The following is a 72,089-nucleotide window of genomic DNA, read 5'->3' on the forward strand; positions in this document are numbered from 1 at the left end:
AGCTGCATCTGGAGAGCCAGCGCAGCACATGGAAATGCCGTTTACCTTCCCGCTAGTAAGCGGTCCCTATTTACCTACTTGCACCCGGGAGTGCTTTTGAACTGCTAGGTTGCCATGCGCTGGGACCGAGCAACAGGAGCACACCCCGCCACGGGGATTCGAACCGCCGACCTGACGATCAGCAAGTCCTAGGCGCTGAGGTTTTACCCACAGCGCCACCCGCGTCCCTTAAGCGGTATGTACATTTTATTAAATACATAAATACTGTTGAAGGAGAGGCTTCATTTGTAAAGAAGCCGAGGATTGTAGGAAGTATCTCGCAGCCAGATAGTTTTAAAATAGCTTTTGTAGATACTGTGAGGAGATAAAGGAAGCCGGACGAGTGAGTGGAGGTTTTGGGAGACATGGAACAAAACATGGGTGGGAGGAATTAGACTGACTACATAGACACATCAGACTCCATTCTTTAGGATTTGTGACTGCAAAATCCTATCCGTGCTTCAGCTTTTTGTCAAATGGATACATGTGCAAATAAATTGTTATGGACTCTTATTTGGCATATCTGTAAATGCCATTCATGTTGACTACTGCACTATTCAGAACAGGTAAGTAGGTTTTTTATACTCAAGACGGTGCAAACCTTGTAATAGGCCCAGGCCAGATGGGAGATGTAGGCCCCATTTCAATAATCTTTACCAGTGTTCCCCCTTTGCATCTACTAGGGCAGACCCTCCAAGTGTCCCTATTTTCCAGGGGCATCCCTGATTTAAAGAAGCCGTCCCAGTTACTGATTTGATCCCAGAATGTCCCACTTTTCCTTAGGATGTCCCTATTTTCATATGAGAAAGTTGGAGGGTATGGAGTTATGCAACCCCTGAGCCGTCTGAAGGCAATCCTGTATAGGGAAGTTTTTTTAAAAAAATGTTTAATGTTTTATTGCGTTTTTATATATGTTGGAAGCTGCCCAGAGTGGTTGGGGCAACCCAGTAAGATGTGTGGGGTATAAATAATAAAATTATCCTTATAGAATGGGATGTCCCTATTTCCATTGGAGAAATGTTGGAGGGTATACCAGGGAGTCTTGGAGTAGGCCCCCTCAAAATCATAGGCCCATGTCAATTGGCACTCCTGCCCCCCCCAAAAAAAAATTTAATGAGCCAAAATTCTGGCTCATTAACCATTACTGAAAGCAGCTCAGTTTTTCTCAGGCTGCTTGCAGACCACAACACAGGCAGGTTTGAGGAGATTTCACACAATTTCTGTGAGCTTTATCACAACAACACTTGAATTGTGTTTCTTTTTGGTCTTGTAATTGTAACCCAATGAAAGTGTTTAGATTGAGGAGGCTAAAACTATTAATTGACATTCAAGAGGCCATGGGTAGAATTCAGTGTAGCACTAGGTGGGTAATGAGGTCTGCTCACAAAACTGGACTCCTCACCCCTTGCACCCCCTAAACCTGCTCTGAGTGTTCCTCCAATTTCCCAGAGCATTTTTAGGGGGGTGGAGGGCAAGAGTTCTGAGGTATTTCTGAGAGATCTACCAAGATCAAGTAATTCTGGCATTATTAAATTAACCTTGTGAATGTTATTTATTTAGAACCATTAATAAATTGCTTAATATTTAAAACACCTCCATGTGGTAAATAATAGAAAAACAAAACAAATACAACGTAAACCAATAAAACAGCAGTAGAAAAACATGTAAGAGCATATAAAAGCAAAAATAATAATAATCAAGGGACTCAGACAGGTTCTAGTCTTATGGGTCAAGGAGTATATATTCTTTAGAAATTATGTTCAAATGCATTTATCAGACTACTAGCAAGGGGAGCCTTGGCTACAAAGATCAGCAGTCATAAAATAGGTGTAGATTCCATCTGCCTAAAATACATATTGAAGACTTAGACTACTACAATCATTGTCATTCCTGCTGAACACAAGATGGCACTCTTGCATTTTCCTACACAACATTCAATATTAATTTCCTTCTCTGCTAATCTTCCTAATTCATGTTCTCTCTCTTCATACCAGTTTGAAAAGACATGAGTATATATATTGGTTTACACAATGCCTGGAAATAACACAGTGGTGAGAGGCTGAAAAACATGTTTATCTTTTAGCTGGATCACCTATTCTAAAGAAAACTGCTATGCATGAATGGCAAAAGCAATAAAGGGACTGTCAGTAATTAAAAGGACACTTAGTTTGAAACCCTGCCTCTTTCAATTATCTGGAGCAATCCTCTTATCCATTTTGGAAAAATCAAAACACAACGTTATTACATAAGAGCATAGTATATTACAACACACAGTGTCCTGGTATGCAACCTCAAACCTTGTTTGTGTACATATATAGTTCCCATGTTCCCTGAAGGCTGCTGTGGTTTCCTATGTCATTTCATTTGAGGGAGAGAATGGTTCTACGTATCCAAACTGATAATTAGTGGTATGACATAAGAGATACATATATAAAGGCTGCCTGTTCTTTCCCTTTTCTTGTCCTGAAACATTTGAGGATGATTTGGCTGCTCAGGAAGTAGCAAGAACTTCCTGAGTGCATTCTCTATTGGGCAAATTAAATGTACTGGCCTTCTTAGTTTTACAGGGATGACGAACCTGTGGCACTGCAGATATTGTTGGATTCCAGCTCCCATCAGCCCCAGCCATCAAGGACAATAGTCATAGGAATGATGGGAGTCTGAAAAGTCCATAGTTCCTAATCCCAAAAGATTACGCAAGGGACTTTGTGTTGAAGTTTGTAAAATTATGAATGATGGAAGGGGAAGTGCAGGAGATGGAGTCTCTCTCTTGCAGTACTAGAACTTTAACTTCTGGAATTTACTACCTCATAATGTGATTATGGCTCATGCTGGCTGGTGTGCATTGTGACTGGTAGGCAGAAGGTGGGAAAACCAACGGTAGCTGCAGCCAGAGCCAATGACGGGCAGTGCCAACTCATTCTAGTTTTGTCCCCATTCACTTCCTTGCTGAGCTCCACAAAGGCAACACTGAGTGCCACCCTCTGCACTGGTTATATGTAAGAAGGCAGGCAAGTCGGGGTTGGCTGAGGTTGGTTGGGCAATGTCCCATGTGCTCAAATGGACCAGCCTCCCAGCTTACTTTATTTTTTAATAAAGAGATTAGACAAAAACACTAGGAATGGTGTATCTCAATGGTATGTTAATCATGGCAGCTAAATGGAACCTCGGTGTGCAGAGACGGCATATTTCTGAGTAGCAGGTGCTGACAATAAACAATAGGGAAGGCTATCATCTTTGTGCCCTGCTTGTGTGTGCTCAGAGCTTATCTGTCTGGCTGATCTTGGAACAGACTGAATAGATGGATAGTTCGTCTGATCCAGCAGTGCCATTCTTATTCATCTGTAGTCAGGCACAAGCTTATACAGCCTTGTCTGCTTGAGTGGTTGCCATCCCAAACCTGGAACATATTGCATATTTGTTTAGCCAATGAGCAGGACCCAAGCGTGCCTATGGTGTGGTCTAAGAACAAGCACTTCAGGAGAAGCATAAGCTTATCATTGTATAATTCCCTCTTCACGTAACACTTGAAAGAGGGAACAGGTGGTCTCCCTAAGCTTACCTGGCTGTTAGACCTATGGCAGCAAAATGTATATCTGGGCCCCTCTTGTTACATTTGCTGTCAATAGGCTGGCTGTTCGGTTTTGGCATCTCATGAATGTGCTTTTCACCATACGACATGCATTCCAGGGCAAAGGGACGAACCTGGGATTTCTAGGTAAACAGTATTAAAAAAAAAACCCACAAAGAGCCAAAAATGTCAGAAATAAGGGATGCTCGTTATAAACTATTAAAAATGTGCATTTCACATACTTTCATTCCATTTTTTGCACGTTTGTTTTAAAAAGCAAGGTGATGCATCACAGGTATAAAAAAAGTTGCCCCCCCTTCCCCAAAGTAAGAACATAATTGCAGGCCTGAACTGCCACTTACAGTGTCAAATCCTGTCTTCATATAATGGAGGAGTAAGTGAGAGTAATGCTGTGCAAAATTTCCAAAGTACCGTGCTTGATTAATTTATTAGTATTTTTAATTGACTGAAAAAACCATCGGTAATTAATTGGGCAGCAAATTTAATTATCAACTAAAATTTGTGTGGTCTGTTACAATAATTTTGTAGGAAGGTTGCAGCCCTACTCCCCCCCCCCAATGTGGTCCAGGAAACAAACAGTCCCTGGATCTCTACCTCAAACAGAGAGAGGGAATCTGATGTCCTCTGGATGTTGCTTGGAATACAACTCTCACCACACATTATGATTGGCCATGCTGAGTAGGCCTGACAGGAGTTGGAGTCCAATATTATTTGCAGGACCATAAGTACCTTATCCCTGACCTGGAACCATCCAGCCCCCCTGTGTTTTCCAGAGAGGAAAAGATTAGCCAGAGAACACAACAGCCTGCTCAGGCTATTCATTTTAAATCCATTTAACTCTTGTCTCAGCTACGAAACTCTAGAAACTGATTCTGTTAAGGGGTTAGAACTCCTTTCACCTCCACAAAACTACTCTTCCAAGCAGGGCTGGCCCACCCATGAGGTGGGGCGAAGCAGCCACCCCAGATGGCAGAAACACAAGAGGTGCTGCCCCCACAAGTGGCTGCCCACCCTGTTGCCACCACTGAAGCAACACTGGTATGGGAGGTTTCAGCAGCGGCAGAGTGGTCTGCCATTGGCCTCCCCTGCCCCTAGGGGCGGAGAGAGACCAGAGGCAAAGCTCTGCAGAACACCTCCCCTCCTGGTAAGATAGCAAGGGAAGGTGTTATACTGTCCAGCTTTGCTGCTGGGTGGGAAGGGAGGTTCGGAAAGGGCTCCTCCTTAAGGAGATCTTCCTCCCATCCCAGCCTAATGGGGAGAAGAGGCTTTGCAAGCAGTGGCATTGCATCCTTTTCTGGCACCCGGGGTCAGGAAATCTACCGCGCCAGGCCAGGCATGCGCTTATGGGGTGCGGAGGGTTCACAGAGCCTGCACGCCAGCTCAGCCCTGGCCACCAGAGCCGAGCCCTGTGTGTGTGTGTGTGTGTGAGAGAGAGAGAGAGAGAGAGAGAGTGAGAGAGAGAGATTTGAGTGGGGAAACAGTTAGTATGGAAAGAGTTGAGAATCTGCTCTTCTTCTGAAACTATTTTTATTTTATTTTTTTAAAAAAACTGTTGGAATAATGTTTATAGGATTTAGACTCAAGGGATATATAGATAGTTCAGCGCTGATGGTAAGAGGTGGTTTGTTTGTTTTTCATTCTCCTTTTCAGGCCATAAAATAATAAAACATTAAGAAGTTCTGCACCTGTAGGTCTTTTCCATGCTGAAAGGTATGTGGCTCTCCAGAGCAAGTGGAACATAGCAATTGCTGGCAGCTTTGCCTTTTTCTTGGTTGGAACTTGCCCCGTTCTGCCAGTGACTATTTGTAGACAAAAAGGGGTCTATGCTAAAAGTGGCAGCTCTAGAAAAAGTGTATCTCAGATTTTAATTCTCTGGCCGGATTCCCAGACTCCACATCTGCTTTTCACTTCTACCTTTCAGTATTCAGAGGCCAGGAGCTCATGCTGAGAGAATGCAGAATCAGCAGCCCAGTGGTTGTTAAATGGGTGAAAGAGTGAGGACTTACCCAGATGAGCAGTGAGTGTATCCTCTAAATTCATTTTTGGGCCTTTGTCTTTGCAAGTCCCTTATTTAAAGCTAACAGTACAATATCCAAATAATGTATGGTTGTGGATGGGGAGAGGTGAGGGGAAGACATTGCTTTTTTCTCTCCTGTTATACATAGGATTGGGGGACACGGGTGGCGCTGTGGGTAAAAGCCTCAGCGCCTAGGGCTTGCCGATCGAAAGGTCGGCGGTTCGAATCCCCGCGGCGGGGTGCGCTCCCGTTGTTCGGTCCCAGCGCCTGCCAACCTAGCAGTTCGAAAACGCCCTCGGGTGCAAGTAGATAAATAGGTACCGCTTACCAGCGGGAAGGTAAACGGCGTTCCGTGTGCTGCGCTGGCTCACCAGATGCAGCTTTGTCACGCTGGCCACGTGACCCGGAAGTGTCTCCGGACAGCGCTGGCCCCCGGCCTATAGATGTGAGATGGGCGCACAAACCCCAGAGTCTGTCAAGACTGGCCCGTTCGGGCAGGGGTACCTTTACCTTTACCTTTATACATAGGATTAGATACATACTATTGCATTGGAAATATTCTTGCAAATATATAAATGTGTGTGTGTGTGTGTGTGTGTGTGTGTGTGTATGTATGTGTGTGTCCCCATAAAGATGCGGTGGATAGTGCTACACACATAAAATTGGTTGTAGTGAATGAATGCATCTGTTATCCCTGGTCCCGGCAACCACATGCGAAAATAAGTGAGTGAATAAGAAGAACCTGAAAGGAGCTCTGCTGGACTAGATCAATGGCTCATCAAGTCCCAACACCCAGTGTCCCACATTGCTCAACCTGTTGCCTATAGGAAGAGCCACAAACACAGCAAGAAAGCAACGGCCCTTTCCCTTATTGTTCCCCGGGGCAAATGCTATTCAGAGGCATGCTGCCTCTGGTCCTGGAACCTTATCCATCACAAATGTCTCTAATCCCCCTTTACAGCTATCCAAATTAATCCAAATAGATTCCGGCAGCAGGTGCTATAAACTCATTGGGCAGATCCACACCGTACGTTTAAAGCACATGCCTTCTCGCAGAGAATCCTGGGACCTGTAGTTTGTTAAGGGGTTAAGAAATGTAGCTCTGTAAGAGAGAAACCACAGTTCCTTCACATGCTTTAAATGTGTGGTGTGTGAAGAAGTACTTCTCTGTCTTTCCCAGATCTACTTCCATACAACTTCATGGGATGGCTCCAGGTTCCAGTACTATTCTTCATGTCCTCTGTAATTTCCTAAACCTCTATCATGCAGCTTTTCTTAAAATCTAAAAAGATAAATGATGTAGCCTTTCCTCACAGGGAAATCATGATAGTTTCGTTCATGGCCTTGCATATTTTCAGTTTACATATGAGGTCAATGGAGGAGATGCATAAATCTATTGTGACTGTACCTTAGAAAATCCCTCTGGTGGTGTTGAAGCACAAAGCTGTATTGAAAGTAACTCAATCCATTAAAAAACAGAGGAGGGGCGGTTGGAAGAGAAAGTCTCTGTGGGTTATTAAGCAACTCATGTGTGCATGCATGCTAATGATACAGAAAGCAGAGCTCTTGGTCATAGGAGATAATGCAAAAATCATGAGACAAAAGGGCAAATTATACTTTGCATGAAACCAATTAAAATTTGGATTAGCTAGCTTGTAATATAGTCTCTACCCAAGCATCTTTCAGAAAATGACTGTCATCCATTTATGGGGGATTTAGATGGTCCTTATTCCAGTTAAAATGGAGTTGCTATATTAGAAAGCATGGAATTTTTTTAAAACTTTAAATTCCCTCAGGGCAAAACAAACTCCAAGGAATCATTGTGTTTAAAAAAATAAAGTTGGTTGGCATGGGCGTAGCCAGGATTTTTGTTAGGGGAGGCAGAACTTCATATTTGTACTGAATTTTATTGATTGGGGGGCAGCTACCCCCCTGCCCCGGCTATGCTCATGTTGATTGGTTTAGCCTGGAAGCTGAATCCACTCAGTCTTTCCACCACCTGTTATGCCTCCTCATTCACACATCACTAGCATTGCTTTAAAAAGGTAAATAAAACACACAGAGTTCCCACGGGTAATGAAAAATGATTCTTTACTTAGAGGGTTTTTTTTGTACAGTATTTGCAAGGATGGCTTCAGATGCGTACATGGTTGGGAGCTGGTTTCTCATAGCTACCTCATGTATGAGGTAGGGGAAGGGATAGAGCTTGGGGGCTTAGTGAGAAACCACAAAGTCGGTTTTCCCCTCACAGTCTGTTAGTCTCAACCCTGCCCTCTTTCTCACAACCATGGTTACAGAAACCCAGGAAGGTATTATTGTACCCCTGTGGAGGCTGGGCGCAGGACGAGCAGGTGTGATCCTTTCCTTCATGTATTCAGAGAAGGTATGAACAGAACCAGAGATTCCCTCATCCGCCTTCATTTTCTTGCCTAACCAGGCCTAACATACCAAAGGGGCCATCTTTTTGCAAAATAAGGTGAGCCCCTTTTCTGTCACAATCAGAGAGAAATTTATAGTTGTGGAGAAGATAGCAGGGATTTTTTCAAGTCTTACCAAGCAAGTCCCAAAATGCACATTACAAGTGCTCATCCATACTTGTCTCCTACTTTTTAGGCATGAGTCCAAAAGCTTTTTTGTTTCCACTCCCACCTTCCCCATGAAAACTAGCTGTTTACCGCTAAATCACAACAAACGTCAAATCAGGTTTTCTGCGGATTGACATTTGCTCCAATTCAGTGGTAAACTGCAAGTTTCCCCAGGGAAAGCTGTGGGGAAAAGAATAACCTCTTGGACCTTTGTCTAGAAAGCACGGGGCAAGAAGTGTGAATAGGATTGCAGCTTTAGGCCATCAAAGGTGGTCAGAGTGGGACTTACAGCAGCCAGGACCTCTAGTTCTTTATTATGTATCATTTCCAGCTCCTGGGGGGCTGCTCTCCCTCCATTACCCCATACCATAGCAGGTGTTTGAAGAACCTCATATTTTGCTACCAATGAAGGTTTAGCACAGAGCTTCCCAAACTTTTCATGTTGGTGACACACTTCTTAGACATGCATCCTTTCGTGACATAGTAATTCAGTTTTACTAGCAAACCAGAAGCTTAAACTAACCCCTTCCCAGCCCTAGAAGGAGTGTGGGGAACATTCATGCAACACACCTATACACAGCTGCTGACACACTAACATATCATGGCACACAGTTTGGAAAGCTCTGGTTTAGTACATCAAACCCATAAGGATTTTTAGGGGGTGCTGGTTATATTTCTGTGGTTGGAACAAATCAATCTGCATGCTTGAATTAATTCCTGTAGATAAACTTACGATTAGAAAACCTACTAAACAAACATTTTGCCATTGTACAGTCAGTGTTATTCTAATGTGAACAGTTCAACACCTTTAAAAAGTTGGTTTTTGTGTCTGGAATTAATAGATTTATGATGCAGTAAATACATCCAGCCTGTTTAAATAGAGATCTTTATATGTCACTACTGTTGTTTGTGACCCTTTAAATGTTAATTCTCTATTACAAGGATGAGCAAAATCGGTCCCTGAAGCACTTTAATGTTGCCTACAAGCTTAATTTATATGCTGAAATTTGACCTTTTAAAAATTAAATCCTGCTTTAACTACTGCGGCTGTTGGTTGGGTAATAGCCATATATCAGAAAACAGACTCACAAACCAGAAGACAAATTTCCACCTACTGTTTTCAAAATATGATTATCTTATAAGCTTAGCATATAATTTTGAGAAATTTATCATGACTGAGAATATTAATTAATTACTTAATTGAAGGTGGTAAAGGTAAAGGGACCCCTGACCATTAGGTCCAGTTGTGGCCGACTCTGGGGTTGTGGCGCTCATCTCGCTTTATTGGCTGAGGGAGCCGGCGTACAGCTTCCGGGTTATGTACATTAATTAATTTCATGTATATACCACCTTTTTCTTCCAAGGAGCTCAAGATGGTGTACATGGTTCTCCCTTCCCCATTTTATCCTCACAACAACCCTTTCTTTGAGGTAGGTTAGGCTGAGAAACAGTGACTGGCTCAAGGTCCTGGTTGAGTGGGGATTCCAACCCTGGCCTCCCAGATCATAGTCCAACATATGCATACAACATCTGAAGAGGGACTTTCTAAATTTCCAGCTAAATGATAGTTGGGAATGAATTGTCAAAAATAGGAAGCAGCCAAAGGTTCATAGGTCATATGGGATCACAGAAGAGATTCAGATCCATCCATCCATCCATCCATCCATCATGGTCTGACATTTTACTACTCTGCAGTGAATTCAAGTTGTGCTAATCATGTGTCTATAAATATTAAAACGAGCTGCAGTTTCCCAAAAGATTTGCCACAGAGTATGTGAATAACTTTGCCTGTGTCTTGTTGAAGGAGTACCAGATTTTGGGGAAGTAGCCTTGCTACTCTTGTGCTTTTTCAAGTCTCCCCACCCCACCTTACCCACTGCCTCAAAGGTCCCTTCCTGAATGAGTTTCACCAGGTTTCTAGAACTGAGGCAATACAAGCCGGAGGTGGGTGTTAGCTTGCTCTTTACCCATAAGAATACTCTGGACAGTTCAAAACTCTCCAGTACTCAAAACATACACAAAAAATAGGAAGCATAAGTATGGCAAAGGAAATTATATATTATGGTCACTGAGCACGAGGTGCAGCTGGCATTAACGCAGTGCACAAAACTGTTGTTCACACATCCCTCAACAAGGAACATTTTCTGAGAAACTTAAAAAGCAGTTACATTTGTTTATTTTCAAAATGTAGTGTATAAGAATCAATGACAACTGTGCTTGGAGGATATGATTTCCTTATAATGGATAGGCTAATAGGGGATAGATATCCCCTGTGAGAACTCAATAGCTAATTCTAATTTTCTTTGTATGGTCTGAAGGCATATGATGCAGCAGCAAGTCTGGGTTGGGTTAGCACCTAGGTCAGGCGACCATCTGAAAATTATATATATATAACTGTTCTTTAATTTATTGGGTTTTTTTAAATTCACTTCTGTATAAAGTCATGAAACATACATTCAATATAACAAGAAATACAAAAATAAATAACAAAATGTTGTTGTTTTAAATATGTTTAAATATCTTGAGTTTTGGCTGAGATCTGATTAAACCTGGAACTCACAAAAATAGATTCAAGCCTTATGATGACATGAGAGGACCATCACTCTTAACGACGGGCAAAATTATACTACATTTTTGGCAGTGTTTCATAAGTGGATATGCTTATGGCAAGCATTAATAAGTAGGAAACGATGGACATGCTATTTATGTATGTGTGTTTATGTTCCGGGCACCACATAGGGGCATTTTTCCTGTGCTTTCCAAACTCAAGTGCAGTCCAGGAGCGGATAAAAGGATTAAGAGTTATTTACATTCTGTCTGCAGTTCCGTTCTGGAAAGTGGTTAAGAAAACTAATTGCTCTCATAACATTACTGCATAGCTTTTACATTTAAAGAGGGACATTCAGTACTTAATAAAGACTACCTATGTTATATTTCTGACTATGAGCCCCTGTATTTGATGATAGCTTTGTGCTGTCCTTAATATTAGAGTGGCATACTGAATAAAGAGAACCTGGTTTAAAGTTGCGGCTCATCCAAGGAGCTACTGCTCCAACATCACCACCATCCATGACTGATACGGCATCACTTTGAAAGCTGGAAATTGCAGATCAGTCCTAATTATAAGTGTACAGTGGTACCTCGGGTTAAGAACTTACCGTATTTTTTGCACCATAACACTCACTTTTTTCCTCCTAAAAAGTAAGGGGAAATGTCTGTGCGTGTTATGGAGGGAATGCCTACGGGTGGCATGCCTACGGATTTTCCTCCTCTAAAAACTACATGCGTGTTATGATTGGGTGCGTGTTATAGAGCGAAAAATACGGTAATTCATTCTGGAGGTCCATTCTTAACCTGAAACTGTTCTTAACCTGTGGTACCACTTTAGCTAATGGGGCCTCTCACTGCTGCTGCCGTGCGGCCGCCACACGATTTCTGTTCTCATCCTGAAGCAAAGTTCTTAACCCAAGGTACTATTTCTGGGTTAGCAGAGTCTGTAACCTGAAGTGTCTGTAACCTGAAGCATCTGTTACCCGAGGTACCATTGTATACAGTATGAGGTTGAGCAAGATGCGCAGGGGAAAGAAGAACCACCAGCATCAGATTGCCATTAGTGTCTTAGAGATTAACTGGCCACAGTCCTGAAGATGCTCCCATACAAGTTATACTGAAAGGAAGGGGCTGTCTATGTAAGAGCACTCCTGGTAGATTGTACCCATAGTGGGCATTTAGTGTGGGGTGGATAATTTTTTTCAGTCCAAGGATGGGGATATGCACCAGTGGTGGGTGGGATCAGAGGGAAAAGTGGATGAAGCAATTAATGTAAAACTTATCTTTGAAGAGGAGGCTAGTTTCTATCCAAACACACCCCTCTCTATCCCCTATCCAGGCAAGCAAGAGGCATGATCAGAGTTCAAGGGCATATTCCAGCCAGGCAAAACACTTAAGGGGGGCATAAAAGAGGGCCATTGAGGGCATGGCCTGCAGAAAGTCCCAAGGACCAGATAGAGAAGCAAGATGACCACAAATGGCCCCAGGTCTGAGGATCTGCAGCTCTGGTGGATAACAAACTGTCCGTACCTCAACAGTGTGATATGATGGCACATAAGGTCAATACTGTTTTGGGAATATTTTCACTGAATAACAGTTTCCAAGATTTCATGAGTAATATTACCACTTAAGGGGAGGACTGGAGCTTTGTACTTACTGCACTTGCAACCCAATTATGCCTCTTATTATTTCTCACCACCACCACGACACTTTTATGAAAAAAGAAAAGCAGTTTGGAGAGTTGGAGGAGCAGCAGAGGGAGTGTTCTTAACTGTTCTCCCAGCTGCCATTTCTTAACTTTCAATCTCTTCCTAAGGGCTCTTTCATTGTGTGGTTGAAAATCAAGTGAACACAATGAGGTAGCCCTGTGAGGTAAGGGAAAGCTATGAGGCACACAATTTTGAATGGCAATAGCAGGCAAGGGAAAACAACAACAAAAGCTGGCCAATGGGCCTTGATTACTTTTAATAGCCAGTAACTTTGTATAAGACCTCATTTGGAGTACTGGGTTTCAATTTGGGCCCCAAAGAAAGAAAAAAGTTGTGAACAAGTTTGACAAGATTTTTCGTGTAATAACCTGCAGTTTCATAAGAGTATATATTTAAAGGAGATGAATAAATGACCAAATTAAGTTAATTTGGATATGCAGATATATTAAAAAAAAATTTAAGGAACCCCAGAAAGAGGGGGAAGGAAGCCAAGTTTTGAAATGTCAAAATGACTGTAAAATTAGTGAAATGTATAAACCTGAAAAGCATAATTTTTAAAAAAAACAAGTTTGACAAGATTTAGACAGTGATAATAGTGATAATGGACGCAGAAAACAAATTGTGCAAAGGAGGGCAGAATGAACTGAGTGTGCTTGGCTTTAAAGGAAAGATAAGAAGGAATATGGAAAGCTTTCAATGTTTAAAGCCATCGGAAGCACACAGGGAACAATTATTTACCTATCCACTGGACAAGAAGCAATGGATTTAAAGGACTGGAAAGTATACTTAAGCTAAGCATTAGTTATCTAACAACACACCAGCCATAGAGGTTGAAAGATCTCCTTCTTTTCAAGGTTTCTAAGGAATGTTTAGGCAAGTCTCCACTAGAATTTGATGCTGGAGATAGATGAGAGCCTCCATAAGGTCAGCTCTTGGCCTAGATAATCCTTTTGGTGCCACTATTTCTGTGATTTGAAACAGCAACAAAAAAATCTTCCGATCTACAAAAGTAGCAACATTATTGAATTGCCCTGCAGTCACCTAGAAATAGCAAGGCTGGCTGCCAAATCTTTGAACTTTCCTTGGTATTTAAAAGGTCAGTTCACCATAGCAACCTTGACACTTCTCCAGTAAAGCCAGAAACATCAACATTTAGTTAAAAGGCAGGGTTTATCCATTACAGAATAATATAGAAGGAGTCTTTTGTTTGCCAGATTTGAATTTTATCATCTGCTCCATTTTCCTTGCCTACCTTCCTTTTTAATATCTGATAAGATATTAATATCTGATAAGATAGGGACGCGGGTGGCGCTGTGGGTTAAAGCCTCAGCGCCTAGGGCTTGCCGATCGAAAGGTCGGCAGTTCGAATCCCCGCGGCGGGGTGCGCTCCCGTCGTTCGGTCCCAGCGCCTGCCAACCTAGCAGTTCGAAAGCACCCCCGGGTGCAAGTAGATAAATAGGTACCGCTTACCAGCGGGAAGGTAAACGGCGTTCCGTGTGCTGCGCTGGCCCGCCAGATGCAGCTTTGTCACGCTGGCCACGTGACCCGGAAGTGTCTTCGGACAGCGCTGGCCCCCGGCCAATAGATGTGAGATGGGCGCACAAACCCCAGAGTCTGTCAAGACTGGCCCGTTCGGGCAGGGGTACCTTTACCTTTAAGATGGACCCAGACGTGAATATACTTTAGCTTTCCTGTACTTGCATCCTCCTGTCCCTGGGCCTCACATTACTAATAATAGGTTCAGAAGATGTGTGTGAGTGATTTAGGTTGGAAAAACTGCACAACAATAGAAGGGTTAAATGTCCCTTATCCTACTGCTGTTTGGAAAATTGCCACCTTTCCCCTCCAGTACCTGCATTTAAACAACCTTGGTGGGTGGTCTTGATCCAGTCATGGATCTTCTCCATAGTGTGTAGTCTAGCCGAACACATGAAGAAAATGAGCAGTGTATACTGATGAGTTAAAGTACCCATCTGTATTTGCTTGACAAAATGGCTTTACAAAGCAAATACATTACTCCCTGAGAAATTAATTGAAACGGCAGTCTTGCCATGCCAGCAAAACAACTATTTTAATAATTTATAATATATCAACCTGGACCTGGGCAAGCCGAAGATCTTTAACAATGCCCCAATTTCAGCAATCAGCTAAATTTAGGAGGAGTTGTACTGGTAGCTATCCTAATTAGTTTTTAGTAGATTCCTACTACTAGATTTCTGTGATCATAGCCTATAATTTCTGATAGATCGGTGACAGGCTATAAAAATCCCTGACCCATCTTTTCTATCTTGAAAGCCCGAATATTTTGGGTACAGAGAGACTAAAGAAATCTGTTTTCATCATAACTGGAAACAAACTGTCCTCTGGCTGGCTGGCTAATCTAAGCCAGTGTCACGGCAATTCCTATCAGGACTGGAAATATCCCCTTAGGATCTGAGTGATTTAATTCTCTTCTTCCTCTGTCTCATCTGAATTGCACCTGGCAGTGCTTTAAAAATGACGAAACTGGAACATTTTGTTACACAAACCTGTCCTTCTTGAATTATTTTCCCTAGTTCAGGTTAAGGTTGGTTTAAACACTACCACTTCCCCATTGTGTATTAGCTACTAATTTCATAATTCATAGCAGTTCCATGGTGCCAGAAAACTCCTAGTGATTTCTAAGCAGGTGAACTAACTAGCAGAGAAACTGAGCTCCTATGAATGACACACTACCATGGTAGGTACTGCGCACAATCCAAATCAAGTTAGGCATGCATATCTGTCACATTGAGATCAATAGAGTTTAATGGCGTTTCCACATGGCAGTTTATTGCAGACTTGCAGTTGCTCATTTCTGCAAGCTCTGCACAGCATCCACACATTGCCCTCATCAAAATGCCATCACATATTAGTTTGCTATTTAATATGGATTTACCATTTCCATGGAAAAATCTAATGTTTACATGCCCCCCCCCCCCAGCCAGCCAGGAACAGGAAATCAGGATTAAATATTTGTGATATATGGGATAGCATGTTTAACGAGGATGACACTGTAAAAATCTTGCATGAATCCACAATATACTGCCAATACATGTATGATTAATTCATAAGAACATAGGAAGAGCCTGTTGGATCAAGCCAATGGCCCATTTAGTCCAGCATCCTATTCTCACAATGACTAGCCAGATTTCTATGGGAAGCCTACAAGCAGGACAGCACTCTCCCCTCCTGTGCTTTGCAGCAAGTATTTTTTACTCAGAGTAGACCCATTGAAATTAGTGGACTTAAGTTAGTTCATTAATTTCAATGTCTACTCTGAGTAAAAGCTAGTTGATCATAACCCAATGTTATTAACAAGTGATAGAAGGTAAAAATAATTCTTTCTTCATGTCTGGATTTTCTTATAATTCTATATTATTCCAGATGATTGCATTTGGATTAATTAATTCTGAATGTGTTATAACAGCAACTAATGCAAACTGGCATAGTTATGTCACCTTTTAAACACATGTTACTATACAGGGAAGTTGGTATTTTCACAGTTTCTCCTAATTTGAACTCTTGGATTGAAAGAGCGGTTAAGTGTCTTAAGGAGAAATTTACAGACTTCCTTAGGCAGGGATAAGGAAAACATTTGAATATCATCCTACTTTGCAGTAAGAGTAACAGCACCCTACTACAAGGTTACTTGGTTTCTCTTCATTCAGAACCTTTGGATGGCACTTCAAAGGGCAAAATGTTCAAACCATCTTTGACTTGAATGGTTCTATACTTAATAAATAAAAAATATATACAACTATTTTCCTTCCTCCCCACCCACTCCAAACCTTTTTGAAGGATGCTAATAACCTCCATTCTCTCTGGTCCTCAGTACAGCCCTTTATCAACATCTTTCAAATAACTGAATGATTAACATAGTTGTTGCACTTTTGATATCAGCTGTATAAACAGAATGCTAGAGAATAAGATTAGCAGGTTGCCTGAAAAGCAACTTCATACAAAGGCAGTTACATAACTTAGTAGGTCACAGCTCCAACTAACCCTTTTACAGGCCATGAATCCAGATTTATTTCCCGGACGTTACAGCTTCCATATATGAGAGTGTTTTTAAAGACATTATGTGACTAGAATCACCCTTGAAGCCTGTTCTCCAATTTCTAGATTATAAGCACCCTTCTCTAAAAGACTCTGCTCTTCCTCCGTACGATTAACTTTCAAACATGTATAGTGCACTTCTTTGCTTACAGACATGTGCTATAAATCCATTCACATTAGTAAATGTTCAGGAGGGGAAAAAGTTCAGCACTAAATCAGTGTATGTCACAAATAGTGGTTCTTGGTCAGCACCATGCATCACCTTTGACTTGAGAGACATGGATGGAATTGCTGTCTTGGCCTCATCGTAATTATACTTGGAAAACAGCAATAGGTTGCAGCTCATGAAGCCTAGATGGCTGTTTTCGAGGAAAGAAATTTAGCTGACTTTTCATTATTTTGAAGACCCGGTTGTTTAAAGATTTTAGTATCTAGGAGCAACAAGTTTTACTGCCCATTCTGAGGGCTTTCATTGTAGAAATTACCTAAAGCCTATATTTTGCAAACGTATTGGCACAGGGACTATAAAAACTGTCATTAGGAAATGCACATGCAGGGGAAAATCCAAGCTCCTTTTTCATCATTGTCAGGAAGACATTGGGTTAGTACCGTACAATATAGTGATAAAAATCAGAACGTTTCTGAAGCCTTGAAGGTGAGTGCATGCCTTTAGTCTTCCCATGAGAACAGAAATTATGATTCAGCTTTAAAGAGAGGCATTATGGTGGACTGGCCAAAGCATTAACCTGGGACCTTGGAGGACATGGGTTCTCCCACCATCAGCACTGCTTAGAATCATAGAATGGTTGTTGAAGCTGCTGGAGGCAAAGTTGTCATGTTGGAATAGAATAAAACTATTGTTTACATTATTATTATTATTATTATTATTATTATTATTATTATTATTATTTAATATTAATATGATTAATGGTCATTAAATAATAATAATAATAATAATAATAATAATAATAATAATAATAATAATTAGAGAATCTCTTTTAGACCTTTTTGTGTGGAAAGAAAAATGAATGAATTTGGGTCTATAGATTGGGAAATTATCACTTAACAGAAGGAAGAACAGCTGGATGTCTTCCTAGAGTGAACTTTGAATAATCTTTTTATATGAAACTGAAAGCAGGTGAATCAGAAGTCCGTTTTATTTCTTTTTCTTTTTTTCTTCCTTGTTCTCTGCCTTCTTCCTTTCCTTTTCCTTTTTTTGTGTTCGTTACTCTGGGTCACTATTGGGATTATACACACATGAAGGTAATGGACGGTTGGTGAAGGACCTTGTGTGAGAGGCAGGGAAGGGAAGATCACCCAGGGTGGTAGAAGAAAGGAAAGCTCCTAGGTTACAGCTTGAGGGTCCACCTAGGCATGGCCAAACTTGGTCCTCCAACTGTTTTGGGACTACAACTCCCATCATCCCTGGTTAACAGGACCAGTGGTCAGGGGTAATGGGAATTGTAGTCCCAAAACATCTGGAGGGCGAGGTTTGGCCATGCCAGACACCTTTCTGTGTGAGCCAAGGGTTAAGAGCTACCTTTGAGAGAGGACTTTGCATTGTCTTTTTTCTCTTTTTGTTTTCAGTTATAGCAGTTTGTTTTTTATTGTATTGTATTATGGAAACGCCTCGGTAAGATTTCAGGGGGCAAGGGAAGGAATCTGCAGCTTCTATCACCGGTTATGATTCACTCCAGGGGACGCAGGTGGTGCTGTGGTCTAAACAACATACCATATTATTATTTTGGGGGGCAATTTTTTTTAAGAAAAAAATTATAGCTCCAAAGGGGGGAATTGTTATAAGAATTTTAAGGTCTTAGATATATAATAAATGTTCACAAATGTACCAAGCAAACACATACATAAATATATAAACCACATGTCTGGAGCAGCACAGGAATACAGTCCTGAAACCATTTTGACTCCCAAACTGACCAAATGTTTCTTTGCAAGGAGGGAGAGGGTGAGGGAACCTTCCCATTGTCTCAGGAATTAAGTGATTACCATCTCAAAGGAATGGCCAGACTACCAGGAAAGGCAATCAGATAAGACATCATAAGAAAACCTGGCAGACAGGAGATAAACAAAGCACTCAGATTTCTGCTGTAGACAGCCTTTTCTATGAGGTAGATATGATGTATCTGGGGGGTGGTCTTGGGCTACAGCCCTTCTGTGATGTATGTATGATGTTTCTGGGGGTGGTCTTGAGCTCCAGGGCAGGGAATTTCAAAATATCTATATAAGGGGAGGCACACCTTTGTTCTGGGTCCTCCTCCGCTCTCCTGCGTGTGAGGGGAGCACCCTGTTGCAACAGTTTAATAAAGATCCGGCTTACTAGCTGCTTTGCTTCTCAATATTCTCTGGTTGGCCTCTGTTATTTTTTCCTACCAATAGAGAACCTACAAAGGACTCTATAAGGGCTCTTGGATAGCCTATAAGGGAATAAGGGCAGATTTTGTTTACACCACAAGCACTTATCCTATTGAGGGAACAGTCAGATTAGGGGAATCCAAGTCTGTTACGGTTCTGTTACTAAATAAAAATAATCACTTATGGGTAATGACTGAGCCTAAATCCTGAATCATTGCTAACCTTTCCAGTCCCCTGGTATGTGGAGGCTATATAAAAGGGAACCTTCCCAAGAGAACTTTCTTGTATTTGTTTCACACACTACAGGGAGGCAAATCCAAGGTTGCCATTGCATGTACACTCAACTAGAAGCTGTAACCAGTCCTAGCTCCCAAAATAAGTGTGCCCATAGCTGCTCGAGACACTTCTTTGCAAGTATGTGTGTTTTTAGGACCACATTTGAAACAGCTGGAAAGAAAATGTAATGGACAATGCAGCCTTGCATGTCATCAGATTTCAAAAGTGCATTGTCCATGTCCGTCCCTCACCCCATTTTAATTTTTTTTTTTTTTTGTACATTTGCAACTGAAATGTAGTGGGGTAGAAGCTTTTGTACAGTGATACCCATTAATACATTTTCCTGCCTGAGGCAAAGAACAAGATGGTTCCCCTCATTCTTTGAACAGGCAGTACTTTGGCACTGGTGATGGGAAAGTATTCTTCACTGCTCTTGAGGGCAGCAGGAAAGCGAAGTGGGGATGTGTAGGCCATGTGGGACACACAGCTCTGTCCATGACCAGAGAGAATAATGCCTACAGGGGCTCAGGAGGAAAGGCTGGGTGGCTGCCACTCCTGCAGACCAGCAGCTGCCACTTGAGGTTTTTGCCTCACTCAGTCTAACAGTAGAGCCATCCCTGCCCGTGAAAGCCATATTTTTTAAGGAGTTGCACACATACAATACAATACAATACAATACAATACAATACAATACAATACAATACAATACAATACAATAGGCATAGCTTTTTGTTGTTGTTGTTGTCGTCCTAATGCTTCACAATAGATTTCCTCTGTCAGGGAGCTCTGTGCAGATACTGCTGTCCGATACAAACTGTACAGTTAGCTGTTTCTCTCAGAACCTCTGTTCAGGAAATTCTCCCCACAACCTTTTTATGTAGACTCAAATATATTCTACATTATTTGGATGAACTATATTCTGCTATAGCAGATTTAAAAACAAAAACAAAACAAAAATCAGAGCCCATTAATTTAGATTTACTGTTTCTGCAGTCCAGTTCTCTCATTCATTTTCCACCTATTTATGAACCCCATTTTGATGGGCGTGCCAATTTTTCATTCTGCTGGAGTGAAATTAATGATTTAAGTGTGTCTGACTCCCCAATTTTTCACAATAGTGGAGGTTGAGTTACACTGTTCTGTAAGTGTTACGCATTGGGTCTGCCTTACTCTACAAGGCAGATTGAAATCTTATAAATTAACCAAAAGTTGGTTGTGTACATTTGTAGATGTATGATTCACATGCAGAGGAGAAAAGGAATGACCAGACTAGATTTTGGAAAAGTATATTGGCAGCTCACTCTGCACAGTTGTTTTCTTACATGATTCCAAATCCAGTGTAATTTATTTTACCTCTGCCTGAAAACACCTTATGTGTGGAATTCAACATAGTGCAAAGTTGGGGTATGCATGCAGAGAACGAGGTCTGCTTGCACAACAGGACTTCCCCCTCTGTCCTCCCTCTATGTGACCCCTAAATCTGGGGGGAGGACAGGGGAGGAAGTTCCATTGCACAAGCAAACCTTGTTCCATACAAGCAACAACTTAGCTTAATCCCATCCCAAATCCATATAATTTATCTGTGAATTTACCTCTCAGGTACTAAAAAAAAAATAATACAGTGGATGCTAAGGGTGTGAATGTGATCCGTGTGGGATGCACATTCGCAACCTGCAGCGTTCACAACCCGCAGCAGCACGTCTGCGCATGCGCGGGTTGCGATTCTGCGATTCTGCGCATGTGCAAAGCATGATTTACTGCTTCTGCACATGCGTGACCGCCGAAGCCCAGAAGTAACCCGTTCTAGTACTTCCGGGTTTCGGCGGGTCCGAACCTGAAAAAACGCAACCTGAAGCATCTGTAACCTGAGGTATGACTGTACCTGTGTTTATATGTGAGAATTCCAATGTAATGTTTCCTAGTAATAACTTTATACTCAGTCAGAAAATTGGTCCATTGACCTCAATATCTTGAAGCAGCTCTGCATTATTTCAGACAAATCTTTCCCAACCCTACCTGGAAATGTGATTACCGTAAGTGTGATATAGTGGTTAGAATGTTGGACTAGGGCCTTGGAGACCAGGGTTCAAATCCCCATTCATCTATGAAGCTCATTGAGTGAAATTGGACTAGTCAACTGCTCTCTAACATACGTCACAGACTTGTTGAAAGGATGTGGGAGACCCATATATGCTACCTTGAGCTCCTTGGAGGAAAGGTGGGATATAAATGTAATAATGAATAATATAAAAGAAACGAAGGACATTTTGTTTGCAAAGCATGTGTTCTAACCTCTGAGCTTCAACCTTTCCCCTAGTATGTAATCTGGAGCATTTTTAGTTCCTGAGCATAAGAACTTGTTCACACTCTGGGTGGAACTTTCAAGAAGAGCTCCTTGAGTTGTGCTGCAGTGGAGGGTCTTCAAAGTTGTTCCAAATGTTGTGGGCATGTTATCAGGCAGCGGGAAGTGCTGCTTTTAGAAGCCTTGTGTTGTATATGGAGCATTGCACACCATAATTAGAGCCAAGGCTCTTTGTGGTCAAGTTGATATTCCAAATTATTCTGCATGTGTTTTTCAGGTTTACTTGCCATCATTTTTGTGGAATGCTATGAGCAGAAAATGTTGGACACATACATTCATTGTTTTAGCGAGAGCAAAATCTGGAGTGCTTCACACATATTTGAAAACATATTTCTGGACTGCTGCTCACTTTGTGATTCAATTTAGAGTTCCAAATCCGTTATAGCTTTTGGCTTTGCTGGCCACAGTACTCTCAGCAACACAAATGCTGAACTACAAGCTGCAACTCCTTATGCAAATGAATTTTGCTTTCAGCCTCCAGATCTAAAACTGATTGCCATCTTTTCTGTCAGAAATAAATTTTCACCTAGGTCAGGTTTGCCTTTCCTCATAAAAATCAGGACCTGATTTAGGCTGGTGATCCTGATGGGTCTGGAGGATCCTGATCTAAAGCAGGGAATTGGACCAGATAGGCTTCAGGATTGACATAATACTACACTTCTATAATTTGAGACCCCTATAATTAGTGAGGCCCAGCATTTTATAACCTTACAAACGAGTTTGGAATTTAAGAAGTTCTGCTCACTACTGAGTGGCAAATGTGGAAACTAAAATTAGGCAGATGTTGTGATGTATGGCACCAAATACATCACAAACAGGCTGCTAATGGCTTTCTTTAATTTAATGGCTTTAACAATCTATTCTGACATCTGAGCTCCAGAAAGCACTAGGACAAGAAGTGGCTACATCCTTGGGGGCCCATCTGCTTTTCCATTCTCATTTACAGGACAAGCAGTGGTGCATACAGGCAAACCATGCAGAGATGTGCTATCAGTTTGGTTCACCCCATTTGAGGGCAAGTGATCCTGCTCCAATAACCTGGTACAATTTGTTATGTGGTCATGAATCTCCGAAGGCTGAAGTTTCCACATTGTAGGTGCAGAACCTATGTCTGTCTTTACAGATTGTGAACCTATTGCACTTATCGGTGGGAGTTGGAGTCCAACAACATCTGGAGGGCCACAGATCCCCCACCCTTGGAGCTGAGCTTAATCCAATTAAGTTTGCACTGCTGCCTCTTCCTGCACTTGATACTAGGGTTGTGACTAAATGCAGACTTTGTGGCTGCAGCGTCAAGCCAGGTTTCCCACATACCTCACATCCTTTGCTTAACATCCAATGTGATGAAAAGTTCTGGAGAACTCAAAAGCTTGCTCCTTCTTTTGTGACATTTTCGTTGATACTAGTAGATATATTGCCACCTAAAAATTTGGGCATTTCCCCAGTGGACCAACATGGCTTCTTTTGCTTTTTGTGCAGCCAGGAGTGAGCAACATAATAATAATAATAATAAATTACAAAGCTTTAAGGATGCTGTGGCAGCTCCATGTGACATCATTGGTTTATTTCTATCACATTCTTCCTAGCTGCTTACACACTTTAAAAGCTTAAAGATGTATCACATGATTTGTGCCACAAATACATAGCCACAAGTTAGGATTCTACTCAGATATATTTAGTTCTGTAAAGAGATTCTACCAGCACCCTTAACTGGCCCCTAGTTCCATACAGACTTTTTGACATGGCAATGACAATTCTGCAGTACTGTCTGAAGCAACAGTTTTCTCCAGGAATGAGTTACCATTCGTCAGTGGTCTAAGATTAAGGGAGTTGGGAGTCCCATAATGTCTCTGGAGGGTCACAGGTTAGCCCTCTTGTACCCCTGAATAAATGAAGGATAATAGGTTAAATATCTGTGTGAATTCTGGGATGATTTCCACTTCAGGGAATGGCAACCAATAAGTGGATCCCAAACAAAGGCATTAGTGAGTGCCCAGCAAAAGGAATAGGAACCAGTGTTCTAGAACACTTTCTAATTACAGAAGTCCCTGCCTGCTTTTAAGTTTGCCAAGCACCAGCAATATACTGTATTTTTTCATGTATAAGACGATGCTTTTTGCTAAAAAAAAAAAAAGTCAAAAATTGGGCGGTCGTCTTATACATGGATAGTGAATGCACAGGGATTTGGGCTCTGACTCTGGCATGGGCAGCCAGGCTCAGGTTTGGGCTTGGGCTCTTGAAATATGGCAACCCTAACACTGGCAACCCTATTTTAAAATATTGATTTCATAGAATCATACAGTTGGAAGAGACCACAAGGGCCATCGAGTCCAACCCCCTGCCAAGCAGGAAACACCATCAGAGCACTCCTGACATATGGTTGTTAATTTCTTAATTTTGGGTTCAAAAAAATAGGAGTCGTCTTATACATGGGGGTTTCCTATACACGGAAAAATATGATATTATGTCCTCTACCCCTGCCAGCTTTGTCCCCTGTTGTTGCTAGTGAACAACAGAAAGGGGGTGACAGTGGTTCTCCTTACACTCCACCACCTCCACACAGTGTGTGGTGGGTGGGACTCACCTGTTCTAACAGGCCTATTTAGCTATTTGTTGCCTTTCCTTTGCAGGAGAAAAGCCCTCTGATAGAGTGTCTGGCTCTTCTGCTCTCAGTATCAAAGGGGTTAAAACATCATGATGAATCACAAATGGGAGGGGGCAGGAAGGTGGGGAGGAGGAAATGCTGGCTTTGGAATTCTGTCTGGAGCCACTACCTATGCTTGACATCAGTATACTTGGGGTCAAGCTATGGCTGTTCTATTTTGAGCCCTGGAATGCCAGGACTGCTGGGCATTCTGTCTGCAGCAGTCATTAGAACCATGTGAGTTTTCTGTCGCTAGGCATAATGCCTGCTGCATGGGCTTAGATGCTCAAGATGGTACGTCTGTGCTGTAGTATTAGTGCAGCGTAATAACATCTCTTTGCTAGCGTTGTGCTTGGGGTGGGGTTATCTTTCTGTTCTCCCCGCCACACACACATACACCGGTCACTTCTGCAGTTTATTTTCAGCTTCCTTGTTCTTTTGCCCTAAGCTTCTCTTTGCACCAGGTGGTCAAGCAGCTGGTGAAATATTTTTATATCTCTATAAAGTGAAATGAGATTGGGAAAAGGGGTGTGAGTGAGTGTGGCAGTAGTGAATGAGCAGCTGAACGCATGGTAGTGGAACAGATTGCTCAAAAGCAGTTGACTCTCAGACCTCATATTCAAGGCATACAATTGGCAGCTATTAAGAACTGCAGAACAGGTTGCGCTGCAGAGTTCCGCAGTTGGAATAAATTATTATGAACTGGGCCCACTTGCTTGAGTGCATCCCACCCCAGAGGAAGCATTGGAGCAAAGGTCAAGCATGTTTTCTCTGGTTTGATGTTTGCTCCAATTTATCACTAAATAGCGGATTCCCCCTTGGGAAAATGGTGGGGCAAGGGCAAAAGCACTCAGATCCATATCTAGAAAGCACAGGAAAACCACTCAGACCCATGCTTCCTAGGCATGGGGCAAGTAGAAGTGTGGACCAGCCCCTAGTTACCAAGGAAGTAATCCAAACTCCCACTTTTGGGCTTTGTTAGTGCCTGTCTCACCTGAGAAGACCTTACCTGTTGGTGCCAGCAAAAGCCTGCATGTCTGGAGGCCAGGCCAGTGATAAACAATAGCAGTACATGTGGATGGCTGGAGCTGTCCTCTGCCCAGTGGAGTCCTTCTGCTTATCTGGATGAGGTGGGGCACCAGTGCTCTTACTAGTGCAATCGCACAGTCCCAGCTTTACTGCTGCCCCACCCTGTTCAGGTAGCAGCATTATTATGGTGGGGAGGGGGTGTCACCTGTGTCCTATGGTCCAAGGCCCCCAAAGCTGTCCATTCACATGAGAAAAGGAATTGAGGCTAAATTGCAGGTCCTGCTTATGGGTGTTTATGCAGACTCCCCCCCCCCCGCCCCTTGCACCTATGCATGTTGTACAGATGCTCTTAGATTTTGTGAGATTCGCTGGAGCCAATGAGTAGGCGGTGTTAAAACAGAGCAAGCAACATACCCTATGTGAGATGCTCTCTCAAAAGAGTCCCATAGTTCCTGGCATTTCCTGTGCATTGTCAGGAGGAACCAAATGGATGTGGTTGCTGACTGGCAGCAAGAAGAAAGGTTAATCATCATCACCATCATCATCAGAATCAGAGACATTGAGATACCAGGGACAGAGGGAGCTAGTACTGGCAGGATTTATAGGCCTTAAAACATAGGCAAGTATGCAAGTTAGGCCTCGGGCCTATTCAGAGCTCAGGGAAGAATGTAGAGTAGATTATAGGGATACAACAGGGGCACTACAGGGAGCAGCATCTGAAGGGTTTTTGTTGCTCATTTATAATTAGTATACATGCATCATACTATACTACCATGTCTGGCAATAAGTATAAATTAAGCTGAAAAGTCATGTAAGCAAATACTATTTCTTGCCCATTTATAAATCCAGTCAACAGCTTTGTTGTGTCACATACAACTGCAGGGCACTGCACAGCCCTAGCAATATGCCATGTGTTGCTCCCAAGGTTTCTAGGACCTTCTGCCATGCTTCTTCCAGGGTTGCTGATGTGGCCATGGTCTTTGTGGCACCTGTTCTGTCTGCCAGTTATTTTCAAGGACGTTTGTATGTGACTTACATTTTTATATGGACATTTTTAAGAGCTATGGTTTATAACACTGAGATTTGTTTAGTTCATATGTGACCACTGATGGAAACTGCTCTCTATTGTACGTGTGACTACTTCTCACCAATGTTGTTGTGAGTAACTGAAAACCTCGTTCATGAGATGAGTAAAACTAAATTCTTGGTTACATGTTTGGTACACAACTGGGGGGGGTATAATCTGAGCTTCAGTACTTAGGAACAGCATAGAAAATTGCTGGACAGTAAAATCCGCATGTGTCATATACTGCTAGCAAGTAGGAAATGTTGAATCCTCTCCAGATTTACCGGTAAATGGTTATTCTAAAAAGAAGGTTGCTTGTATAAGCTGCTGGAAAATGTTAATTGGCAAGGAAAAATTATGTTAAGTAAAGTACTCTGGGGGCTATTCAGAACCATAAAATAAGATAAGGGAAACAGTGAGTGTTGATGTACCACATTCTTTAAAGGCCACTTAACCAGGCTTGTCAGTGACTTCCTATGTCCTAATTATAGCATGGAAATACATTCAGGCCGGCATATGACATATGCAATTACCTTGGGAATTTGGCAGAGATTTAACCTAGAAACAAATCTCCAAACAATTAATACAGGATACTTAGAATGGTGATGGATGGAACCCATGATCGATGGGAAAAGCAGATGGAACAACAGTCAAGGAGGAGGAGGGAGAGATGAGAGAAGAGCCTAAAATCTTGTTGGAATGTGAAGAGAGTGTAGCTGACAGTAACATGAAAGAGCCAGGAAAACAGGCTGACGTGTACAACACTGATGATCTCTCTAGTACAGTATGTTCTAATCACACTGAAGGGAAAGGGAAGCCTGGTCACAATTTTAAACACGAGATCCTTTCTTCAGTTTCAAGGGCAGGGTTGGCTTCCCTTCCCTCCTCCCTCCTTTCAACTCCACCTCCCTTTTTTAAATCAACCGTGATGCTGTGGACTGATCGTATTAAATTTAGTGCCATATTTTTATGACCCAACTGTGCACTTTGCTGCTGGCTGTTGTTATAAATAGTAAAATTGCTCTTGCCTAATGGTGCAGAAGGCAACTTGGTCCTTCAGTGGGTTCAGAAAGCTCGGAGTAGTTCTCATTGCATCAACAACATCCTTATAGTTGGCTTTCAACATCTCGTTTGGCTTTCTTAGGTAACAGAGGAAGTGGCTGAGATTATCAATCCATCTAGCTCTGTATTGCCTACTCTGCTTGGCAGGTGGCCCTCCGAGGTCTCCCCCTTCACCTGATCCCAAAAGGGCTTCCAGATTGTCCCTATTGCACAAGTTGGATTAAATCTCAAACCAGTAAATTCAGTTTGTGCAACTGAAATGGATTTGGTGCTCTTGCAGAACAAACCCACTTCCCCCAAATATTTACTGTTATGTAAAGTAACAGCAAAATGCATTGGGATAAAATGCTTGATGCAATGTTGTATTAATTATCCAGAAACCAGAACAGAATGCATGCTAAATAAACAGGTTGTCTGGAAACAACCTGAGATCCCCCTTTAACAGGAATTATTAAGGGCTGCACTTGACATATTCTGCAGACAAAGAGTGTAACCAGCTAAGCCCTATTCAGGGTAGACCCATTTAAGTTAATGGGCCTAAGTTAATCATGTTCATTAACTTCAATCTGTCTACTCTGAGTAGGACTAACATTGGCTACAACTCAAAGCATGTGCTCTACTACTGAGCTATAGCTACTTACGGAGAGTATTGCAGTGTTTCTTAGCTCATATAGGCTAACAGACCAATATAGGCAAGTATTTGGACAGTGCAATGGAATATGTTCAGTCTGAAGAAGAAAGAAGTGCTGAGGCTTGCTGCATCTCTGGGTATATGCTCAGTTACAGTGGCGTAGCGTGGGTTCTCAGCACCCGGGGCAAGGCAAGTAATTTGCGCCCCCTAACCCGTGGATTTTAGCACTCGAGTCTCTTCCGCGCCCCCCCAAATGTTGCGCCCGGTGCGGCAGCCCCCCCTGCACCCCCCACGCTACGCCACTGCTCCCACCACAAGTCTTCAGGACAGCCATCCGAAGGCTGGCGCGGGGAGAAGGTCTCTCCGCCCCATCGCCAGGCTTCGGAGCAGCCTTCCGAAGGCTGGCGGCGGGAGGAGGTCTCTCCCGCCTTGGAGAGGTTCCCGCTTCCTCGAGGGAGGGGTGGCCAAACGCGCCCCCCCAAATGTTGCGCCCAGTGCGGCCGGCACCCCTGGCACCCCCCACGCTACGCCACTGCTCAGTTATGTTCAATTTGTTGCTCAAATATTTTGAATACAGCAAAAGTCACCAATGATCTTCCAAAGGAAGCCCAAACTCAGACAATGCTGATGCCCTTGAAACTTTTAACCACTCTGGGATGTGAGGAACACATTACAATATAAAAGTAGCATAAGTCCACAAAAACAGAGCCGTATGAAACCTTGCACAGCTTCCTTCACTTTAAAGTTTTAACTTGTTGAATGTTCTTTTTGAGTGTTCAAAGCACTTCACAGACATTCTCAGTAGTACTTAAAAGAAGTACTTATGGTAAGTCAGTATGGTTATCTCCCCCATATTGCAGAAGCTGGGGGAACAGTGGCTTGTCTGAGGCCACCTGCTGGTGAGAGAAGCAGATTAAAGTCGGGGGGGGGGAAGCAGATTAACGCCAGTGTTTGTGACGACTTTCCTGCGCTCTCAGAGGTTGGTTAGTGGCTTTCCTGTTGGAATGTGACATTTAATGCTGTTTTAAACGATACTTTTAAGTCTGTTTTTTATTGTACAACACTTGGAGTATGTAGATAGAAAATAATTTTATAAATACAGTAATAATACTAATAACTATATTATTATTGATCCTGCCCTACTTGGGCTGTAGCTCTCCCTGCTCCTAGTCCTCTATGTATTATTATTATTATTATTATTATTATTATTATTATTATTAACTTACTTACTTATAAGACACATAACATTTTGTTAAATGCTGTAGAGTCACAGCCCCAGCCTGTAGGCTCACAGTCTAATAGATGGTCTTGTTACATATCACAAAAATGGCTTTGGAGCATCCTAACATAAAATCTTCCAAGGTTGATTTGTATCATGTGTAAGCTCAACAATGTGAACTGAGCTGTGACTGTGTGGGCAGTTAAGTTATTCGGCAACATTGGCCTAGGGTGTTCCAGAGATGGCATTTGTACCTGGCATCATTGCTTCACTTAGTGAAGTCAAACGCCAGTTCAGGGGCTTTTCTAGAAGTAGGAAGACTTTGTCTGTGATTGCATTGGATAACCACGACTTCCAAAAAGCTTCCCTTCTCCCCATCCTGGAGAGTGGAGATCCTGTAAAGAAAAAAAGGAAGTGGATCTCTGCAGACCTCTGCTAGCCTTTTACTTTTATTCTTTTCTGCGTTCACTACATGTCATTCCCACATGATTTTAAGACAGATTTCTAGTGCTGTGAGAATGTGCAGTTTCTTCCAACATGTCAGACTGCTAGCAGGCTTCATATTAGCTTCCTAGGGCTTAGTTTCCCTGTTTCAGGGAATCTTGTTCTAAGGCAAGATTCTTCAGTTGTGCCCCTGCTCTGCTGTAGCTATCAGAACTAGCCTTATTTTGCATGTTGCTTTATAGAGAGGCATATGATGTTCATGTCAGGGCTTGCTATAAAGTCAGCTGTGGCTTCTTGGATTACATAGGATGATATATAAAGTCCACAGCCGTATTCCCTCATCTCCAACAGCTGCACTAGGTCTCACTGAGGAGCATGCATGACACAACACACAGATCAAGATGGCAGAACAGATTATGGAAACATTTGTTATTTTCAACTACGTAGAGAGTAATGAGACAACAGCTTTGCAAAGAGCTCCAGCTATTAATTACAAGTGTTCCAACAGGAATGCTGCCCTGGTTATAGGTTAGCCTTTTGATTATGGACTTTTTAAGAATGTTTATTCTTTAAATTTAAGGTGTAGCATTGAATAATGGAGAGTAATTAATTGGTATCTCAATCTATGTGAATGTTTAATGAAGAAAAGATAGTATTAAATTAAAAATACAAATTATTACCTGAAACGGAATCTAATACACTCTGCCTGAATTTAAAAAATGCACATCTGGGGTTGTGGGGAAACTGTTCTCTGTAAGACCAGCATCAAATATCTGCAAAGCTGGAAATCTGCAAGCTCCCATATACCAAAAGTGGGGCCCCTGCAGACCCCAAATATTTTTTTAAGTATGCATGCATGGAAACTATGGTGAAGAGAGGAGTCTGGTCCTATCTGGGTATTTGGTGGTCTCAGCCCCACATAGTTTGAATAGCTGGCAGGCTGCTTTCAAGACTGGGTGGTTTCTCCGAGTCTCCTGGTGGCAGGACTTGCAGAGCCAAGCCAACAACTGCAACAGCTCCTGGCTTAATTCAGCCTGGGGACTGCTGTGGAGATCAGGAGAACCTGAACCCTAAGCCTATCCTTCATGCTAGGATCTTATTGCTCTTGATAATGGCCATTGTGACATGCAGGGCAGGACATGCAGACAAGCTTAGGTAGAGACTCCTACAACCCAGCAGCTCCAAGAGCAGCCTCTCTGCTCGTTTTCCCACGGGAGCAATATTATGCAGGAGCCTCAGGTCAGGCTGTGTGTGTGCACACGCACGTGCATGTGTGTATGAAAAAGAGAGAGATTGAGATAGAGAGTAAGATTTGAAGGAGCACTGCAAGAACTGCAAAAGCTTGGCAGCACTGCCAGTCCTAGCCCTCTGTAATTAATGCTTGTTTATTTAATTTGCCATATTTAGTAACCACACTTTCAGTTATTGAGGCAACTCAAAAGGCGGTCATGCTTGCATGTTGTGAAAGTCCTTACAGGTATTCAACATGAAGGCTGACTCTAGGCATCACTATTCTGATGCCATGAAAGACACTTGGTTATTTTGATGCATTTTGGAAACCTGGTATATGCACAGCAGTTCTTACTGCCCATTCTGTGTGTATGGGGTGTTCAAGTGTGGCTCTAAGGCAAGGGTGGGCAGACGTCAGGACTGCGGGATCCACTTTGTTCTTTACTAGAACCATGAGATCCACCAGATGGTAACTGGTGCAAAGACATACATTTACAAATAGAGAATCCTCAGCCTAAGAATGTTGTTTTGAGTACTGGAACACATGATTTCCCTCCCCCAACCCCACTTTCTTTGGGCAATATAATGTAAAAGAGGACTTTTGCTGCTATTGTTGGTGAGCAATTGGGAATCCAAAATCCTTGCCGATATACTTAAAATCAGCCAGAGATCTCTCTTCAGATCCCAGTCTACCTTCTGCCCTCCCCTGTTTTAAGCCAATGCTTCTCAATTTATTTGATGTGGTGGACCAGCATTCCCACCCCTAATGTGCCAGGGACCAATACCATATTTGGTCCCTAAAGTGTCTCACCTGATCTGGGCTGTGTGGGACCTACTGTGGACCAGCAGGCGATGGCTTGTAGACCAGCACAGTTGGGTGGACCACCACTTTTAGTAGCACTGTTCTAAGCCACGGAACATTCCTGATGATATGATACCAGTCTACTAAAATTACCAGTTGTTTTTCCTGGAGAATAAACTGAAAAGGGAGAGTTCTATTGGCTGAAATCCATTTAAAATTAGTGGTGATGTTAAGCAGTGAAAGTCAATTAAGTACAGTTGTTCCATTTGTTTCAGTGATACTTTATCCAGCAATAAATGTGAAGCTGTTGTCTGTAACAGAACAGACTTCTTCCTGTTTGCTTGGAAGTCCCATTTTGTCAAAAAGAGCTTACTTTCCCTAGTATGTGTGTTTAGTTAGGACTGAAGCCCAAGGGTTAATGTTCACAACCAGCATCTCCGTGTTATTCATCTACCTGTTGCTGGCAGTACCACTTTATCCTTTAGGTAAGGCTCAGATGTTCAAATGACAAATAACCCTCTCTGCACTTACAATGGCCACACACTGAGAGGGGCTGTTGTAATTGTTAGAGCCCTGCTGTTGAGAGAAATTCGCCTCTGATCAGCGGCTTCAGCCTTTCCCTTCCTCAGTGCTGCCCACTCTACTACTGAGTGGTACAGCCAACAGCCTTTCCTGTCAATAGGAAGGAAGGGAAGACACCGACCTACCAAAATGAAACATAACTTATTTTCTGCAGTAAGCCTGTTAATGTTAAAATAGGCATATGTACAGGGGAGAAGGAATTTATCTTTTCTTGTATGTTGATTATGCGGGCAGTCAGTTGGGGTTATAGCTAGATCTTGGAGACAGGGGCAGGTGGGCTGAGACACAATGCCTGTACATGGCATTGGGATGTTGGGATAGGGGAATCTGGGATAGGGGATAGGTGTCTGGGTGTGTGTATTTGTACCCCAGAGTAATTGGGTATTATTATTTTTTTAGGCGTATATATTTAGGAGTTCTGGTTCTGGCAATTTACATTGGCAGAGTTGCGGCAAGTCTGGGGGGGGGGGGATATTCTTCACACCTTTTAAAAAAGTTTAGGAATATATTACCTGCTGATGTATTTATTCTCAACGAATGTGTAGTGTGTGATAAACGGGAGGATTTGCATACTGAACCATTAAAAGGTCTGCTTCATTACGGAGAGACAAATACCTCGGGTTAAGTACTTAATTTGTTCTGGAGGTCCGTACTTAACCTGAAACTGTTCTTAACCTGAAGCACCACTTTAGCTAATGGGGCCTCCTGCTAATGGGGCCTCCACGCCGCCGGAGCACAATTTCTGGTCTCATCCTGAAGCAAAGTTCTTAACCTGAAGCACTATTTCTGGGTTAGCGGAGTCTGTAACCTGAAGCGTATGTAACCTGAAGCGTATGTAACCCGAGGTACCACTGTATTCTAAACCTAGAATTTTCAGAAAAAAATTATACATCTCGAAATCTTTGTAAGGCTGCTTGCAGGCAGACATTTCATGAGTTGCTAACATCTTGCCTGTGCCTTTAGGGAGAAAGCCAAAAATAGTAATAATAATATAAAAGTTCTAACAAAAAAAAAAATCTTCTCAAAAACCTATTTCTGGTTAATTCTCTTGGGGGTATGAGTTACATAACATTTGGAGAAAATAAGACCACACTCCCTGTCCGTCATTCTGCAGCCTTCTTGAGAGAAGGTTGGGGGAAGGGAGAAGATCAAAACAACAGCCACTGCCACGCCTCTGCAACTTAAAAAGGTTTATTTTGGGTTGAGACTTCTGGTTGTTCTAGTTTAAGGCAACATTTGAGCTTTTGGTTGCAACAAATAGCACAGATGGCTATGCTGATATGCCTGCCGTATAAGTGAATATGGTCCTGTACCTTGCACCCCAAATATCTAATTACTGCATGCTGCCTTGTAGACTTGGTTGCTTTTTATGAGTCTCAACAAAAGTGGATATTGTGAGCCCTTCTCGTTGCCAAGGGACTTGTACTTCAAGGTACCCTTGCTATATTTGAACATATTTTTAAATACACGCCAATTTCATATACCGGTAGATACCTATTTGAACATCTGGAGGGCTTATATTGACATATGCTTAATTTTATATGAAAATACTGGTGGCTGTTGTATCTGCAAAGTGAACTGACAGCGTGAATTATTGTTATATGTTTTTCTTTATGTCCTTTAAAAAAACCCTATCCTTTTTCCATATACACATAAACTTTTTATGCTTCTCTGATTACCCCTGTCAGAATGAAAGCCCATGGCCTCTCCATTTTATGTATTGGATAGAACATCAAGGAAGATGAGAAATTCTACCTTCTGACAAAGGCAAAGGGATGTTCTAGCCTCACAGACCAAACCAGCAGGTCCTACTTTTGCCTGAGAAGCTGTTTTCCCCCTGCCATGCCATGATGTCATACGATATCAGGTATTTATCAGGTGAAGCTGTGACTGCAAAGGAACCACCAGAAACCTTTCAGTGCCCTCTCGATTGCACCTTTCAAAGTGTGGCTTGCATTTGGTGCTCAATGCAAGCCACACTGCTGGGGTAGATCCATTCAGGAGCTCCAAAATGGATCCAATGTCTGTTGAAAGCATGAGGAGCTCTGGAATAGATAGTGCAACTTGAATTCACCACCAAATGTAAGGTTCCTGATTGTTCCTGTTTCAGTTAGTACTGGATGCAGGGCTTTATTCCCAGCAGAACTCAGTTCCGGCATCTCTCAGGTGCGTGCCATTGCCATTAAAAGAGAGCAAGGAGGCATTCATGGTGAGTTCTGGGACCTCTTTTTCTAGAAAAATAGTACTGGCTGAATGCAAGCCACACTGCTTTCTGCAGTTCTAGTTACAGGTAGGTAGCCGTGTTGGTCTGCCGTAGTCGAAACAAAATAAAAAAAAATTCTTCCAGTAGCACCTTAGAGACCAACTAAATTTGTTATTGGTATGAGCTTTCGTGTGCATGCACACAGATACACTGAAACAGGTGCAACTGGAAGGAATTTTGCTTTCTGCAGTGGCCATGGGGTGTCAGGTGGGATCTAGAGGGGCTGGCAACATGGCCTGCTAGTTAGAAGGGATTTCCCACTCCTGTTCTAACTTCCATCTTTGCTTTTATTTCCTTGCTCTGCTTGAGCTAGGTGATGTGCAGAATTCCGCCATATCTCAACAGGAATTCTGTTCCACAGGAAAGGGCAGCCACACTGAAAGCCCTGCTCCAAGTTGCTATGAAATGGGCTTCTGAAATCTTGGAACTTTCATGAGAAGCTCTCCTGCAGACCACAATGACCTACTGGGTACATAAAATATAAGACAGTCTCTCAGTTCACCAGGTCCTGAGCTATATAGGGCCTTATAGATTAGTGCCAACGTCTTGAACTTGACCCGGTAGTAGATTAACAGTCAGTGCAAGTCCCACAAGTAAGGTGTTGGCAGTAGTTTGCCCCCACAAGCATGTGCCTTCCGTCTCTCTTTAAGTTCTTGTTCCTGTTTGAGTACCAAAGTTAACTCTTCATTTTCTGGTATTAAGAACCCCCAATCTCATCTGTTTCTCTGATTATTAGAACAATTATGTCAGTGATGTCACAAACCCTATCCAGAGCAGCAGCCTGGACTTTGACTCCCACCAGACCACAACCACCAGAAGCAGTGGTACTAGAAACTATCTCAGGCCACAGCCTCCTGACCTGGCCTGAGCCTCAGGGGTTCTTTGGCCATGGACTCCTGAGTTGGGACTTCCTGAGTCTGTGTCCTTGGAGCCTTGACTACCTGAGAAACTAACCCACTCCCCTCTGTACCATGAACCCATGCCCATGGTGACTTAGCAATGTACATAGGAAGGAATGTCAGAAAGCAGTAGTAGAGCTGGTTCCAGATCAGCAGTCTGCCCCTTTAAAGCCTACCATTTCTCAAAAACAGGGTGGAGCCTGGAAGGAGTGATTTGGCCCTGAAAACACAAAACCCCACAATCCATTATTAGACTTCATTAGAGCAAGTGGCTTGCCTGGAGTTTTCCTTGCTGATTCCTCTCATGGTGCCCTGTGGGTGCCTTGCCAAGATCAGTATAGGTCAAGCATTCTCAGATCGCGTAAGCATCAGTCCTGGAGCACTCATTGAGCAACATGGATATGCTCCTGCCACCCACTCCCTTGCCTCACCTTTCCCCTCCAGGGTGTGGCTGACCTGTGCTTAAGATTTTTCTCCACCCTCAAAATCACTTGAAGATTTATCCATCTTCTGCATCATGTAGGAGTTTTTGACAGACCAATTAATAATTAAAAGAACTTGATGTGCTCAGTTATTTGGATGCCCGTGAAGAAGGATGTTATATTACCCAGTGGACTGAGTTTGTGCTATCATGGACTGAGTGAGCTATCCTCTCTAGTCTCACAGATTTAGTCCTTAGGGGTGTTTCTTCAGAGTACATGCTTGTAGCTGAATGTTATTAAATCAAAGCACAAAAATAGCAGGACAATTCCCGTGACAATCTTAAGAGCCAGCAGAACGAAAGGAGCAGGCTAAGTTTAAAAACAGCTTGGTAAATATATTCTCTGGCACTGAAAGAACAAGCTGCCATGTTTTGCCTGTGACAGTCAGTGCTCACTCCAGGTTTGGGTGGGCCTTTGGGCAGAGCACTTTCAGTGGTCCTCCTCTCCCTCAGTGAATCTACCTCCTAGCTGCCATGGTTGCTAGTGGCTCCACCTCCTCTGCCTTATCTTGTTTCATGAGTATCAACCGCTTGTTTGCCAGTCAAAGCCAATGAACAAGTAGGCAGTGACAGCTCTTCCTCCTGCTTCTCACTACTGTTGTTGCTTGCTTGCTTTCTTGCTCATTCCTGCAAACTCAAGAGTGAGGAACAGGTGATCAAGGAGGTTGCACCAGTGAAGAGAGAAGCAGACATACTGTGTGTAGCTGTCTTTGTGCCAATGGCAGTTTTCCTCCTGGACAAATGGCAGCTGCAGGGGCCTCAGAGCTTGACCAAGGCCATGGAAGCAGTAAAAGTAAAAGTTTCTTTCATCCATCCACCCTGCAGTCATGATGTCAAGCATGCAAAATGCAATCCATACAATTAGTTTCCTGACATGCCTATTTGCCCCTCTGTCTGAGTAGGTGTTAAGTGTGTTTAGCCACAGTCATCTCTTTATTTCCTAGTCTCCCCCCCTTTTTGTGTGGATTTCCCAACTGTATAGTTTAGATTGTAAGATTCTGCAAGAGCACCTCTTTTTTGCCTAGGAAACTCTGTAACATGACATGCATGATTACTATCTTTCATTATTATTGTTGCTATCAATAATAGTAGTAATAGTGAGCAATGCACAATTATTTTCCATTTCTTGCATCTACTATCCATAACTTCCTTGCCCGCCTGCAAGGTTGCACTATTGTGGAGATTTCTGCAGTATATATTTTTTTGGGGGAATGCAATGCGCCCTCACAGATAGCCCATACATTGCAATTCTAGAATTGCTGTATTGAATGTGATTATACAAGTATTATAGGTAGCTACTGGCTACGTGCCATAACGAGCTGTGCAATTACAAACCCACACCACCCTGCACCATTTTATGAATTTGCTGATTTTAGTTTCAGATTTTTTTTGGGGGGGGGTATTGTGTTGTCTCTGGGCTCCCATGCCATATGGCCAGCTGTCTTTGCCTGAGAGGTTTGGTAACATCAAAGCTATTCCCTCGCTGCAAAATTATCACTCTCAGTCACCAAGGCTAGATTCCCTGTCCCTTCCTCACCAACATCAAGATATACTGTTGTCGATGAAAAGCCATTTGTGAGAGTAAAGAAGCATGAGTGTTCCCAAAAAAGGAGATCCAGGGTAAGTAATATATCAGGAAGAATTTAACTATGACAACACTTCAGAGCTATCTCTAATCACTGAACGTTCAGGGATGGGTGACTTGCCACTTTTAGAATGTTGTAGACAACAAGACAGGAGGTGCCTGTAAAGAACTGAGAATGAATCTATGACAGATGTGAGCAAAGATAATTATAATGCAAAAACATGTGTTAGGGCAATGGCTGTACTTAGGCTATTACTACTGGTATTGCTATTAAGATTTCCTTTGGCATGAACTGTGGAAGCTTACTTTCAAGGTAAATAGATCGTGGACTGTCACCTAGGACTACAGCTTAGAAATTTGTAATAGTGTACTCTGGTTAGTACAGTATTGGCCATTTTTAACTCACTCATTCAGTCCGAAGCCCAGAAATGGCACCCAAAATTAACTACTGTCACATAAACCAAATGAATAATAATGAAATTTGTCTGTTTTCTGTTGCCAAAACAATGGAGCTATTTGTGGTCACCCTCCTCAACAGAAATGTGAGGGGAGAACTGGGGTGCTGTCCTTTCTTTCCCATGACATGTCATTAGCCAAACCTCTGCGAGTTAGCAAGTGCTGGGTGGGTGCCCAGTGTTCTGTTTTGCTTTTTCATTGTTAGCACTACTTATAATTTGTGCATAACACCCTCAAGCCTCCATGCCTATTTTCTATTCTAAGCCAGCAGCAGACTGTTCATTTTCCCTGTCCTATTACTGCGCTGGCATCGTAAGCATGCAGATCTAATCTAGTGTTTGCACAAGAGAGCATTAGGCTGTTCTTCTTGTGTCTGGTTCATAAAACATCATAGTCTTCCTGGCCCTATGCTAATCCTTCTTTTGGGGTCCCTTTCACCCTCTGTTCATCTTCACTAGCTCTAGTCCTCTCTTCAGGCTGAGACTGTGCCAGCCACAACCATAGGATATAACAAAATGACCATATTCAGAAGTAATGTGTAAAAGGCTCCCCTTGCACATACAAAATGATCTAGCTCCAGCTGCTATGGTTTTTCCAGGACACATGTGACTATATCCCCATTGAGCTTTAATATATGAAAGCTGAGACCCAGGGTTTTTAAAAAATGACGTTGTACTCAAGCCAACACAGTTCATATCAGTATCAACTTTTCAGTGTGGTAACAGCTTTCCAAATCAGGCTGAGGCACAGGTCAGTTTGACTTGGAATTTTAGTAGCACCCTCTGAAAGGACCTTGATTTGGAGGAACGAGGCATTGTAAAGTTCAAGGGAATGAGCTCCATCTTTCTTCCCCTGCTCCAGAAGATGGATGCTTTTATGGACTCTCTCACATAAAAACAAGCTCTCCCCAATTCATGGAACACCACCAGCACACCAGAGTGGACTCTAGGGTAGCTTTCTCCTTGACATGTTAGCTTTATACATCCAAGCAGTACAGATGAGGGGGAAATTGGATTCAGTTTGCACTTAAAGCCTAATTTCTCAAAATCACATTTTCCAAAACAATATGAGAACTGAAACATAGCCATCCTTTTTAAAATTTGCACTTATCTGAATTTGTAATGCAGTTCTGCAACCAATCAATGTTTACAAAAATGAGTATACTAGTTTGCATTTAGTTTGCATTAAAAAGAACTTATTTGTGAAAATAATGCAATATATTAGGCAAAATTGCTTGCAAAAAAGTGTGCTTTAGTTGTTGTTGTTAAAAAACCCATACGAAGATATGTCTATTTTGTGAAATCCAAGCACACAAAATGCTGATGAATTTTCATGAGGATTTTTTTAAAAAAGAAAACTTTCAAATTGCTGCAGAAATGTAGAGAACTGAATTTAGCATTCAAAAAATGAGAAACCGAGAGGCCCAAATTGACAGATTCTTCCATCTCTACCAATGAGATTTGTTGTGATTGATTGATTGATAAATAATGTTTGCCTGATGACATGTATAGATGTATTGCTTGATGGCTAAGGACTTGTGCAAACATACAACAGACATGCACCTTCAATAAACAGGTGATTTATCATGAGCTCCGGCCCCTAATTCTCCTGTGTGCTGTCCATTACCCCATCACGTTCTGCCCCTTTGCTTGTTTGGGCTCTTTCCCCCAGGTTCCACTCAGGTACCAGATTGTTCACTTTTTGTGGACAGGCGGAGTCCCCAGATCCCGAGCGGTCCCCCCCGTCATGTGGAATAACGACTCAAGACAACGTGCTATGGGATTAAATTGGCCACAACTTTATTAAATTTCAAATGTGGGTAGACCTTGGCTCAGGCATTGGGCGTTCTGCTTCCCCAGTCCCCAGCCGGGGACCTAGGGAGCATCAGGGTTATCCAGTGTGTGTGGGGGGGGGATGGGCCTGCTCTGGAGAACATATGTTCAAGCAGAGATAGCCGCCCCCGTTACGCCGCCGCAGGGGAGAGCAATGACGACCTTTCGGCGTACGGTCAAAGCCTCCCTTCAGAAACCCCTTTAACAGGGAACCCTGGTATTGCCGCCGCAAAGAGGAAGATGGACTAAAGGATTCCGCCCAAGACCTGATACCGCCAAAGTTGTGACATTTTGCTACAGGAAAGGCGAAACCTGCCAATGCAGGGAAATTCCTTTCCGGCCCTTTAACAGCGACCTTAACGTAGCAGCGCCCGCATACCTGTGAAGAAAAGTTAACCTGCAAAACCTGTGAAGAAAAGTTAACCTGAAAAATAAGACATTAACTGAGGGTGGGTAGGGTGGGAGAAGCTCTGGAGCCAAGTGAGGATTCCCAGGTAAGATCCTCCCTCTATTATGTGGGCAGGTAATCCCTCCCCTACCTGGCCTGGTCTCCTTGGCAACGCTTCCCCCAGGTGGGATTGGACAACTGACTGAGGTAGGCGGAGACCTCCAGGTATCCCACCTGAGGGAAGGCAAAGCCAAGCCTATGCTGATGGAGCCGCTCCAGATCCAGGGGCCGCGCGCGTCCACGCAAAGGGCGCCCCCCGTTTTAAGCAGGGAGCGGTCATTCATGAATTTGCAACCACAATGAATATTGATTATTTGGAAATTTGAATCATCCTGGGTGCAAATGCGCTTATGCTCTTTGTTCAGGGAAGAATTTTACCATATATTGATGATATGAAGCATGCATTGCCACATCTGATTTGGTGTCAACATCAAGTGCTCAGACACCCCCCCCATGTTAAATGTGTGGTACTTACTGTAACAACTTCACAATGAGTACTGGCATCCTTTCTCTCTAAAAAGAGCACTGGTCAACATGATCCGAAGTCACACCATACATTTAAATCACTATGATACCAATTTAAACAGTTGTGGCTTCCCCTAAAGAATTCTGGGAGCTGTAGTTTGTTAAGGGTGGTGAGAGTTGTTAGGAGACCCCATATTCCCCTCAGAGAGTTACAATTCCGAGGATGGTTTAACAGCCAACCCCTCTTCCCAGAAAACTCAGAGAGGGGAACTGGTGTCCCCTAGCAATTCTCAGCACCTTTAACAGACAATACTTCCCATGATGCCTTGGGGAAAGCCATGATTGTTTAAAATAGTATCATTGTGCTGTAAATTTAAAATAGTATCATTGTGCTGTAAATTTATGGTGTGAATTGGGTCATAATCACATGGGCAGAAATTTTCAACTTCACCTTACTATGTTTCAGTCATTTGTGCAGATGCAAGTTGTATGCACATAAAATGATGGCAGCTCTCTGCCCTGTGTCCACATTGATCCCTTCGTGTTTGGAGCAATTCATTTTATTTTTGTTTAATTTTTGGACATTTGCATAACTCTGCAAATTCATTTGCTGAGCTAATGTGAATGATGCCAGATCTTGAGGAGTAAAACAATACAATAATCATGTCCACATAGTCTATATGGGCAGCCCATTTTTCTCACGCTAATGTTTACAGGCATCAATATGTACTTTGGGGGGGGGGGATATTTGAAAGAAGCAAATAAATATTAATTGCACTGTATATAGCACAAACACTTCCCAGAATAAAAACACAGTAACAAGTTATGCAGACATAGCCCTGGCCACTGTAAGTCTGTCTCTTTTTCTGGTGTTAACTTGGTTCCAATTGGGGGATAGGTAGTGCAATTTAGACAAGGCAGATGATCAGTAACAAGAGAGAGCATGTTATGTTCCAGACAGTTATTGGCCCATGTTAATCTATACTAAACCCTTTTTAAACAAGTTGCAATCAGGATGATATTGCTCTGTTTTAAATCATTTTGTAGATCTCTAAATACAATGTCAAGCCTCACATTTTCTTCAAACTAATAATTAATAAGGGAAAACTATATAGGATGAAATCCTTGTTGCCGTGACATTCATAGGTGTATTGCCACTGATTTTACGGAAATCAATATACTAGCACAAACTGAAGGATCTGTGTGTCTAGCTCTGTTTAAATCAATACCAAATATTAAGCTGATTATTAGAACCATTTCCCCCCCTTCGTTTTGAGAAATATTCAAATGGGTTATAATTTTAGCCCTTTGCTAGCAATTCCTGCAGTTTAATGCTAAATCCTTGTAGCTTTAGCCTTTACTCTACCCAGTCAGGCAGCAAAATAGGGAAATCCCAGCAATTTGAACTTCTGATGATCCCTGAGATTTGAGGATTTTGTTCCCCACTCAGGCTAGATGTTGATAATGCTTTGGATTCAGCTCTGCCAATCACATCCTTTCTATCTAGCGAGTATGACAAAAACAACACATTAAAATTTACTTTCCTAGGAGGAAACGAGAGTGAAAGAAAGAAGGATCAATTTGCCAGTTTTGCCTTGCTGAGTATATAGGTCAAGTAGTTAAAACTTTCCTATTTACAGAGCTGTTTGTTATGCTGGGTAATCAAATAAGACCCTGCTATGTACTAAGTCCAAGGGACGCACGGGGCACATAGCCTGACCTATACTTGAAGAATGGTATGTACTTTGGGATGCTACTGAAAAGCTAGAAGGTTTCAAAGAATTGAAAAAAGAGTTTTCAGATTCTTAGGAAATGAACATGGAAGCAGGGTATGCAGCTGCCGTTCATGGCATCTGGCACCTCTAGGGTTACTGAGACACACACCACTCCTTTGACCTTTGGCAAAACAAGTATTACTGCTACTGACAAAGAGGAATCTATGCTTGTGCTGTTATTGGTTATTTGTGTTTGAGCTTTCTCCTATCAAGGCCAAACATATTGACAGCATATTCCCAGCTCATTGGAGCCGAAAGGGCAGTTGTTGCTTGCTTTTACAGAATCATAAGCTAAATTAGTTATCATTTTCTCTTTGGGCTGTTGGCATGGATATTTTAAAACTTCCTGTGGGGAAGAAACTGCTAGATCAGCTGCTTGCGCGTGAGTAGCCCAGCCAATCAGCCTGCATAAGCGGCAGGTGGATATGGGGACGATGAGAGGCTGCAAACTTTCAGCCTCTTCCTGACAGCTTATAAAGGGAAGGTGGTAGAGTACAGAGAAAGAAAATGAAGTTGGGGGAGAGATTTAGACAGGCTTCAGATTTGCACCAAAATGCAGTTGAATTTTCACGAGGATTTCTTTTTTAAATTGATGTAAAAATTTTAAGAATTGACTTTAAGACTGGAAAAAAAAAAGAAACCAAAACTATCCTCCATCCATTGCAGGCGGTGGTAGATTTGTTGTCTACCTCTTTCCCCCTGATGAACATGGCTTCTCTGGTCCAATGGGAAGGAGGTAAGAGAATGCATGCAGCCTGTGCTTCTGAAGGAAGCTCTGAGAGTTGTGGACTCTGGAAACTGTGACCACTTCCGTTAGAATAAAAATCTAGCACACATATCAGTAGAAACAACACTTACTAATTTGAGGCACAAATCTACTTGAGAAGACAGTTTCATTACCATACTAGTAGGCTTTCTGGTATTATTCATTTATTTTTAAACTGTACGGCATACCACCCTTTACCATTGTTTCCAGGGCAGTGTGCAGCAACAAATAAAATAGCATGAAAGAATTGTAGCTGCAGGAGCTAGGCTTCAAAAGGCTGCAACCATATGTAAATTTACCTGGGAGTAAGCCCCACTGAACTCACTGGATTTGCTTGTGAGTAGGCATGCATGGTAAAATATTTTAAAATATCTAGAATTTAGTCTCCATCTGGTACCTAAAGGATAATGATGTGGGTTGGTTGCTGAGGTGAGCATCCTTAGGGAGGAAGTAATACAGGTGGGATATTACAGCCCCTAAAGCTCTTTCACTGGTCACTTCACCTCCAGTAGTGGGAGCACCTGAAGGAGGGTTTCAACGCCCTTGAATCAACGGACGACTGCAGACATGCATCTAAAGGCACTGTTTTCCCCACAACTTTGGGAGTGAATTACTCACATCATGTAATGTTCCATTCTAAGCAACAAGTATAAGATAACAAGCCACCCCAAAGTGGCCCCACAAACCCTTTAACAACCATTGCAGGTTTGGAAAATCATGCAGAAAGCTGAAAGGGATTGTAGGCTTATTTTTAGTCACATCAAGTCTTTATCTTTAAACAAAAACAAAAACCTTGTGTTTATGTGAGAGCACTGATGAAAAGTGTGGGAGAGCGCAAACACACACACACAGTTCTTGGCTAAATAATGAAAAATACACTGCTAAATAATAAAATATGCTCACTGGGACATAATGGAACATAAAAAGAAATGCTGAGTGTCAAAGATCAAGCTTCTACTGCAGGTCATCAAAAGTTCAACAGAGTGGATCATATTTCACGTTCCTTGCAGCTGTTCAGACCTAGTTGCAATCAATTGGAATATAGTCTGTTTTTATTCTGGGATTATCCCATAAAAAATTGCAATCTTTAGTCACTTAATCCACCAGAGAGAGATGTTGATTTATAGTGGAATGAAATATTCAATCCTTAGCACATGGGGTGTTTTAGAGTTAAAACAACAATTGAGGTTAAACTGCTGTGCAATGTTCCTTCCAGCACTCAGAGCTGTTCCTTCCAGCTTCAGTCCATTCACTTCAGTTTGCAGTGCTGACCTATTACAGATTTATGATTGGAAGACAGCAATGAAACTTAATGTGTTGCACTCCTCCCAGATCACCTAGATACTGGTTTCCGCATTGCTACTGCGGAATGGATGTCTCTGTGACCGGAGGTCTATTGAAATGGATGTCTCTGTGACCGGAGGTCTATTCAAACAATAATATGCATGTGGTGAATGAAAGCCCTTTCTGTCATGCTAGTTCACCAAATCTCCATAACTGAATAGCAATGCCTATGGCATTGAACACAATTCTTACGTAGGCCTATAGGGAAGCAAGTGGTCCCTAAGGTCACCTGGTCCTAATGCAACTATAGCATTAAAAGCCAGAACCAGCATTTTGAACAGAGACCAGAAGCACAAAGGAAGCCAAAGGAGCTGACATAAAGATAGGTGTTATATGCCTTAAGCTGTAATTGCTGTATTTTGCATTAGTGGAAGCTTCCCGACTGGCTTCTAAGGCATCCCAATGTCTAGCAATAACTAAATCATTAATGACTGAGACCAAGTCTGTCTTCATCAAGAAATGCCAATCCTGATAAAAGGCACTCCTAACAACTGCAATCACCTGAGCATCCAGGGGGAGTGATGAATCAAGGAGTACTCCCAAGCCATATACCTGCTAATTCCAAAGGGGAGTGCAACCCCAATCTAGAACATGTTGACTCGCCTTATTTAGATCGCATCTATGCTTGACTAGTAGTACTTGCATCTGGATTCAGTTTGTTTGTTAATCCCCACCTGAACTATAGGAGTTAATGCAATTTAATTTCACAGGGTCATATAGTTTCTGTCAGAATATTCTTCAGATCTTGTTAAAATCCTATGGCTTCTGATGGAGGAAAATTCTACTTTTGAAGCTTACTTACTTGGAAGTAAGAGAGTGCTGAGTTGTGAATCTGATACCAGTATCCCCCAGCTGATGTCACTATTTTCCTCACAGAGTCATTGCATAACAGTAGAGTGATTGAGGCTATCTAACAATCAAATTCTCCATGCCATTTCTTTTTAGCAAGGGAAGAATATGATTAGATGCCTCCAGGTCTTATCCCTTACTTATATATTAGCTGCTAACAGTGATCTCCCCATAGTATGCAGAAAAGTAAAATATGCTGAACATCTAATCAGTTCATTTCTGACTGGTACACACACACACACACACACACACACACACACACACACACACTACTTGATACAGGGAACATTATAACTTTCTGAAAAGGATGACACATGTCACTGTTATTAGAAACTTTATTATGACCGGTTTTGACTACATTAAATGCTATCCTGCCAACTGAGCTGGAATTCTAGGGCTATGTTTGCACGCCACGTTAAACCATAGTTAAACTTGTCATGGGCACCACAAAATACCCATTAAACAGAGGGGAAAATAGCAGTGCTCAGACCCCTCCCCTCAAAAAATCCAGGCAAAACATTATCCCCAACCTCACTCCACAGACAAAAAGAGCCTGCAGACACACCCATACCAAAGTGGAGGGGGGCAATAAAACCTTTATTTTTTAAACAGAAATATTGATTGGGGCAGTGAGCCTTTGGGATGTATCTGAGGGTGAAATGATACCCAAGAACATCAAGTTGGAGACTCCAGGTTTAATGTGGCCTGAAGCTGAACTTAAATCCAGCCAGACTGATCACAGACATAGTCTGATGTATACAGTTCAACAGGACACTACTGGCCACCTTTTCTACAGTGGCTGTGAAACTCTTTGTAGAGGTGATTCTGTCTTACTATTGTTCACCAGAGTTAGGGTATGCCTCTGGGGAAGGGGGCAAACAGTGTACTGTATTGTGACCAGCCCCTTGGTTGCAAGACATTGTGTTTTTAACATCGGAATGTATGAACAGCTACATTACTACAAGTAGACATCTCTGCAATACCATAAAAGATTATTTGTTCTCACTTTTGCAATGAACTAAGTGTCTAAAAAGCAACCGAGATTACACAGCCTTACTTGCAAAAATGGAGAGAGACATTTGATGATTGCTGAAAGACAGTGTCAGCGCTGCCTCAGGTCCTAGCTCACAGAGGACCAACGCCAGTTGCTCTTTATAAACAAAAGTCTTTATTGTGGTTCATTGTTGGTTTGACATCCGTGGCGCGCAGCGCTACGTCTGAGTCCTTAGACCATCGAAGCTCCGTCTGACTCCTCCCCTCCCCTACACCAGTTCAAGACCCGAGCTTTGCTCCACCTCTTCCTCTCCTCCTTCTGCTCCTTTCTCCTCTGGGTCCTCCTGTCCTCTGGGGTTACCTCCTTCCTACTTTCTTCGGATGCGGATTCTTCTGACTCCTCCCCACCCTTCCGGCGGGCTTTAGGACCTGGCTCCCAATCCGGGTTTTCTGCTGGCCCGCGCGCCTCCACATTTGAACTTGGCGCGCGCGCCCAGCCACCTACTTTCCTCCTAACGGCTACACTGCTCCCCTCACTGCTTTCTCCTTCAGGGAGGCTGGCCGGACCTGCTCTTCCCTCCGCCCCTCCACTCTCTGACGGAGGCGTGGTCAGTCCAGCCTCACTCTCTCCTCCTGCAGGAGGCTCTTGTTTTAATCGTTTGGATTCTTCCCCCCCACTCCGCTCTGGTGGGGAAGCTACCCCTGATTTCCAGCTGCCGCTTGGAGACTCCCCACTGGCCCCCCTTGCCCTGCCTCTGGGGGCCCCCTTCTGGGAATCCTCTGATTCGCTGGAGAGACTCATGGAATCTCTCTGATCACTGGCATACCCTCCTGAGCTCCCCTCAGATTGTTCCCCTTCGCTCTCCATCTCCTCCTTCCCCTGTGGCTCAGCCCCTGAGCCCGTGACAGACAGTTATAATTCTGAAGTCGGAATAGCTTTAGGAACAAAACACCTCAGCACTTTTTCTGCAAAGGTCACCTAAATCTATAGGGAAATTAATACTGTATTATGTTCCAAGGATGCTATGAAGTGATTTTGTCATCTAGTCGTCTTCTTTTTTTTTAAGTGAAAAAATCTAAATTGTCTTCCAGAAGCAAGTTCTCTGGAGACAAGGCTGATGCTAATTTTAGTCACTGTGTAAACTAATGTTCTGTCGTTCAGTTATTTAAGTTCCAACATAAATTTACCTCCCAGTTGCTCCTTTCTACTGAGCTTTTATCCTAAGGGGGCTTACATTTACAGATTAAAAAATGAAAGTTTGTAACTGGAAATACACATTTAAAAAATCCTCATTATTTGATCCTTGTACTATAAATCAGGAAATACCCATCTCCCTTGGGCCCATTAGAGGCTTATTTAATATTCAAGGCATGTGTGGCAAATGGCTTATCCCTAGTCGGTGACTCCCAAGATGGCTTCTATCTGAAGCCACCATGAGGCCAGTCACTAAGCCTAGTTTAGGAATTGCTGTGCTGACAATCAGCTAGGATGAAGATAGCATAGCCTGGTGATTAGCTGTTCTTTGTGTGGAATGCAGCTCCTGAGACAATAAAAGCAACCCTGGGTTGTGTGACTGGAGCAATTGAGCCAGCGGGTGTACTGGAGATGGGGCAGTTTCTAGGGCCTGTCTGGCTCCCCTAAAACAATGTGGAGAGCAAGAGGAGAAAGCCTTGGGAGAGTTTCTGTGAGAATTTCCACAATGGCAGAGTTACACTATGCTCAAGGCCTGTGTGCCCTTTAACTGCCAAGATTTATATAAGCAAGTGTTAATGTATACACAACCCACAAGAATAATGAGCTGGTTATTTTCCTGTCCAGGTGTTCAGGAATACAGCCTACTGAGCTAGAATAGTAAATATAGATAAGAACAATGGGTTTTAAATAGAGGGCACACTGTTCCTTGCTATCAGCCCATGCAAATATTGCAGATATGTGTGTGTGCGTGTGCGCATCCATGCACACTCACCTAGCTTGCACATGCTCATTATTTTGAGGCCTCCTTTACTCAGAAGGATAGTCCACACCAGAAGCTTCCATGTGTCAGTATGAAAACAAACATATAGGATACTTTTTAACAATCAAATAGGAAAATGGGAAACTTGTATATAAAAGCACCTTATATGGGCTACATACTTTACATTAATTAAACTCAAATCCTTGACCACAGACTCATCATCTAAAAGCCAGCTTCAGTGTAAAGGAAAGCAAAACAATTTTTAAAAACCCTGTGAAAAATAAGAATTTTATATCTTTGAAATCAGGCTTCAATCCTAAAAGCACTTACTGGAGATTTGGTCCCATTGAGCTGAATGTAATTTACTCTGAATAAACATGTTTAAGATTACTTTGCCAGGCTGTGATCCTACACACACCTACCTGGGTGTAAGCACCAGTGACGCTTACTTGTGGGTAAACATTTATAGGATTACACTGCCTGTTATTTCTTGCAAACAGTTTTGAAAGTGGGTTGAAAAACTGCAGAATCCTTTGTCCTTTGTCCTCTGCCAGCACAATTCCACAGAATGCATGCAGAACCGTTATTTAAAAATTCCCTAGTCCTAGGAAATACCACAACACAGTTATTACTACTGTACTACTTCTGGCATTTTCATATTGACATGACTACCTGTCTTGCAGAAGACCTATAAGCACCCTAGCCACCCTGACTGTCCACTGGAGGTCACTGGTTCTTTGCAGTGATAGTACTGTTTTGGGGACTGAATAGATTGGTTGTAGAATAGAATTGTGGACAATTGGGGCTGTTTCTGTGGGTCCCTTTAACACTTATCTATGCAAACCTGCGGGCACTTTGAAGATGGTGCCCAGCGTTGTGGTGGCTGCTGTTGTATGGTGTGATCCCACACTGCAGGGGATGTATGTGTGAATAACATGAAATTGTGGGTGGGGGCAATCGTTCAGCACTTGCCAGGAGGGATCAAACTATGCGCGCACACACACATGAATAGGGTATGTGAACAGGACACTTGTTATAGGAGTATGAGAAAAGTAATATTCAGTGTTCTGAACCTTGGGAAGTTAAGCATTTGAGGGACGCTGTAGATATGAGAAGGAGCCTTTTTCTAGTGGGTGTTTTACAGGCAAGATGAGCCACTAACCTTTATGGACATCTGCATTCTATTTTCGTTTGCTTATGTGTGTCATTTGATAGCCATCTTGGCTGCTCATTAACTTCAGCTGCTCTGTAGAACATGACTGAGGAAGTTCCTCCCTGAGGTCTCAGTAAGGGAAAGTTGAATGGTGGTGTTGGAACTGCAGCCTCAATACTGAGGTGTTACAAATTCCATATGTGCCGAGTGAAGTTGAAATAAGATAGAGTGGACATTTGTACGCTCACTTTCCATATCAAGATGATCCAGCGGTATTAAACTCTCTTTGTTAATCTGCCCCTTTCAAATTTCATTGCAGTCAACACAGCAATGCACTTAGGAAGCTGATTTCAATATAGTCTGGAAATACAAAAAAAATTATATTAGATTATAATTTGTGGGAGGAGAAAAAGTTCTGAAATTTAGCAGTGAATCCACTATGGAAGTGCTATGCACATTTTAGGCAGACGTACAGTCTTCTCCACTAAATCAAGCATGTGGGAAGCTTATTATGAGCACGCATCAATGCAGTAAAACCTCAGTGACCCCTCTTTTTATAAGTACATCTTTGAGTGCTTGTACAGAGTAAGTAGAACTACATCAAGGCTCAGGCCAATATGATGCAGCAGCGGAGAACTGTTGTATTAAAGCTGCTTTATGCAGACTAACTTAGCGACCAGAAAGGAGGATGCAATCACAAGACATTGTTTCTTTCACAAATGTGGTTTTGGATTAGAGCTGCCAGACACAAGATGCTTTGTGCTCAGCAAAGATGGCAGAGGCATTGTGCTTGAAAGGCATCTCCTCGAAGTAATTGAAAATTACATGCAGAACGATTATAGGTTGGATGTGTACCAAAGGGTAGGCACCAACAGAAGAAAGCTTTGCATTGATTAGATTCTCTTTAACTTAAGCTGGTTAGAAATACTATATTCTTTTCTTCTGCCTGCCCTTTAAAGCACTTGGCAATATTTCCTTGCAACCCATGAATAAGAGACAAAGATTCTTCACCATGAAGACACTTGTCAGAAAAATGGTTGCTGGGGAAAGCATGTGTGAACTCACATGCTGATTTGTGATTGCACATGCAAACTTGGCTAAGGAACCAAGCAAGCTAGGAAAGGGAGAAGGTTGCAGACAGATCCCACCCTGAAAAAAAGCAGTTTCTTGAGACCTTGTATACAGTGGTACCTCGGGTTACAAACACTTTGGGTTACAGACTCTGCTAACCTGGAAGTAGTACCTCGGGTTAAGAACTTTACCTCAGGATGAGAACAGAATGAGGCCCCATTAGTTAAAGTAGTACCTCAGGTTAAGAACGGTTTCAGGTTAAGAACAGACCTCCGGAATGAATTAAGTTCATAACCAGAGGTGCCACTGTATTTTCAGTAGAAGACTCTTCCTTGGGCAACTATTTCCTGAAAGGAGCAGCTTGAAACAGTCACACTGGGTTTGCTAAAATATCTCCTAGGTCCTAGGACAACTCTTGGGGAACTTTTGCTAGGTTGAAAATAAATGCATGAATTTCACTTCCATAATGTGTTTACATATGCGTGAAGTGTGTGCTCATATCTGCAATTTTGTTGCCCCTCCAACCTGCTACCAGCAACATATACCCCCTTTTGTGTCGTCATCGTCCCGACCTCCGGCACTGCTGGAATGTATCCTTTAACTGTGATCATGCTTGCCTGGATAGAGAGATGTGTGTGTATGCCAAGGCGGGAGTCAGGTACAGGTCAGCAGTAACTCACAAGGTGTCAATGAAGTTAACTCTTTATTCAAAGAAACAAAACAGCTCAGGCCTCATGAGCACAGTGACTATTTCCTAGTAGGGTGTAGCAGCATGCTATGTCTTACTTTGGCTGACTGTGACATGCGTACCAGTCTACTGGTTTCCCAGCCTGACAGCAGTCATGTCCTAGCAAATCATGACTACTGTGCCTCTCCAGTAAAACAAACAAACAAACAAGCAAACACATTTTTATTCTATTCCAGTTAAAGCTAGTTGTGTGACTAGGGAAGTTGCTGAAGTTTGTAATTACTTGGCTTGGAATTTGAATTTGTCCAGCTTGTTAATGCTCAGCTCTGTTATAAATCAAGTGTAATTTCACCCAGACTTTCTTCCCTGGCTGAGAATGCAAAATGAGATTCTGCACGTGTGAGATCAGCATTCAGGCTGCTTTTGCTTGTGCAAATGTTCTTTAGGTTAGCCCCATTTGTTGTTGTTGTTTAGTACTAGAGGCTATGGAGATGAAACTCAGTCCCAGTTCTGTCTACTCCAATGGAAAGTAGCTCTCCAGAGGTCTTTCACAGAATCTGCTACCTGATCTGTATACAGAGGTCACACAGTATGTCATGTCCAGTTGTGGTCTTTCTGGTGCTATACAGGAAAGGAAAATTAAACTCAAAATCTTTGGGGGAGTGGGGGCTCTTTTCAAGCTAATGTATGGGTGCCCTGTTTAAAACCAAACCATTGTGTAAGTAGACCAGCCTTGATATAGATGAACCATATGGTTACCTTTCCTCATTCTGATTTTATTTAATTTTGTTTTACATTTACCTTTCCCATGTGTTGCAGAAGGGTTGAAGCTTTATGGTTGCCTCTGGGATCACATTTCTCTCTCTCTCTCTCTCTCTGCTCCCAAGTTCATGAAAATCAACAGGAGGAGCCACAGTGATGTGTATACCAGTGTTCCATGCCTCAAAATTCAGAACATCTTACTCAGAAGTAAGTCCCACTGTTTTCAGTAGGGCTTATTCCCAGGAGTGTAGGTATCAGTTTGTTCTGTTAATCTCTTTGGGTTACAGTCCTTAAGAGAAGACAATGCGAGCGTGTCATAGAGCAAGTCTAATAACTTTTTAAAGATAGATCAAGCACTGAATACTTTAACCTTCTCCCATCCCCATCCTTTTCCTTTTCTTTGAAAATGTCTGTTTTGGGGTTGGGTGGGGGAAATGTTTGCTTTTAAATAGTATTGTTTGCAGCAACTACATTATAAAAGTTTTGGCAGCTGTTTTTAACTGTGGGGTTTTGCAGGAGGAGAGAAGTGCACACAGCATTGTATTTATAGGCTTCTGTAGGATTAAATACAATGTGTGGGTGTGTGCAAACAATATGATTGCTGTAGTTTTGTGCTTGATTTCTTTTTTCTTTTTTAACGTTCCTTATGTAACAAAAACAACTCAAGAATTAAGTCCGTATGAACGCTAGACTCATTTAAAAAAAATATCTATTTGAGCTTCCATAAAATTATTCATGGTTATACCCTCTATACTGTATTGTGTATATTGGAGAGATTGGGGTGGGGGAAGGTGGTGTTCACACAAGCCACTATAGGCACATCTTTTTTTATTAGGCTCTGTTTGCACAGGTGCTGGGTAATTATTTTGTGTGTGTATGTTTTGTACTGTGAGGCTGAATTGTCCTGAGAGTTGCTGTGGCATAGTGAATACACTACAACATTCACATAGTGAATGTTGGATTTCAACCAGAGAGGCTTGTGCTCCAGGCCCAGGAATGCAGGCTATTGGGAGCAAAAAAAAAGCAGAACAAAACCCACACAAAGAGACTGGGAGTGGGTGAAATCAGGGCCACAACTTACAATCATAAGTGGCATTAGTATTGGGCAAAGTTCCTGGCTGGATACTCAGAGGGTTTGCTGGTGAGCAGAGACCTGACCCAGTGCAGCCCATTCTGGTGGGGACTCTCACCAGAACCTGGGAGCCTTGGGCAAATATCATTCAGCTTCACAGCATTGTCACGATAATAAAATGGGGGAAACTCATCTCTGCCACCCTAAGCTCCTTTGAGGATGGGCAGGTTATAAATAAAAAATATTTATTTAGCAGGAATGGCATTAGATGAAGGAACACCATAACAGACTAATGCCTAAAAGGGACTTTTTCCATAGTGATATCCCAGCTATAGAACTCCCACCTCTCTGAGTGCCCTGCTGACTCCCTCCTTGTCTAGTGCAGACTTTGTTCTCATTTAGGCACAGGCTAAAAACATGGTTATTTGGTAAGGCTTTGGGAAGTAACTGAATGTTTCAGCTGGAACGGGATGTTTAGAGTTTAATTATGTGCCTTATCTCTGTGTTTTATCTGCTTTTCTATTTTAATGTTGTATTTTAACAAATGTTTTACTGGATTCTTCACCTAAGAGATGGCCTATACTTTTAATAATAAAGCAAGTGGTGTGGAAACTGCACTGATTCCCATCTGCAGTGCTCTGACTGACAGGAGCAAATACAGGTGGATGACGCTTGCAGTGGATCTGATCCTTGGGTTTCTGCCAAGAGGACACATGCACCTTATCTCCTTCTGCCTCAGCCTATCTGGATCATTTCATAGCCAGCCTGAATGTCACATAGTTCTAAGATTATACCCTTCTAGCTGACCTGGAAACAAACAGACCAGACAGAACTGATAGAGAATTAACTGCATAGCACAGCCAGTTTGGAAAGAATGCATTGTTCTGTCACAGTCAGGAGTCCTAGCTGGGAGACAGGGCTCCAGCCAGCTGGGAGCTTGTACTAGGGACAGAGACTAGGGAATACCAGATCACGTATCACTAGCACTAGCTCAGTCAAGCATAGGTCATGTTCCAGCAGGGCAAGGTCAAACACAGCAGAGCGTAAGTCCATATAAGCAAGGTCTGGCAAATCAGAGGTCAAAGTCCAAAAGGCAAAGAAGCAAGCTATGTAGCGCCTGGATAGCTCCAAATTGTACCTAGGCTGTTCATCAGACAAGGCAGGCTTAAATATTGCTCCAACAACCACCGTGGGTGGCGCTGTGGGTTAAACCACAGAGCCTAGGGATTGCCGATCAGAAGGTTGGCGGTTTGAATCCCCGCAATGGGGTGAGCTCCCGTTGCTCGGTCCCTGCTCCTGCCAACCTAGCAGTTTGAAAGCACAAAGTGCAAGTAGATAAATAGGTACCGCTCCAGAGGGAAGGTAAACGGCGATTTCGTGTGCTGCTCTGGTTCACCAGAAGCGGCTTAGTCATTATGGCCATGACCCAGAAGCTGTACGTCGGCTCCCTTGGCCAATAAAGCGAGATGAGCGCCACAACCCCAGAGTCATCCGCAACTGGATCTAATGGTCAGGGGTCCCTTTACCTTTACCTATTGCAGCTTGTAAAACAGTGATTTAATTGCCCCCCCCCCCAAACCTCAGGCTTTTATATACATTATTTACACAATGAGTCCCGTCTAATTGGCTGGTTCTGCTTTTCTCCTGGAGCCTGATTGGTCTTTTCCTGCAGGCCAATCAGTTGTTGCATTCTACGATCCTACCAGCCTAATAAGTTGATTGACTTCCTCCTGGAGCCTGATTGGTCTTCTCCTGCAAGCCAATCAGTTGTTGCATTCTAGGATCCAACTTGCCTATTGTTCTAGGATCCAAGCTTAGTACATAACACTCCCTAAGCGCAGTCACTAATTAGGATCATGCCAAGTGTTCATAACTGCCTTGTCATTGAAAGCCCTATAAAACCTACTATTCTCTGTTAGCGATGTTGGAGAAATCTGCTGTAAGCAGACAGAACAGAAATTCCCTCGTCTTGCTAATACACTTGCTTGTTAGGATAGAATTCCTTCTTGCGAATGCAAGCAGCATTGTTGTCAAGGGTCTTGTCCCCACACCCTTAAGTCCACAGGTTATACTTCATTAATGATGTATTTTACTCTTCTTTGGGATGGCTAAAAAAGAAATCCCATGATACATCAAAAACTACACATTATTCTGTGCACCTATATGACAGACCCAAAATGAACCTTTTGCTGACTGTCCAGCTTTTCTGTTTTTAACAGGAAAAAATGTTTTACTTCCCCCCACCAAAATAGAAATGGCCTCAGGTGTGTGTGTGTGTGTGTGTAATGTGTTGGGAATTTTCTACTCCAGCTCTTAATGCCATTAATGCTCTTGCTGATTTTATACTACTCGTGTTTTTAAAGTTGGTTTTAGCCTGTTTGTTTTTTTTGGTTGATTGTAATTTACTTCTAAACAAAGTGTACTTTTTTTTCCTTCTTCTTGTAACCCCCTCCCCCTTGGATATTCTACAGGCAGGGATATACTTTAAAATAAGAAATGAGTAAATTGCAGGGTAGTGATAGCCTGCAATAGAATACCATGATTTAAAAAATGAACTTGCACTCTGAGTTTTGCCTAGCTTCCATTAATACTCTGTGGGAACTTTATACATGATCATAAACACCTATAGTTCTGACAATACCATGGTGATGTTCCTTCAGTTATGCATTCTTCTAAAATTAATATATTTTTAATTATGTACCTCTCTATATAGTGTAACTCTGCTTTGCTAGAGGCGCTTTAGCTGCTGGCCATATTCAGTAGTACAGGGATAACTGTCAGGAGAATCTCTGATGCTATTCATGTTGTGATATCACTCATCCATTACTAGTGCCTCCAGTAACCCAGTATTTTCTGATAGTATCAAGAAGCTGCCTCCGGTGAAAAATACTGGCTTGTTGTACCAGAATGCCTTGTAAAAAACCATCAGCACTGCAGAAGGCAATTCACTCATTTGCAACAGAAAACTCCAGTTGTTACCCTGGCAACCAACCAATGAATTAGTCAGCATTATAATTATGAGCACACCATTTTTTTAGCAGCTTCAGTAGCACTTTAACAGGGTTTTTCTCTTACTATTATTTTTGTAAGATATAAAGTAGAAACAAAAAAGAGAAAGGGGATTACAGAATTTATACAATATTTGGTATACCCTAATATACGGTACTCATTTGTATGTTTTTTAATCTTGTTCCAGTATAGTCACAAAAGGACTCCAGTCGTCCATAAGTGAGAACTGTGTATTTGAAAAGAAGTATCAAAGTCCGCACTACACAAGCCTAGGCAGTGTGTATAGAGGTCCTCCTGGCTGCCCAGATGACAAGATCCCCTTCTTGGCCTCGATGTTGTGGTCCAAAGGAAAGCAGAGCAAAACATTTGGCACCAGCTTAGCTGCAAGAGTTGCTAGAAGGAGGTGTACAACCATATTAAAACTGCAGAATCTCCTTCAGTCTAGATGAGCTTCTAACCTTTCCTTATCAGCTAAATGCCAGATGCTGAGTCAAAACAGGATCTCTTCCAGCACCTGTCTTTCAATTAAAATCTGTGGCTTTTAAGCCAAAGTAAAAGTAAAGCAGATAAAACAGATATTCCCTGTATGTTGCAACTAATATTGACAACTGAGCCAACTGACTTTAAAACTATTCAAAATAAAAACAAATTAAAACAGATGAGGCGCTCAAGGACAAGCAGCCTTACTCATTGCCATCTTCAACTGGAAGTCTTGTTATTGTGGCCTATGGGGCTCATGGTAATCATGGTCCAAAACATTTAGGGAGCACCAGGCCGGTGAAATTGCACAAAGTAGCATATGGTGCAAAACTAAGGCAGAATAGCCTATCCTTTCTAAATTGGTTTAAAATTCAAACACAAAAATATTTCAACGGCCCTTCTGATGTGTATTGCTCAATCCCCAAACATGCAGTGAAAGTTACAGAATCCTTTTGCCAGCTTTTATTTTGGCACACTAGCAGGGGAATATCCCAGCTGAATCTGCAAGGCCACCACTGTTGAACAAGTGACTACTGGCAGCATATTTTTAAATGAGCTATGGTTCTCTGTGTTGTTTTTTTCAAAGATCCTGGTTATTTGAAATGATTTAAGCCGTGGGATATGGTGCTATCCTACCAATATTTATACATTGTTCATATATGTCTGAGCTACCAGATTTACTACTTGCAAAGCATATCCAAGTGTATTTTTGGTTTAACACATGGGGAGATGTTCTGCAACAAGACTGTCTGGCCACGCAGTAAGAACTAGTATGCAAGCTATATGAGCTATGTAATGAAAACCATTGGGCTGGATGCCGTCCATGAGCCTAGTCCAGTTCTCTAGTGCATAATGAGACCAAGATGCAGGTCCAGTCATAAATCTGTCTGCTTCTTAACAGTGAAATATATTGTTTTTATAAAGCTTTTATGGCTGAATGTGCAGTTGTGTGAATCTTTCGCTTTGACTGCTTCTTTAATGAAAAGCAGCATTGGGTGCTAAAACCAAGACCAGGAAGAGAGGGGAGGTTGCTCAACCCCTTTTCACTTGTCTGTTCAAAAGCTCTCCCCCCACAGCTCTTTTTCTTTCCACTTAGGAAAAGATATGAGAACCCTGCGTCTTTTCCCTTGTGGCTGGTAAAGCAGCATGAAGAAGTGATTTTGAGTGAACTGGCAAAAGCCCTTAAAAAGGGCAAAGAACAGGCAAAGGAGGGGTATTGCCCAGGAAGTGTGTGTTGCCAAGTGAGAGCCCCAAGGACCAGATAGAGGTCCCTGGAGGGCTGCCTCGCGCCCCTGTCCCTGAGACTATTGTGATGTTTAGCAGCAATATTCCTAACAAATTAATCATATACGTTTGTTGCAGAGCCCAGTTCAAAGTGCTAGTTGTCACGTTTAAAACCCTAAACAGAGGGTTATCTGAAGGCCCAGTTGCTGCCCTGTTATCTGCCCAGCCATTGAGGGTATCACTTGGATTTATGTCCCAGCATTGTCTGAGGTTTGGCTAGGTGTTCAGGACAAGGCCTTCTCAGCAGTGGCACCTCTGTCCACTCTTTGGACCTCCTTCCCTCAGGTGGTGCATTTGTCTCCCTCCCTTTTTTTCCATCAATGGATGATAAGCTTTTTATGATGACTGAGGCTTTTCTTGTTTTCTCCCACATGTTTGCTATGTTTAATCTGTGAATGAGGCTATTGCTAGGTTGTTGGTTTTTTAGATTTGTTTGGTTTTGATGTTAGTAGTGCTGTATTTTATTATGCGCTTTTAACTCCTTGCCTGCTTGCTATGAGAAAAGTGCATTATTTGTACTTTTGGCTGGAAAAGTACAAATAAATATTAACATAACATATAAAATTTCCTATGACATTTCAGATACATGTCGCTTGTAAGAGTTCATCATGTCAGTGCATTCTAGAGCCAGTAATTTGTTAATTTGACACATTTCAGTTGTGCAGTGCAGTAATCAGTTTAAGCTTTGCCTTGCCAAATATAGCTCACTGAGTATTTTCAGATTATGACTTTACCCAGGGTGTTACTACAGGAAAAGACTCTCCTGCTATAAAGGTCTCCCTTGACTAAGTGAGCATCCTGTGAAAGATGTCACAATGTGCATAGTTTCAATGTATTATGTTGATATACCACTCATCCATAGGAATGGCAAAGTTGTTTCCAGAAGGTGAAATAATCTGATAAACAAAGGGAATTTGCAAAGGCAGCCACTGTGAAATATGGGTATAGCTGGAATAAATTAATCAACAAAGAGCTATTGGTATTTAGGTGTTGTGTTGATGAAGTTTCAGTCCTATATCCTTTTACCTACAGTAACTCCAGCTGAACACATTGGGGCTTACCTCCACATCAGTGAATGCTTCATATATGAAGAAACTACTAACCTTGTTTCCTGAAGGCAGTACCCCCTTTGAATTTTCGCCTCCTTACTCTGCCTTTAAAAAAACACAACAGCCAGCAACCCTTCTGCTCTGGGCAAATGTACAAAACCAACATGATGAGCAGTTTATTTTGCTTGTAGACTCACTACTGAGCACTATAAAGAGCCATGAATATTTAAACACTGGCTGCCTAGTCATCTTCTGTTTGCATTCCACTGAACATTCTACTGATGTAGCACGCCAACAGGGATGTTTGCGGGAGCATAAAAGAGAATGTGAAAAATATATATTAAAGCAATGTGTTTGTTCTAAGAGTATTCACTCCCGCAGAAGAAAAAGACTAGCCTTTCTTTCAGCCTGCGTGTGTTTTCAGCAACCAGGTTGGCAGTCAATGCCATGTCCAAGTTCCAAGTGAATTTTGAGCAATTGCATTTTCTCTCGGTTTCAGGTCACTGAAGTTTTTTCCCCCAGCTCCAAAACCCATGCAAGGCAGATGAACCTGAGTCTCTGCCAGCTTTATTTTGGAGCATAAGTAACCTGGACATTTCGCCAGCTGTTGCTTATGCTTTCATGGGAATTTTTTATATAGTGCAGGTGATGCGTACAGATACACAATAGCTGTTCCTTCTATGAAATATGCAGCATTAGATATCAGAATATTGATTTCAGCCAGACATTTAGGGTATTTTCAGACTTGAGTTTATTGAGGAATTGGTGATGTTCATGCATGCAAGAGTATTGGAGTCTACACAACATTGTCATCAAAATGCCAGCCTATGATTTTTTAATGGTTGTAGAGGAGGAAGCGCTGAATGACATATTGTTTGCCAGTTAGCTCATGCTGTCTACCTTTCTGGTTTTTTGCCTTAGCAGCAGCTGGCAAAGGCTTCTACATGAAAGAGAACAGGTTAATGGTTTGGGAAAGTCAATAGGAAAGTTTCTTAAGGACATTCTTAAGGATATCAGAAGGATCAGCTGGCATTAAAAGCGCCACTGGATTTAAAATATTTATATCTCACTTTTCTAGTTATATTGTTTCATACAATAAAGTGTGGACACTTTCTGTGGTTGCTCCCTGGTCCTAGAATTGCCTCCCAAAGAAGTTAGTCTAGCCCCATCCCGGATAGTTTTTAGGTGGATAGTAAAAATTATGGTTTATTTTGTCTCGTTTTCAGTGGTTTTAATTTCGCTGCTTTCTTTGCTTTTACCCTTTCTTTGCTCTTAATTTTTGCTTACGTGCTAATAATTTATTAAATTGATGAATGGTTTTATTGTTTTAGCGTCACAAGTATTGCTTGGTTGGCCCTTGTTTAAGAATGAAGAGAGGCTTAGAAGCGCTCTGAGATTATTATTTTTTTAAGTGTAGAAAACACCGCCAATCAGGAAAATAGCACCACGTGGCAACCTCAGAATCAGCAGTGGCATGTGAGGAGGGTGGAGCGGCAGTGTCACCCTCTCAGTGGCAGTGCTGTGTTCACCAGGATGAGGATGGTTGAGATGGCATCAAGATTGGGGTCGTTTCAGGTTGGTGGCATCTCCATGGGTGTGGAGGTTCCCCAGATAAGTAATGTGTAAAAAAGAAAGAAAAAGCATATACTAGGGTAAAATGTGCATAAAAATGCATACATTAGTGAAAACAACATACAAAAATGCATTATATTAAGGAAGATTGCTTTGCAAAAGCGTGTGGGTTAGGAAAAATTGCATACCTATATATTATGAGTATATTATGAGACTGGCATTTTGAAACGTTGCTAAATTTTCACGAAGACTTTTTTTAAGCAATGCGGAAAAGTGGAGAGCTGAACTTACGACTGGAAAAATGAAAAACTAAGAGAATCCAAAATGATCAAATTTTCCTATCCCTACAAGTATGAAAGAATATCTATGTTTGAACATATGAATGAATCTGAACGTTATAAATGAAACTCGAAATGTAGTCGAAAAGTTTAATAAAGGATTAGGGAATGAAGATGAAAAGCCTTCAGGACAACCATTTTTTAAATGCCCCAGCAATGGGTGAATGAGTGTTTTGAGGTTATTCAGTCAAAAGTTGTCTTTCATTTAAAAAAAAGCACTCTGTACCTATTACTTACCCGTGGCATTAGCTGATCAAAGAAGTTGTGCAAAGCCAATGTAAACATTCTGATTCCGTATAGAAAGCACTTGTTATCAGGGATGTGTTGGGATTGGAGTTCATAGCACAGAGGATTATTTATCCAGTATGACGATAATTTTTCGTTGGCCCACACTGGATTTTCCAAAGCTGAGAAATGAAGGTCAGGAAGTAACTCTATCTGGAGTTATTTATAAACCAGGTGCTTGCCACTTATAATAGTGACATTTGACATGGGGAGTTGTGGTGGGGGCGGCACACCAGTGGTGTGTATTGATTACCAGCAGTTTAACAACCGCTTCCTTTCAGGACCTCACCAAAGGGCTAAAATGTGAGAAAGGGTGAATTGGGCTGCTGATACTCAGTGGCAACACTGATAAATGTAACTCATTGAAAAATGCAATCTAGACAGACATGATCTGCCTAGACTAAAGGCATCTTTCATTCACATCCAAATAATTTATTTTTCTTTCCTTAAACTGGATTGATGTCTTGCCCTCAGCTTAATTATTTCCTTGGGCTTTGTGTTTATGTGAAGTTGTTTGTTGTTTTAAGTTCTAGGCAGATCAGAACTGTTTAAATGTGGTCCTAGTCAAAGATTTTGTGTTGAGGATCTTGGAAAGAGCACTGTGTACATACCTAGCAGGCCAGCTCAAGCAACCGTCTCATAAAGCTTGTGCCAAAGCTCATTCCATATAATTTGTTGACACTCAATAGTGAGCAATGCCTATTGCTTTAGCACTGAGGTTCTCAGGCTTCATGCTCCTTCATGCTACCATTAGGCAGAGTGAGGTGGCCACTTCAGGCAGCTGATTTGACTGTTGTGCAAGGGCAGCTAATTGTTACTTAAAGTAAAGTTAAAGGGACCCCTGGCCATTAGGTCCAGTCGTGACTGACTCTGGGGTTGCAGCGCTCATCTCGCTTTATTGGCCGAGGGAGCCAGCATACAGCTTCCAGGTCATGTGGCCAGCATGACTAAGCCGCTTCTGGCAAACCAGAGCAGCGCACGGAAATGCCGTTTACCTTCCCGCCGGAGCGGTACCTCTTTATCTACTTGCACTTAACGTGCTTTCGAACTGCTAGGTTGGCAGGAGCAGGGACTGAAGAACAGGAGCTCACCCCGTCACGGGGATTTGAACCTCTGATCTTCTGATCGGCAAGTCCTAGGCTCTGTGGTTTAACCCACAGCACTACTTACTTCATAGTTATATTTTTACTTGCAGGCAAGGAGAGAGGTACTTGTTGAATTATCTACATCAGGTGCCAAAATGAACTTGCTGGCTTGGTTGCTCTATACCTTACTGTTGGGGGGGGGGCGAGAGGGGGCACCATTTGCTCTTCTGCCTCAGGCAGTGAAATGTCTTGGGCCAGCTCTGTCTGAGAAGAGACCGTTGTTCCTGTTTATACTGTATCAGCAATGCTAAAGAGAGAATTAAAATGGATTTCCCTTTCCAAAGTTTATTTTATTTCTTAGCTCATTCCTCATTGGTAGGAGGTCAGGGTACAACATAAAATAAGTTATAAAATAAAAAAACAGTAAAACAAAAAGAAAAAAATATGAAATACACTGTAAAACAAAGACAACTAAGTACAACTAGACATATAGGGAGGCTAAAATAATTTAAGCAGCGCACAACACATTATCTGTATACATATGTGTATGTGTGAGGTTCCAGTTTCTATCCTCACCCTTCATTTTTGTGATGAATTAAGATGGCTATCCTATCACAAGTATTTGATCTGAAAGTAAAGGTAAGTTTTATTTGTTCTTTTATGCTTTACCATATTGGCTTATGGCCAAGCCTCAGGCCATCCTCATTCTGCTGCTTTTAAAAAACCATACAAATGTTGCCTGTCATGTTAATACAATGGGCTGGAGTCAAGCTGCTTTCTATTTATAGCTTTCTTGGAACTGAGAAAATGAGACAAACTGAAAATATATGCTTAATCACCCCCAGGAAAAGCTACCATTATATTTTTGGTTGCATAAGCATACTAGATTGGAAAATCTGGGATCTGTTCAAGACCTTTTGATCAGAGCTTTGCAAGTGCAGAAAATTAAAAACACAGACAGATGGGGATTAGAGTTGAGCATCGGGAGAATAATTTCCTTTTTTAATTTTAGTTCCACCCATGTATAAAAAGTATTAACAGCCCAGTTATGTAACTTGCATCAAAGCTCAACTATATATGGAACAATAATGCTAAATGTAATTAAGTCATTACACATTCTGTGTTTGTTTTTATGGAGAGGAGATTATTTTCACATGCATGAAGAAAATGCACCAAGCATCCAGAAAGATAAACAGATGGGCCAAAATCACTCATCCAAACTTTTTTGGATGTTGAGAGTTTAGATACCCAGTGCTTTTTTGTGGGGGTACTCAAGGGTACACAGTACCAGTGCCTTTTTTCTTTCAACGTTGAAGACGGTTGGGGAAAAGCAATTTTGCAAGAGATACAAAGAAGAAAGAAACACCTGCTTCTTGTTCCCTTAAGAAACCTCTCATTTTAAAACAGGATTTTCTCCTTACAATCATGTTGCATACACAAACAGAACAAAACGTACATGTTCAAATTCATCTGAATTCAGTTTTAAGAAATGAGAAGTCATCCAGGAGGAAACAGAGCATGTATATAAAAATTGTAGCTAAGAAAGGAAGAGTAAGATGAGGCGAACAGCAACAGAGTTGAAGATCATCAGCACACAAATAATCCTGGAAACAAAACAACCCCCCCAAAAAAAAATCCCCCTGCAAAATATTAGATGCAGAGGGGAAATATAATGTTAACAAAGAGATTGAACTGTGGACAAAACTTTCAGGAACAGGAAAGGACCACAGAAAAGCTGGAGAGAGAGAGAACTGCTCACAGAAAACTTGAAGGAGTTACCTAGCTTTTTAAAATAATAGCAGATGGCTATACTAAGGACCATCAATTATACTGCAGTCCTCTGCCCCCGCCCTGCCAGCTTATTTCCTTCTCATTAGAATCAATGAGAGGGAAACTTGTCATAACTGGATGGTGAGGAAGGAAAGATGCAACACGGCTCTTTTGCCCTGTTGGTACAAACCGAGCAGAATACAGGAAATGGTGCTTTGCCTGCCTTTGGCTCCATCTCCCCCTTTTTTTGGTATTGCCCTGCCTGAGTTTTTTCTAATAATCTTGCTGAATCCTTTTACTCTGCAGTCATTGGTTTTGTGAGAATTTTCTCCTAAGATTTTGAATTGAATCAAATTAACTCTAATTTCAGAGTAGTTACTTATCTGCCATGAAGGTCAAGGGACTTTCCCCTTGTGTGTATCATAACACTTCAGAGCTGATTCCTCACACCATGCTTTCAACCACATTTAGGTAATTTTAGACTCTGGACTTAATCTTATGGGGATTCCCACCCCCCTCCGACTTTAGATGGTCATGTGTACTACGTAACTTGCTTCAAAATGTGGTCAGCCAGTCATTCTATGGTTTTTGGAGGCCCTCTTTTTGCTCATTCTTCTGAGCAGGGGGTCCTGGAACTCTGCCCAAAAGTCCCACCCTGATGTCATCATCACTGTTCAGTGTTCACATAGGCATGATGGTGGTAGTTTGCCTTTGAGAACAGGAAGGCAAAACTTTTGTGTTGTAACACCAAAGGATAAAAAAATCCAGACAGACATGTCTATGTTAGCCTGTTGTAGCCAAAACAGCAAAAGGACTTGTGGCACCTAAAAGACTAGCCAAATTATTGTGCCATAACCTAAGAGAGAGAAAATATTGCCTTCATTTAGGAGCCAGACTTCCCCAATGCTCAGCTTCCTGGCTTTGTTTCTTTAATAGTTTAGATAAGCAAACACTGAGTGAATTCTAGACAAGGGCCCTTTGAAGGCCCTTCAAATATCATCAGAGCAGCTCTGGGACTATCTGTTCTGCAGCTGCAAGCTCTTAGGGAGGAAATGGAGGGTGAAGCCCAACTGGAACAGGAAACAGAATGCCTTGCTGCACTAGAAGAAAGGGCAGGAGCTAGAATTCCACAGATCCTGGTGTTTTCCCCAATGTAAGCAATGTGAGCATCTTGATAGCCACATATGTGTGTGCGGAACTAGATAGATATATCCAAAGGCATGCATCAACAACAAAATTATATTTATCTAGTAGCTACCTGAAATGAAACACTGCTAAACAACTGCTCTATTTTATTGTCATGATCACAGACCAGGAATCCTCACAGATGCAGAGCCCTCCTACAACAGCTCTAAGGTGAAGATGGATCCACTCCCAATACAGTGCTGAAACAGCTTGTATTTTTTTACTGGTTCTGCAGGACTCTACAGTAGTCCAGAATCAGCATTTTGGTCTTTGTCCAAGGTCCTGATCTTTCCTTGCCTTACCTTCCTGTTCCAGAACCCCAGGCCTGCAAATCTCCACCATGGCATGGGCTGTCACTTTCCCTTAGTGGTGGACCAAGACCTTCTCCTGTGCTTTCTAGGCGTGGGTCCAAGTGGTTTTCCGTTTGTCCAATCATTTTCCTAGGGGAATCCCGCTGTTTATCACCAAATCAGAACAAATGTCAGTCTGCAGAAAGACCAATTGATGTTTGTTCCAATTCAGTGGTAAGCATGGGTTTTCTTGGGAGGACGTCCCCAGACAAGAAGAATGGATGAGCCCTTTTAAATGGGTCTATTCTGAGTAAAACTTAATTGAATACCACCCATTGCATGTACAAAGAGCAGAGAGGAATGATGTATAAAACTGGCAGTTGTGAGGAACAAGTCAACTCTCACTGAATGAGATGGCAATGGGGTACAACTAATAGATAGCTAATGTTAGCACAGGGCTAACAGAAACTTTCAGAAAATCTGTGGCAGTCTGCTCTCTTTTTGGAAGTGCTCTAAAACGGGTGGGCAACCTAAGGCCTGAGGACCAGATGCAGCCCAATCACCTTTTCAATCTGGCCCATGGACAGTCTGGGAATCAGCATGTTTTTACATGAATAGAATGTGTGCTTTTATTTAAAATGAATCTCTGGGTTATTTGTGGGACATAGGAATTCATTCATTATTATTTTTTCAAAATATAGTCCGGCCCACCACATGGTCTGAGGGACAGTGGACCGGCCCACAGCTGAAAAAGTTTGCTGACCCCTGTTCTAAAACTCTGACAAGGGAGGCTAGGTCAGTGGAAATAATGTCAGAGAAACCTGAAGCAAAACTGACAGGCTACAGTTCTTGTTTGTACCAGTATTGCAAGGGGAGGGGGTTCACCATTTTATTATAAGTTGACAGCCCTTAGCAACAGCTAGGTACCAATAAGCTTGCCTTTTGTCTAAAATTATATTATTATTAAATATGCTTTTTGTTTGCTATGCTACAAACTGCTCTTGATTTTATTCTGGGGATAAAATGTTCCTTGCATAAAGAGTCCATTTGCATTAAATCAGTGAGCATGTACCCAGAAACATCAATTAAAGTTAATAAGATACTTTCGTATGGCATCAGGAAAGGTGGAATCATTTAAAAACTGTTAAAACCACTTCCCTCTGGTGCTTATAGCAGCAGGGTAGCTGTAATCTCTTGTTTTTCCTTTCCTCCCTTGGAAACAATAAAATCCCTTAAAGTTTACCTTTTGAAGCATTCTTAAAATACAATCATATTAATCTTTAGTCAACCCAAAACCAATCTGCAGTTTTTGCTTATACAGTAAAATATCTCTTATCCTGAATTCACTAATCCTTGTTCTGGATGTTGCATTATATAACTCCCACACAGGTCTGGCCCTACCATTAGCCTGAGTGAGGTAGCTGCCTCAGACAGCAGATAGGAGGACTGCAGCCCCACTGATATTCCTCCTGTGTCCTTCAGCACCTAAGTTAGCCTGCTGCCCTCAGATGTAATGATGTGCACTAGCCCATTGCTAGTGTTGAAGTGAGATTCAGTTGCAGCACCATCTTGTCCTTTGCCCCAGGCAGTAAAATGTATTGAGCTGGTTCTGCTCCCACAATAACTACCATGGACAATTATATGTATACAAACATGGTAGTGAGTTTCCTACTGCTCATTTGTTCTCACTTGTTGTCTTTTTTTAACAGACTCACAAGACATTCACTGTTTTCTTACAGTGCCTGCCATTTGCTGGAAACTAGCAAAGTTTTACCTAAAATTAGAATAAGAATTCTTTCCCAAGAGATCAAGCAAATCTCTATACTGTTCTAATAGCTGGCCCATGTTCCTTCATAAAAGAATGTAAGTGATTTGCCTTTGGATTGGTTCACACATAGGTTTTCTTCATCTGATAGCCCCATTTAGTGCCAACTATGTGAGGGAGTTCTGAAAAGGCACCCAGGTAACCCTACCCATGAACACTGACATGCACAATAGTAATAGAGAGTTGACATCAGACTGAATGGGGCCCTATATGTATGGACACATACATGTCTGGACAGCCTCTATGGGGATTTAACCTGGGGTGAAAAGAAGTGTAGGGGGTTAGGAGGTAGGAGGCTATCCAACAGGTGCATCACTACTTTAAAAATTAGATCAGGATATAGATTTCTTCAACATGCAGTGACAATGGCAGTTTAGATCAAATGTTTTGGGATCAGTCCAGTTTTCTTATCTAAAAAGCTGTTCCCATCAAGTTGCAATGATGGGTTTTCACTTTCACAGTATGCCCTAATAGAAGGTCAGTGTGTGTGTGTGTGTGTGTGTGTGTGTGTATTCAGCTGAACAAACTATTTGGAAGCTATTATTCATACGCTTAACATCACAGTGGATTGCATGCATGATTCAGCAGCTAAAATAGTTCTACTATCTTCACCTTCAGATATTCATTTTATTGTTACTGTTACTGTTATGGGTTGTTGTTTTTAATCCTTCCTCCTTAGGGCCAAACCTGTTCCTATTTCATCACAGCACTATAATGAATTGCGGCATACAAAGCTTGTCATACAATATGCAGTGCTAGAGCAGAGCAGAGAAAATCTTTGGGGTAGGTTTCCATAGAAACACTGACGTACTGCCTGGCTAACAGGACATTGAGTTCTTGAATGAGAGGCAGTTTAAAAAAAGAAGAAGCTGTTAAATGGCTGAAAGCCAATCCAGCTAAACCATAGCTTTGGATCTTCCTGCAGAGTACAACTCCAAAAGCTGGGGAGAGGGGGTGGGGTGGGGTGGGGAAACTGCCCTTCACTTTATAAAGTTATTACTGTTGGACAGCTGTATTTTATAAATAAGGGAAAGCAGCAGCTCTAGAAAATAATTAAACTGCTAATCAGAACAGAGTCAAGTGAGAGTGCCAGAAACATGTCGGCACCTGAGGCTGCAAAATGTCTCAAACCTGCTTTGCTTCTGTCACCAGATGCAGTGACCCGGCTGCCTTTATGTCAGTAGAAATCCAAGCCGCAGGGTTGCAACCCAGTGGCAAAGTCCCCAGGCTGGCCCTGGAATTAGGCAAGGTATTTTCCTCAAGTTCTGCATCTGTATTTTGAAATGTGTCATCCTCTTGTCTGAGGAGGAAGAACCTTCTTGGCTGGAATACGATGCCTGGGTGTGATCACTCAGAAGAATAAAACAGGACTGCTGTTCTGCTTTCCCCATGTAGGAAAGCTAAAAGAAAAAGTAGGTTTGACAACTTTTTCTATTGGCTCCCCTTTTGTACCTTTAACAACAGTCTGGCATACAGGATTTGAACAGAAAAAGATTTGATGGCATGGTGATAAAATGAGGAGAAAAGCTTCATTTGCTTTATTTCTGTTAAAAGAGCAGGCCCAATAAATTAAAAAATATGGCAAACTAAGAAAATTTAGCCTGGTTCAGATGTAACCTGGCTATCTTGGTCCAAGAAACCACGGCTTGTGCCTGCATATTCCCTCCTCCACTTTCTTCATGTGCCATAATGCAAAATTTCCAGTTTGATAGAACACAGTTTCCAGTTATGCCCCAAGCTGCAATTTTAGATGGTTGCAGTACACTTGGGAATAGTGGAACCACATGGAGATAGTTAATGGCCTGCATCTTTCTTACACAAACTCTGCCTTCCCTCCCAGCAGGGTGAAGGTTGAATTGGATGAGAAAGGCCCAAATGATTGGTCACACCCACATGGTTCTTCAGTGCTGTTGTGTGGCATCAGGACACTCATAAGTGCCTTCCCATCTGAAGGAAGCAAGGAAGCTTCCAGGTATTCTATCTCCTGGTGGCTAGAATAGCAACTGTAATACCAAATCAGTAGTGGGGAAAACAGTTGCTACTGGAAGAGGTGCTTCCTAACCTGGGGGAGTGGCACTATTCCCTCTCCCAATTACTGCTGGTGATCACTGCCATCATTGCCTATGTGGCTTATGGGTGTTGGGCATGCTGCAAATAGCACTCTCAATACTACCTGTCGGAAAGTTGTTACTTGGATTAAAAACTATTTCACATTCCTGTTTTTCATTACATTGCCAGATATTTTTCTGATTTGTATCTAGTTTGACATCACTATTTCTTACTGGAAAAATAGTCAAATATTAAATAATACATGGTGTGGAGGGAAAGCCACTTTTATTCAAGTGGCAATTTGCATGTGTGAATGAGCCATCAGAGAGCAATCCGCTCAGACAGAACTTTAGTAGTACCCCACATAAAGCTTTTCAGTGGAGTCAGTTCACACATATAGGGCACTTCCAGACTTTCAGATATCTGGGTAGTTGAAGTTTCCCATGACTACTATATCTCTCATTTACAAAGATAACTTTACTAATATTTTGTTCAGTTTGCATCCTGCTCTTTCTTGTGCAAGTTCATAACCCTTCAGAGCAGTCAGCAATATATATATATATATATATATGTAGGTTTTGGTGTCTTCGGGTGTCTTCCCGTGTAAGAGTCGGGGTGTCTGTGCGACGTTTCGACGAGGTCTCACTCGTCATCTTCAGGCTGGTGCTTTCGGCTTCTTGTTACTGGAACAGAGCAGAATCTGGTGTTTGAGTTCCTATAAATACTGTTGAGGGGTGTGGTGTATAGCCTCCAACGTTCTGGGCAGAGAGGAAGTTCCTAGATTAGTGTGCCTCTTCTTCTTTTGTTCCTTAATTACTTGAGGGATATCTTGAGTGATTTCATGAGTGATATTCTGAATACCACTGGGTGGGTCATTAAGTGTAGATTAGTTGCTAAAGCTTTTGTGTCTTGACCTTTTGAGCTTGTGAAGAGTTTTTCTGAGAAGATGGCTGTGCTGCATTTAGTTGTGCTCTGGCTTGGCTTCGTGTATAGGGGCGAGCTGTGGTTTTGTGCCTTGTGCCAGCCAGATCTGTGTAGGGATTGCAGGGGGGTGCAGCATCCGGAGGTGCCACTATAGTTTGGCTACTGGATGGAGTCTGTAATATGTCTGTGGAGAGGGTCTGGGTTTGGGTCTGGTGTGGTTGATTGGTGACGGCGTTCTGTGTGCCTCTGGTTCTGGTGTCGGTTTTTGTGGGGAGGGCTAATTTCCAGATGTCTGGCAGGCGGGACGTGTCGTCACGCTTGTTCATGTTGTGAGGGTGTTTCTCTATCTCGATGGCTTCCATGATTATTCTCTTGTGGTGATGTTCCATGTTAAAGAGCAATTTGGAATCTGCAAAATTAATTTCGTGTCCTGTTTCTTTCATGTGTTGGAAAAGAGAGGAAGTTTTTTCTTCTTTTTTGACGGCATTCTTGTGTTCTGCGATACGTGCATTTATTCGTCTGTTTGTTTGTCCAATGTACGTGGCTGGGCAGACTTTGCAGGGTATTTCATAGACCCCTTGGTTTTCCAGCTGGATTTTTTCTTTTGGGTTTCTGAGGATATTGGCTATTTTTTGGTTGGTGCAGAAGGCTGTTTTGATATTGTGTTTATGGAGGATTTTGCTGATTTTGTCTGTAGTGCCCTTGATATAAGGAAGGAGGGCCATGCCATTGTTTTCTTCTGTGTCTTGGTTTTTGGGGGGTGTTTCTTTTTGGATTAGCTTCGTAACCCTGTTTTTCTGGTATCCATTGGCGATTAACACATTTGAGAGATTCTGTAACTCAGTTGTCAAGTGGTCTTTGTCAGCCAGGCGTTTGGTTCTGGAGATGAGAGTCTTGGCTACGGAGTTTATTTGTGCAGGGTGGTGGTGTGATTGTGCATGTAAGTAGCGGTTGGTGTGTGTTTTTTTCTGGTAGATAGTGTGTCCTAGGGAGCCATCAGGTTTTTTTGTAGATTAGGACGTCAAGAAAGGGGAGTTGGTTGTTGTCTTCTATTTCCATAGTGAATTGTATTTTGGGGTGTAGGCTGTTGAGATGTGTGAGGAAGCTATCTAGTTTTTTTTTTTCCGTGTGGCCAAATTACAAAGGTGTCGTCAACATATCTGAGCCAAAGTTTGGGTTTGTGTTCTGACTTGTCTAAAGCATTGGTTTCAAAGTGTTCCACGTACAAATTTGCGATGACCGGTGAGAGGGGTGATCCCATAGGTGCTCCTTCTATCTGTTTGTATCTTTGTCCATTGTGGATGAAGTACGTGTTGGTTAGGCAGTGGTTGGTCAGGTCCAGGATGTATTTGGGGGGGTTGTATTTGTTTTGAATGGCTGTCAAGGCTTCATTAATGGGCACTTGAGTGAAGAGAGATACAACATCGAAGCTCACAAGTAGGTCATCGGGATGTAGGTATTGCTTCTTTATTGTTTCTATGAACTGGAAGGAGTTAGTAACGTGTGAAGCGATGGATTCTGCATAGGGCTGAAGTTGCTTAGCGAGAAATTTAGCGAGATTTTGTAGAGGTGAGCCTATGGAGCTGACTATTGGTCTGAGTGGTGTTCCTTCTTTGTGTATCTTGGGGAGACCGTAGAGTTTGGGGCATCTGGAAGATTTTTCTCTGGGGATGATTCTTAGCTGGATTTCTTCACTGATAGGAGAGGCTTTTATTTTGGATTTGGTTTGGCCCTTCCCTTACACGGGAAGACACCCGAAGACACCAAAACCTACATTCCTGTACCCGTGAAAATCTACGAA

This window comes from Podarcis vaucheri (genome assembly GCF_965113315.1).
Source record: "Podarcis vaucheri genome assembly, chromosome: 2".
Taxonomy (NCBI): Eukaryota; Metazoa; Chordata; class Lepidosauria; order Squamata; family Lacertidae; genus Podarcis; species Podarcis vaucheri.